This window comes from Phaethon aethereus (assembly GCF_964289735.1).
Source record: "Phaethon aethereus genome assembly, chromosome: 4".
Taxonomy (NCBI): domain Eukaryota; kingdom Metazoa; phylum Chordata; class Aves; order Phaethontiformes; family Phaethontidae; genus Phaethon; species Phaethon aethereus.
Window position 1 is genome coordinate 77967926 of NC_138578.1, and position 72089 is coordinate 78040014.

General features: G+C 37.6%; 3 protein-coding genes across 3 annotated transcripts; all 3 read left to right on the top strand.

The window, feature by feature from the left end:
* Positions 1 to 1556: 1556 nt before the first annotated feature.
* SPON2 (spondin 2) lies at positions 1557 to 7678 on the top strand (the record flags this gene model as incomplete). The annotated part of the gene is made up of 6 exons (XM_081999303.1): positions 1557 to 1975; positions 2775 to 3000; positions 3362 to 3585; positions 3854 to 4045; positions 5132 to 5306; positions 7500 to 7678. The coding sequence occupies exons 1-6, from the start codon at positions 1808 to 1810 to the stop codon at positions 7676 to 7678; spliced, it is 1164 nt and encodes a 387-aa protein (XP_081855429.1). The 5' UTR covers positions 1557 to 1807.
* Positions 7679 to 15297: 7619 nt separating this feature from the next.
* Positions 15298 to 19591, top strand: LOC309404881 (transmembrane emp24 domain-containing protein 11-like; the record flags this gene model as incomplete). Its single annotated transcript, XM_081999508.1, has 5 exons — positions 15298 to 15427; positions 16311 to 16411; positions 17076 to 17201; positions 18428 to 18574; positions 19442 to 19591. The coding sequence occupies 5 exons, from the start codon at positions 15298 to 15300 to the stop codon at positions 19589 to 19591; spliced, it is 654 nt and encodes a 217-aa protein (XP_081855634.1).
* A 2637-nt stretch (positions 19592 to 22228) lies between these two features.
* Positions 22229 to 45403, top strand: RNF212 (ring finger protein 212; the record flags this gene model as incomplete). The annotated part of the gene is made up of 12 exons (XM_081999799.1): positions 22229 to 22340; positions 23942 to 24003; positions 28071 to 28145; positions 30984 to 31040; positions 34158 to 34216; positions 36389 to 36453; positions 36546 to 36615; positions 37518 to 37563; positions 38909 to 38976; positions 42098 to 42166; positions 42960 to 43156; positions 45366 to 45403. The coding sequence occupies 12 exons, from the start codon at positions 22229 to 22231 to the stop codon at positions 45401 to 45403; spliced, it is 918 nt and encodes a 305-aa protein (XP_081855925.1).
* Positions 45404 to 72089: the final 26686 nt, after the last annotated feature.

Genomic DNA, 72089 nt, shown 5'->3' on the forward strand with positions numbered 1-72089 from the left:
GCTAATTGCTTTGTTCCCATTTTAAGTGTTGTCCTGGAAGTGTCACAGTATGTTTCAATATGTGAAGTTAACTGGTTCAGTAATTGTGATGATAAGCAACAAAACCTACTGAAGTTTAAAGCTACTTAGTAATAAACAAGTAAACCTTAAGTAATTTTAACAGTGCTCTGAGCAATATACTTTAAAACTTGTGGGACTTTTGTATAGTTCTTCTCGAGGGATGCGTGGGCTGGAAAGATCACCCACTTCTCATGCAAATAGACTCTATTCTCTAAGGAACCTGTGGATCTGGAATTCTGTGCATAGGAGTGAGTGAGCTGGGTGTAATTCAAATATCATCCTTCAACAAGCACTCAAAGAACTGGTATAAAAGTACCCATGAAGTCTCTCTGCTCTTTTTCTTAGTGGAGTCTGGCTCCTGGAACAGAAATGAATTATGGAAAACATTGCCTTAACATAGGATGGAGGAAGTGGCCTTGGAAATAAAGGCGCACGTCCATGTCTAGATGGCTTAACCTGCTACAGAATTCCCATAATCTATTCAGATATACAGGAATTGTGTTATGGGTGCTGAATCCATCTGTGTTGAAACTTGCAATAGAATCCATTTTTCCAGGGGAATCATCAATGGAAATTCCATTCAGACAGCCCTGTTAATTCACCCTTGGCTTTTCTTTTGATTTACCATGGGGTAAGGGGCAGAAGGGAAGTTTCCAGCTGAAGTACCACAAAGCTCAAACTGGTTGTTTGGTAACCCCCTCCGGGTGGACAATAGTGTGTCACTTAAGTTATATACCTATGATGGCCTGGGAGTTTCATCTGGAAAATAACTGGGTTTTTTTTCCATATGCTGTACCATCATATTAGAGTTCTGTGGAAATACTTAAGTGAAATTCCTCACAATTTCAAAAGAAGGCTCTATGAAAGACTTTCTTCATGGTTCGCTGTAAACTTTTGAACTTAACTTCCGTTGCTGATCAACCACAATAACATTTGTTAACCTTATAAGCATGGCACAAAGCCCTTTTTTTATCTTATATGAAAGGTGGAGGGGAAAATAATTTAAAATAAACATTAAACATTATTTCTTAATTGGGTTACCGTATTATACATAATTTTTCATAGACAAATTAAATAATTTTAGCAATGTAAATATATGTACTGTGCTACAAAGGATGTATGATTTAAGTGTAATGATAAGATTTTTATTTGGGGTTTTTACTCTGAAGACAGCTAAGAAAAATCTCAGAGCTTCCCAAAACCACTCGTTCCAAAGAAACCACAATGTTACAGAGCCCTTTCATCATCCAGCATACGGTACTGTAGAACACAAAAATATACACTGTACTGCTTTAAATTAATTCATATTTGCAGGAGACACAGTCTGTGTGAGTATGTGCAATTATGAAATGTAACTTTTTTTTTCCTCTTGACTTTTTAGCTGCCTCACCCTTTTTATTTGAACACATACATATGGTGTGTGAGAGTGAGCAAGCTCTCTGTAAATGTTTGGAAGGAGCATCTGTCAGACAATAAAACTTACAAGAAAACATGCTTCTCATTTAAAGTGTATTCACGAGAACTATCTCAGTGTTGGACTGAGTTCATTTGTATAGCTTGGAGGCATTAATAAGAGCAGAGAACTGTAAAGGCACCAGAAAAGGCGAACTGTTACTAAGAATCCAAGGTATTTTTTTAAAGCATTTCGTCTATTCGGCATCACAATCTTCTGATAGGAACCTGAACCAGTTGACAGAGAGGAAACCTCTGATAGTCCATCAAAAAAGATTGCAGACAAGAAGATGGCATGCTTTTTGCAAACCTGGAAAGTCTAAAGATTACAATAATTGTTGGACCAAAGGGACCCTCTTCAGGCATAAATAGCAAGACTCCTACTGTCTTCTCTTGCAGACCAACTCAGCTGCCAGCAAAAGCAGGTGCTCTCCCCCTACCAGTGCTCCAGAGGAAATATTTAGTGAGTATACACAGCTCTTTTTACAAATTAATATATTATTAGCATTTTAGTTATATTTGTATAGTTTTCTCAAAGGACAAAAGCATTTAAAAATATATTTTTAAGGCTGTTATTTTGAACAATTGCTGGAGTTCAATAGTCTGATGCAGTTACCATGTTAATTTAAAAATAAAATTTGCACAATCTATGACAGCAACTTGTTAAAAATATTGGTTTTTAACAACTGTGTAGCTTAACCAATCTGAAGCAATTACAAAGTATTTTTTAATGCACAAGTTATAACAGCAAAGTAAATTATGTAAATATGAAATGTATTTGACTTGAAATGTTATGCCATAAAAAAGCCTTTGTAGAACACAAATTTAAAATAAATCATTTCTTTTGGCAAAGTAACCTGCAATTTGATCTTTAGAAGAATAAATACACCACTAATGTTTTCCACAGAAACAGTTGCTACTCTAATTAATTCAAGATGTGACTCTAATAAGATTTCAAAAGAAAATCAGAAACAGATTTTTCTCAGAGGTAGTACTATGGACAAGGTTAAGATATTTTTATTTTCATTAGAAACACTTGTCCCAGGTAGAGTTACAGATTTGTAGTATATAGCGTGGAAATATTGAATCTGAAAGCATTATAATAATGTTTTTAGAAGCAAAACAATTTTTAGTGTTTCAGATACATTCTTTCTTTTTGGTTATAACTTATCATATGTTACATTTTATTAGGTAACTGTTATTCAATTTTGAATTTAGAGTGACTAATATGGCTAACATATTTTTTTCTTTTTGTGTGGAAGGGAATGGAAAACTTGATGTTTGTCTACTGCTCCTGTAAAGTTATCTGGACATTGCTTTTAACAGTACTCGGTTATGCCAGCGGTTTGCCTGTGGGTGATGATTCTATTTGCACAGCAGAGGAACTTGCTAAGTACAGCATAATCTTCACAGGGAAATGGAGTCAGACTGCTTTTCCTAAGCAGTATCCACTTTACAGGCCCCCAGCACAGTGGTCATCAATGCTAGGTAAGTAAAGTATATACAGTTTTAAGAACAGACAAATCTCTTGACCACTGTGATCTTTTTTCTTTTTAGTAGTCAATTTTAAGATAACTAATGAAAAAGGGAAAAAGTAGCTTATTAAGTTATTAAGAATGGAATGCAAAAATTGAAGTATCCACAATGCTTTCAAAAATCCACAACTGTTTTCAATTGACTTCTGTTTTCAACTGGCTGCAGCTGCAATAAACAGTGATAAGCCAAATGTTTTAGTGTTCATTCATTTTATACACTTTTTTTTTAACCTCAGAAATAAAAAAGAGAAATTAAAGAAATAGGGACAATTGAAACCAGATTTTTATGTCATGCTATGTATTCACTCAAATAGGTGTTACTCATAGTTCTGACTACAACATGTGGAAAAAAAATGAATATGCCAGCAATGGTGTACGTGATTTTGCTGAAAAGGGTGAAGCATGGGTATTAATGAAAGAAATAGAAGAAGCTGGAGAGAAAATTCAGAGTGTACATGGAATCTTCTCTGCTCCTGCCATTTCCACTGGTACAGGACAAACCTCCACTGAATTAGAAGTGCATTCAAGACATCCCTTAGTAAGTAAATGTACATATTAATTTTAAAAGTTTGGTTTATGTCACTAGCACCCATAATTAAATATTTGAGTTCTCACTTGTAGGAACAATATAATGCAAAGAGTTACTAAAAAGCATGCCACATTGCAGGGAGCACTGTACAGGTTCCATAAAGCAGAAGAGTATAATGACATTTCTTTCAAAAATTTTAAGTTAAAATTACTATAAGCAGGACTGGAGCATTTCAAAATAAGTGACACAATCCTGATGGATCATTTTGTTTCATTAGGTTTCATTTGTTGTACGAATTGTTCCAAGCCCTGACTGGTTTGTGGGTATTGACAGCCTAAATCTCTGTGAAGGAGACCACTGGATGGAAGAAGTATCAGTAGATCTATTTCCATATGACGCTGGAACGGATAGTGGTTTCACATTTTCCTCCCCAAACTTTGCCACTATTCCACAGGACACAGTTACAGAGGTAGGTGTAGGTACATAATATAGCACTTCATACCTATGTGTTTTGAGTCCTCCCTTTAAAAGACAACTATCCTGTGACTACAGGATAGACTGTTGTGAAACTGCTTTCAGTATTTGAGAGTGCTAATGCTCTCTATGTATGGATTCATTACATAGCTGATAAACCTACTGCTTTTGTTTATTTTCTGTATCTTTCAAATTTATTAGGTAATTGCAGATGAATTTGGCTCTAAATTTAAAGTATTTTCTGTAAAAGCTGACTATTTTTAGATAATTTTTAACAATTCTTAAAACACCAGGAAAAATAAAAATATTCACAAAAGTTCTGGCTTTACTAAATATGTATTTAAACAGGAAAATTCTTAGTAGTGAATACTGATATGGGGAAGTGTTTTCAGTCAAAAACATTGCTGGAACCTGAAACTGTTACATTTGAGGGAAAGGAGCTGAGGGAAAGGAGTTAAAGGAAAGGAGCGGAGAACTTCATCGCTACTGTGGTGACACCACTTTCAATCTATTTTGCTTGATCGATATTCTATATGCCTCATACTTTGCTTTTGTCATTTAAGGGTGGTGGGGAACACAGGATTTTGATTCAAATGTTTTGAATACTATAAACATTGAGTTAATCTTTTCTTTAAAGTCAGCTTTTCTAGAGCAAAATGCTGTGCTAATGAATAATGAGAAAAGGAACAGAGAAGCTGGAAAACAATACATTTGGTCTCTTATGTCCATACGACAGTTGCTATAGCATACCTAATACTGTTATTTAATACCCTTGTGTTCTTCCTTATAATAACACCTACTTCCTTCCATCAAACCGTTCCCTACATTACTCTGTTTTCAGTACCTCCCACCGCAGTCCTCTATCCAAAGGTTGGCACAATTCATTGTGCCCCGTCTCAAATCATTATGCATAAAAATTCTGGGATTACCAGCAGTAGTTTTGTGAACTGAGGTTCATAGAAACTGGTTATATGCATTTTACTTGCCAAAGAGTATTAATGTGTTGTCTAAACATGATTTTACAATTATCTTCTTACTAATATGATATAGTTTCTTTAAGGTTCCCCTTTTTATTTCACAGATCACTTGTTCCTCTCCAAGTCACCCAGCAAACTCGTTTTACTATCCCAAACTCAAAACTTTGCCACCTATTGCTCAAGTAACAATGGTGAAATTAAAGAAAAACCAGCTGGGTCTTCCTGCACCTTATCTTAATGTTCCAGCTAAAAGCAACGAAATAATAGACTCTGTCTCAGGTAAGTGAGTAGTTTGATATGCTCAATTCCATTATTTCCATTCACTCAGAAAATATGTGGAAATCTGGCAGGTGATGTGGATGAAATAGGTGATTAGGCAAAATATTCTCCTGTCTGCATAGGAATAGTTTCCAGACTCACACATGGGAAATAAAACAAGCCAGTTGGCATAAAAAAAGAATCCCTGGAAGAATAAGGAAGGAATTGCATATTTGAGCTATAGTTCAAAGGTTTGGGTTATACCCACAGTAAGGGTTACTCAAGCCTTAGTATCAGCATAGATCAGCATAGTGAATTTTATGAGAAATAAACAACACTTGATCTGAATCAGAGTTTCCAAATTCTTTGCAACTTTGAAGTAAATACTCATCCTTAAGTTTTTACATGATGATGAAGCAAAAGAACTATTATTGTCTGAGGATCAGAGGGCTGGATAGGTATGTGCAATAAGAATGGATATAATTCAATTGATTTGGACATATTTGTGATAGAAACATACATCCTGACAACAAAAATAATGCTCTCTTTCATTGTTCTTTTCTTAAAAATATTAGCTAATAACCTTGTTCAAGTAGGAAGACATGCAAACTACTGACTCAAGTCAGTCTTAAGGGTAATTTTCAAATCTCAAAACTAACAAATACATAATTAACATAATATTTGCTCTAAAGGAAAAATAGCAGATAGACAGTGTCCATTGAGATTTTCTCTTTACGCTTTTTCTAGTGGATTTTTACAAAGTGTAAGAGGAAGGATTAAGAATAAGAATACCAACATCCTAAATACTATTTGAGAGACAGCAACAGGCTAAATCCCCAATGTATTCCTAGCAGAGTCTCTCCAGTATGTCTGAAGATTCATACCTCTAGCTCTGTGTTCAAGTCACCTCACAATTGCTAAAATAAATCTCATTCCCTACATATCTGATAATGCATGATTTGCACTTTAATAAATGTATTTCTCTATCAATTTATAGTGTTTTAATGTATTTCTATTAGTAAACAAGGCATATTCTGAGTACTACGTATCTCATTTTCAGTCACATGCCTTTCCCACCACATTTGAAAGGAAAATTTGGCCCTCTTTAGGACATAAATTTAAAACAATGCATTTGAAGTATGGTATTTAAAAAGTACTGTTTAAACATATATCCCCAACTTATTGTATATTAGCCAGTAAATCAGTCTATTTATAAACATATTCCAGAATCAAAAGGACAGATTGAATTACCAGAGATTAAACTGTGTCCATTCCCTCTAGAAACACGGGAATGAGCGATCACAACAGAAGTGACAAGTTCCACCGTAATAGCAGAAATTTATACCAGAAGTCACACAGTTCAGCATTTAAAGCTGGTTTTGTGCACAAGTGTTTTACCCAGTGCTGTAATACACAGTTTTGATGCAATTTCCTGTGACAAGCAATATTTTTATTTAACCTGTTAAGGAATAGTCACCTTATAGTGACTATAGACTATTATAGTCACCTAATAGTCTCTTTTTATGAGAGGTATTTTCAGTGGAAGTACACATTATGAAGAATACTTTAGAGTTTCTGACTTCTTTTCTTGCAGTAATTTAAAACTATATTGAAAACCCTTTTAGTATTGAAAAGCTTCTCTAGTGACAGTGGCAAAGGGAACTATAGCAAGATGATTTAATGATAAAAAAATGGGACTTTATTTCTGAAGCAAATTGGAACAAAAGTTAGATGGAATTCAATATGAACAATTATAGGAACAATATCTATCTGCAAACAAATATAAATATACCTAAATAAACCAGAGAAAATCTTTAATCCTGGTGGTTTTAGTAAGACATGCAAAGGCAAATAGGTTATAAAATTGACAGTAAATGTTTTTTAATGCAATCATTTGAATGCAATTATTCTAAGCATAGTTTTCTTTGATACTAATTCTATGTTTTCAATTCAATAGATAATATGCTGCACTACTGATATAATACCTCAGACAGTCTCTAGGCTGCAATAATAATAATACCAGTGTCAATGAGCTTAGGAGCTGAAAACAGACACTTTTATTTATGAGACAACATATGGGTTTCATGAAAATCACATGTATTTTTGTATAAGAAAGGACACTATTTGATCATCATTCCTCAGTGCTTTGCTAACTGTGTATTTACCTTAAGCATGAATTTATGTAAAGTTACCTTCTTATTGTGTATATTGCAGAAACACCACTGGACTGTGAGGTTTCACAATGGTCTTCCTGGGGTCTCTGTAGGGGTCTTTGCAGAAAAACAGGGACCAAGATCAGAACTCGTTTTGTACTTCTTCAACCTGCCAACAATGGAATGCCCTGTCCAAATCTGGATGAAGAAACAGGATGTGAACCAGAGAATTGTGTCTGAAATAAAAAAAGATAATAATTTAGATAATTTAAAAGTAGGATAAGTTTATCTGAATCTAAACTACATGTCAGTCAATGTTCCTTATGATTTGGGTATGCTGCAATATTTTGCTGAAAAGGTATATTAGACTGGTTTTGAAAGCTTTTGTTTAATATGAAGATTTTGAGGGGTTAAATTCTTAAGATTTAGTATGACAAAAGTACTTGATCATTTACAGACCAAAAAAACCCAAATAAATCCTTGCTATAAATATACTGTAAGTTCTTGGAGTACCCTCTAGTGGCAGAAAAGAAGACATTTGAAAAGGCTGTACTTCACACATAAAAATCTTTCAATCACAAAATCTAAACTACTAACATTCTTAGATACTGTAATTTGCCAGTCTACAGCTGTTTATACCTAGAAATTAATTTTCTCTCTAAATTATGTTTTGTAAGTTATTGGCAGTTTTGTTGTCTTTCTAAACATGCTTAACATGCATTTATTCAGAAACTACTTACATAATTCAGAGTGACCAGATGTCTGCAGTATGGTTAAGACAATAGTATAACTGAGTAAACTTGTCTTGAGACTTATGAATACATGAAAATGCCTTTTTGTTTTTTTTTTATCAAAATTGAGAAGAATATCTGTCATGAGGTCACTCAGCCAAAAAAAATTACTAGAAAAAATTAGAAGTGTGGATTCTAATATATTGTACATTCTAAATATCTATTTTTCAGATAGAAAACCTCTGAACTTAACTAAAAGTGTTAGCTGAGATTTAAAAACTGGCTGACTGTTGGTGTGTGTCCCTCATGAGATGACTATCTCAAAGTTAACACTGTTGACCATAACATAAATTATATAATTGTCTTTATATATATCATAAATGTGTTCATGTTTCTTTAAATGTGTTTGCTGCTATTTGTGTCATCCTAACCTTTTTACAGATAAAATTTACTGATGTTTTAATATGAGCTAAAACCGAGTTCTATAACAAAACACCATATGTCAGAAACTGTTCCTGACTGCAAGTTTTAATGCTTAAATAACTGTTATAAAATGAACGTAACATATGGCTTATAAAGAGTTGTGGCTACCAACTAGGAAAAGAATTTTGGAATAACACTGTTCAGTAGGAGATGTTTAGAGTCAGCCCACAAAACTTTTACAGCACACTGCAATTTTACCAATATACAGCACAGATATTGAAAAGGAGAGCTGATTTGAGTAGGTTCTTTTTGAAATATGTCAAATATCAGAAAATCTACTATGTACTTAAAGGACCACAGGGTATTCTCTGTAGGGCTGAAACATTTAAAAGGTTCTCTATATTTTTTTTCCTAGAAGACAAATCTTGCAAAGACCCAAAGAAATTTGAAACTTTATCAGAGTAGACTAAGTTGGTCCTGTAAGTGCTGATAAATGCACAGTTGTTAGAGCTACGTATAGGAATTTCTACATTTTACATTCTTCAGATTCTCACTGTTGCCTGTTTTTCAAAATTGTTTCTCTTACTCTTTTTATTATACCTATTTTTTTCAGGTTCCTCTTTTTCCATTCTGTAATGGAAATAGTATTATTAAACTATAATTTTCTTTTTTTTTTCGTTAATTTCTCTGTCTTTTCAACTATTTTCTTTCTTATGTTTATATTAATTTTTTCTCATTCTATGTTTTCTTTTCTGTTAAGCTTATTTACTATATAGTTACATAGTTATCAGCATCTCAGAAAACAAAAGCATATGTTATAGTATATATTTAAATACTCTCTGAGGACAGGAACTCATTTCAAATATATTGATCAACAAGTGATACACTAAACTCAATAAAGGTCATGGGCAGAAATCAAATGCAAGTCTAACCTATGACTCAGGGAAAACAAACCCACAAACCACAAGGTATCCTTGGAGGAACGTTCGTGGAAGCCCTCTAAACACTAAAGTTTGCTTCCTTAACAGAAGCATGTCCAGAACAACTAAATGGCTAGGTCCAGTAGAAGAATATCTGTAATTGTATACATAACTCGCATCTAGGATTTCAGTCCTACAAGACGTGATTTGGTAGTGGGGCAGTCCCAGTGTTTACTCAAACTCCTGAAGCCAAAAGTTTCCCAAAGAAGACTGAAGGAGAAGAGATGAGAGTGGGAGGTGGAGTAGAAAGGGAAGCCAACACACTTTAGGAAACTCAAGTTAGTAATAAATAATGTTTCTATTTAGACTGTTTACATAAATTAATATTTATTGCAGATACCTTCAAACAGAAGTTTCCTATCCAGTCAGTTACCTGGGTATGGGATTTTTTATAAGCAGTGACTTCAGGAGACCTTGGTAAATATGGCATTCTTTAAGGATGTCTTTGTGGTTGTATAATGTTTGGCCATGAATATAATTCCAGGTATTCCCTTTGCAAGCATTAGGGCTGGACGTATTTCTTGGCAAGAATGTGGATACAATGAAGCACATTCTAATGATTAAGCATATTTTTCATAACGTATCTTTATTAAACTGATTAGTGATGTATGAGATCCCTGTGTGGATATGGCTAGGCCCTTGTGGCTTTTACTTTCGGCACAGTCATGGATTTTTTCTTAAAAATTTTGGGACAGCAAAGAAACACAGAGAAGTTCTTCCTTCCTTTTCCCTTACATCCAGTGTCACAGATGGCTGGCAGCCAAGATGTTGTGGTCCTAAATACATGAGATTTAGGGAAGAAAATAGGCAAATTAATTTCTGGGTTAAACTAATCACAGAAAACACTTTATGAGTAAACTTGAAATGGATTTGTAAAAACTTTTTTTTTAACAAGACTGTTTTGTAGGAAGAATCAGCTTTGATGCCTTGGCAGATATTCTTGCAGAATGGAAAACATGGTTAAAGGTAAGTGTAGCAGCAAAAAATTCACCACAGACTTGAACTGTGCTCCTACAAAAACCGTGAACACCACATTCAATTCCTATAGTGGAATAGGGTACGTCATTACTGACAACAACTTGTCCAGTACCTTAAGACATTTAAGGACAGTTATATGTGAACACATGAAGGCTCTTCCGATTGTATCCTGGTAGGTAGGGATGCCATCTGAAGCTATATATATATATCTTTATACTTTCCTATGGGCTGTGACTTCTCTGCAGACATTCAATTCAGCACCTTGGTGGTTAGTGACTTGGAAAAAAACAGGGTACTTCTGTAGATGTCAGGATACAGGAGGGACTGATGTGATCTTTGAACTGAACTGAACTGAAAACTGGAAAGCTCTCCCTGGTACCATCGCATAAATGTTGGCTGCGTGAGCCTTACGTGGACTAGAGGAGGGGGCAGAAATACTGGTCTACAAAATACTCAAAAATGACCGGGATGGATGTCCAGGGTGTGTGTGTGAAACAAACTTACTAACTGCTGTTTGAGGTGCTGTTCCATTATGTTAAGTAAATAATGCCTTTCCACAACTGAGGAGAAGCTGTATCAGAGGGCCAACTCTATACTATATAAGTGTATTGTATAAGTAGGCCAAGTCTAACTGACCAAATCTTGTCCACAAAGCCTCCTATGAAATGTTGCAGGCAATTGTCGAAAAGGCACAGTCTTGGATTCATTGAAAAATAGTTCTAATACCCTAGCCACAACTGACAAAGTTAAGCATGGTCACAGAAATCAATGTGTGCCTAACTTCTAGAAGGGGAGGGGAAGCATCTGCCAGCCTTTCTAACCACTGAATAAGCACTGTCCCCAGCAGGACGTAACTAGAGTGCAAACAAAAGATCAGTGAGTACCTGATGGCATTGAAGGCAAAAAGTCCATTTAATGATATTCCCAGTCCCAGGTAATTGAAGTACATTGGGAATATCTGATCTATCATGAATGATCCAATATAATAAAGTAACTCAGACTATTCCATGACAAAATTTGATATGTTCAGAAAATAAATCTAACACCTGATACAGTGATTCTGAAGTCAGCTGAATCCTGTTTAATCCTGGCGTTAGTATGCAAGAGTTGTATCCGTGATACAGGTACTGTGAGTGCGTGAGACAAAAAAGCTCTCAATATGCTGCATGACAACCTGATCACCTGGAGGCTAACTTATTTTTATTTGTTTGAAGTCCAGCAGACCTACTATGTTAGCATTTGTTAACAAGAAGCACAGAACTAATGTGTCTGTCCCAACTGGTCTGGGCAGAGTGAAGGATAAAGTGATGTCCCCTTATACTTCTTGTGTTCTACCATTGAAACACAGAATTTTAGAAACCTTAAGTAGTCAATGAAAAGCTAAAAGGATTATTGCTTAAGTAGCTCACAATCTGCAGACAAACTTATACTTCTTGCAGGTATAGTATGGCATGAGAATTTATGCAGGAGCATGTCAGTCAAGATTTCCCTGTGGTGGAGGGGTAAGAGTACAATTTTAAGATGAGATTCTTACAATTTTAAGATGAGAGTCTGTATAATCTAAAATTATTTCTGATGGATAAATGCTAAAGTAGTAACGGAGTCCTAATATCACTCTTGTGAATCCTAAGAATTCAATGGCCATAAGATGCAACTTGCATCCCTCTATCCTTAACCATATGGAGACAAAGAATAAGACAGAATACTTAAGGAATCAAGTCTCCTTGTCTGACAATATTTTTCTCAGTATAGGGATGTTGCATTTTGCTGGAGGTGAACTAATACTTGTGCTAGAAGTTCTGTGAAGATACTTCATGCTGTGAAATGGATTGAACCGATGATTATTTTAAGCCTGTGCCAGTGTTAAACAAAGACACTTTTTTAATTGAAACAACTTCTTAGATGACAGGTGCAGTGAAGGGCAATAAACATGAATCAGTCCTTCTTTTGCAGATGTGAAATAATCCAGTAAGAGTGACCAAGCTGAAATCTTAGGTATTTAGGTTACAGATATTGAAGATGAGTTGTTGTCGACCCTTCTTCCTTGACAGTAGGAAAATACATGTTCTTGTGCTATGTTGGAGCCAATTCTAGAGCTAGCAGAATGCATCTCCTACCAAAGCAGATCCTTGGAAATGGTGCTGAGAAATGGATGGGAACAGTAACATAATAGGTGCAACCAAATAACAGTAAATGCAAATGGGACATTTTATAAGGTAATTATAAGAATAATTCAGAGGAGGTGTTGGACAATTTTGTCTGCCTGGACTTTAGTAAAGCCTTTGACACCATCTCCCACAGCATTCTCCTGGAGAAACTGGGGGCTCATGGCTTAGACAGGTGTACTCTTTGCTGGGTAAAAAACTGGCTGGACAGCTGAGCCCAGAGAGTCGTGGTGAACGGAGTTAAATCCAGTTGGCAGCCGGTCACAAGCAGTGTTGCCCATGGCTCAGTTTTGGGGCCGGTCTTGTTCAATATCTTTATTGATGACCTGGATGAGGGGATCAAGCGCTCCCTCAGTAAGTTTGCAGATGACACCAAGTTGGGTGGGAGTGTTGATCTGCTGGAGGGTAGGAGGGCTCTGCAGAGGGATCTGGACAGGCTGGGTCGATGGACAGAGGTCAACTGTATGAGGTTTAATAAGGCCAAGTGCAGGGTCCTGCACTTCAGCCACAACAACCCCATGCAACGCTATAGGCTTGTGGAGGAGTGGCTGGAGAGCTGCCTGTTGGAAAAGGACCTGGGTGTGCTGGTTGACAGCCGGCTGAACATGAGCCGGCAGTGTGCCCATGTGGCCAAGAAGGCCAACCTGGCCTGTATCAGAAATTGTGTGGCCAGCAGGAGCAGGGACGTGATTGTGCCCCTGTACTCGGCACTGGTGAGGCTGCATCTTGAATCCTGTGTTCAGTTTTGGGCCTCTCGCTACAAGAAGGACATTGACTTGCTGGAGCATGTCCAGAAAAGGGCAACAAAGCTGGTGAAGGGTCTAGAGCACAAGTCGTATGAGGAGCAGCTGAGGGAACTGGGGTTGTTCAGTCTGGAGAAGAGGAGGCTGAGGGGAGACCTCATCGCCCTCGACAGCTATCTGAAAGGGGGTTGTGGGGAGGTGGGTGTTGGTCTCTTCCCCCAAGTAACTAACGATAGGATGAGGAAATGGCCTCAAGTTCCACCAAGGGAGGTTTAGATTGGATATTAGGAAAAAATTCTTCACTGAGAGGGTGGTCAAACATTGGAACAGGCTGCCCAGGGAGGTGGTGAAGTCACCATCTCTGGAAGTATTCAAAAAACGTGTGGATGTGGCACTTCGGGACATGGTTTAGTGGGCTTGGTGGTGTTGGGTTGATGGTTGGACTTTATGATCTTAAAGGTCTTTTCCAACCTTAATGATTCTGTGACAATACGAGAAATGGGCCAGTCATGATCCTCTGGTATGTGCGTATTGTTGAGGATGTAACTTACGCAGCTGAGCATTTGACAGGTATAAGAAAACAAAACATAAAGTAAAATCCAACTTCCACCTTTTCAAGCAAAATAAAGGCTTGTAAAATTCCAGCAAGGCAATGGTGTTTTCCCTGTCTACGGCACTGCATACCACGTATATCGCGTGTGTGTGTGCAGCAGAGGTAGCTTATATCCCATACCCTGAAGTCAAGATGACAGAATTCTGAAGTGAACTGAGAGGTTCATTAAAGACACATTCAAGGACATCACTGAAGAATTTCACCTGCAAATGCAAGGTGCTGATGAGGAACATGGCAGGGCTGGAGAGAGTCAGTGATCAAACGTCAACAGGAGTGTCACAAGCTTCTGAAGGGGAAGAGACCAAAGATGGGTCCTCCCTACTGGAAATGATCCCATAGGTGGATCCTCCCTGATAGAAAATGACCACGTATCCTCTCACATTGAGGCCAACTTTTCAGACACAGTGATCTCAGTTTATAAGACAAGGAACACTTGAGTGGTAAATGAGTTCATCATCAGACATATAGATTGGTCTATATTAGTACAAAGGGTAAAAATAAAAACCTAAATCATTGTTTGATTTACTCTATAACTTTCCTTAGAGAACTTATCAGGCAGTATCTAAGAAAAAGACATCCTTAGCTAAAGAATTCTTATTCAGAAAGTGATAACTTTGTTATTTTTTTCCTGTGGTATCATATTCATCAGTTTCAGATTCTTTTATTGTTCAAGTTTTTTTTACTTTCTTCATCATATTTTTTTCAGCCCTTATATGTAGTCCCTGTGGCTTTTGTACAGGTGTATACAAATGTCCAATGATTTAGGTTGGAAATTACAAGGTTTCTTAATAAAAGACGAGTGAATCTCTGGAATGATCACCCAGAATAAAAGGGAAATATAAATTAACAAGTTAATTTAAGTTGAAATTCAAGCAGTTTATGGAAAGAGATAGCCAATGTGGTTTCTTACAGCAATCTAGGGCGCTGATCTCAAGCACCAGAGAGGTCCTTTGCAGTTTCATGTTCTTCTATGTGTATAAAATAAAACTTTAATCTAGATGCTGGGAAAGAAGAAAGATTTTACAAGTTATCTTTTTCATGTTATCTCATTCTGCAGAACATACTGTAATTATTTATAAATGTGTAACCACCAGCTGCCTTTTCTCACAGTTTTTTTTCTCTCTCAAAAATACACTGATAAGCAGCAAACAAGGAAGGACCACAGGACTACATACATTTGTAAATAGTTACCTTCAAAAGCAGTACAACTGGGATACATAAAAACAATGAAAAGACAATTAATAGGATTTCTTATGAACATTTGGATTTCTTTTTCACTTGCTTTATATTTTCACAGTGGAGAAAGAGAAGAGAAATGTATAATTGAAGATGTTCCCAGCGACACGTTGGTAATTGGTAGGTACCAGTCAATGCTATATGATGATCTAACCTATGCAATAATGTAATGTAACAGGTAAATCTGTGATTGATGAATATGATAAAACCATGGTGATAAAAAAGAGGACTGAACACTGAACATAACTCCCCACAGCAGTGGTTAGTCATAATGTCCTCACACATTGTGTGTATCCATTACACAAAGAACTGCAGTTTTCCAGAGTGCTTAACTGACAAGACACAAAAAAGAATGTCTTCTAAATCTACAGCAGTGGAATTGCTGCTTCAAAATGTGCTTCTATATATTCTGACTGATTTACTCATTCATACCAGAATTTCTGTAACATGATTTTCCCCATATGAATGGGAGAGTTACTTTTTTAATTAATGCTAGTCTTGAAAGAAGCAATTCAAGATGTACTAAAGTTCTATTTCAGCTGGGATATCACAAGGACATTAAATTCATCTACAAGACTGTAACTGTAAGATTGAAAGGGGATAGTAAAAAATAATATATAATCATCTTTTTTATAAATAATGTCATAAATATGAAAGACAATCCTAAAAATGTAATTTGAATACAGAACACTTATGCTTTTGGAGGTCTCAGCATGCTTTCTGTATGTTAATCTTGCCAGAGCATTAGGAGTAATCAGAAAGTATTACTTGTTGATGAACAATTTTTGTAGCATTCTAGAACATTTTCTAGTGTAGGAAAAATTTATTGCATTTCACACTGTTATAAAGTGTCCCCTGAGCAATTTTAATCATAAGCACATGAAATGCATATATTGTTTTATTGTTAATAATTTATATTTATATTTTTGCTGAAAAAGCAAAAAAGAGGTTTAATATTAAACTATGTTTTATTTACCAGATTTTTATCTATGTTTTTATTCAGGGAATTATAAAGTGCAACGCTGGGATATACATAAACAAGACTTTCTTGAATCTGCTCCTGGTTTAGGAATGTTTGTGACTGTCACAACTCCTTCTGCTGAGGTAAATAAGCTTTATGAATGTTTCTGTAGGATTTATGAGTTGACTTTTGGCACTGTCAGACATGCCAGCACTATCTAAAAATAATGGACACTTTTGGGGAAAAAATAAATCTACAGGCTACCAGCTAGTTCAGTATTTTGATGATGAAAGGTATAAGCACCTTATGATAGCTATCAAAGTAAATAGAAATGACAGTGTTTGATAATGATGTGTTTGCACAATTTTTGCATTACTACTAGATTTAGGAAACTGTATTAAGAATAGTAAGTGACAACTGAGAAGACAGGATAGATTTTTAAAAAAATGAAAATTCACTTATGAAGCAAAATGGTACAAAATGTACTTGAGCAGCAGAAAGGAAGGCTTATGATAAACTGCAAAAGTCAAGATTACCATGAGGCTGCATATGGCCATCATGCATAGCAATTGCCTGCGTTGCCATGAGGTCCTGAGCTTTTGGATGGATGATTTATTTCTGTGCCTAGACAAGGTCTTTGTTTTCAAACTTTAAATGCTTTATAAAGACAAATTTAATGATGTCAGGAGTTTATACAGATGTATAAAGTTTATTTACTTTATACATCCAATTCACAGTAATGTTTTCTGATTCTTTTGTTGATATTTATAATGTACATACCCAACATGTATAATATCTAAATTGCAGATACTAATGTCAAAACTGTATGGGCCACAAGGAACATTTTCTTTTACGTCCTATCTATCTGGGGAGCATGTTATCTGTTTGCAGTCTAACTCGACAAGGTTTGTGGCATTTGCAGGAAGTAAACTGGTAGGTGTATTTCTTAAATATTCTTTGTTGTGATAGTAGAAATTGTTTGCAAACTGCAGAGATTACAAACTAGATTAGAAGCTGGTCTAGCTTGTAGCAGATAATGCCACATTTCCTAGTGATTAAAGAAGACAAACTTAGAATTATGAAGATAAAAAGACTCTGTTCTGATATATAAGAAGTCAAGATTAAAAAGGTAAGACTAATAACCACAGACTGATTTAAAGTTTGTACAGTGTTTTGAATGTGAAAGATTCTGATCAGTAAGACAATTATTTGGTTCAAAAAGATAGGTATGTAAGATTGACTAACACAAACAGTTGTCATAAAGATATTCCATGTCTTCACTAAGATTTAATTCCTAAAGAAAGTATTTTAATTTTTTAATTAGCTTTTTAATATTTGAAGGATAGTGAAATAAAGAATATATTAGCATATTTGATATTGTCTGCTAACAAAGTTGGTCTTAATGCAGATCTTGAAAAAAAAGAAGCCATCAGATGTGATATCATGGCTTTCATCTATTTCAGCAAACAATTTCATAAATGTTATTTTGAAATTTTTATCTACATGCCCCTTCTCAAAAGATAGTTGAACAGGTGAGAGTTACTCTCTAGAGGTGCTTTTTTCTTTCCCATATCGTACATATAGCTTGTAGGATATTGGGATGTATTTCATACCAGATAAACCATGTGTGGAAAAAGAAACAAGATACTTTATGGACGGTTCTGCTTTAATATCTATGATAAACTGCAAATAATGATTCAGCTGGTCTCCTTCCACTCTTACATTCCTGACTGTTAGTGGAGGAAACCTAGAAGTGCATCTGTGGAACATTTCCTGCAGTACTACTGAAGAATGTAATTTCTGCAATATTAGGACAGAATGTGAAATACAGTGAGCAGTCCTAATGGTGCTCATTTTTGGACATTTTGCTCATTAGTTTGGACAAAGAACATAAAACATTTGGCTGGTGGTTGAATCAATACTAGGATGAAACAATGCCCTAACGTTAGTGAAGATTGTAAATTTGTACAATTAATTTAAATATAAAATTAAGAAACACTTTAAATATCCCACCTAATTCTAATTTTAGGAAAAAAAATTTTAGTGAAAACTATTATCCTTTAATGACCTTAAAGGGAAATTATCCATTGCTTCTTATCTCCTAAGGAATTTTTATAACACAGAAGAAACAGTAATGAGAATATTTTTTCTGTTTGCAGCGTATCCATTTGGACATTAGAGTTGGAGAACATTTTTTGGATGAATCTGTTGTTCAAGCCAAAGACAAAGTGAATCAAGTTAACTTTAGACTAGAACATCTAATTGAGGAAATTCATCATATATCCAAAGAACAAAACTATGAAAGAGTATGTATGTTCCTTAACAGAAATGTTAAAAATATTGCACATAAGCTTATTGATTTATAAAGTATTATGAGGTTTATTATTTAATTGCAGTGCAATTTTTAACTAACTCGTAAAAATCTATTGGTATTTAACCAAAATAGCTTACATTACTTTGCAAAATGTTTTAAACTGTAACATTAAAACTAATTAATCACTGTGAACTCATGCTTACAGGAACAGGTGTTATTTTAAAGCAAGTATTTCCAAATATAGTTTTCTTGGTCAGAGTCAATAACAGCAGCTGAGCAGGTGACAGGGGGTACCATTGCTGGTGATGTTGCCAGCTCTTGTTTCTGTGATGGTTCGTATGCATAACCTTTATTGGAGTGGTAAGAAAATGACTGAGTATGTATTTATAAATCTCCATGCAGTTAGAAATAAAGTCCTCCTTCAAAAAAGTGTACACCCATTGTCTCCACTTTTGTATATATATACAGGCAGTCAGACTGTGTTTGAAATATATCAACTAGTTACCTAAAAAAAGAAATTTGGCTGCAAAAAGGTTCTTGACTGCAATATGGAAGTGACTGTAAACCTAAAAAGGCTTGAGCCTGTACTAATGGAACATATTTAGAACAATATAACTTTTGTGAACAAGGGAAAGCTCTGTTTTCCTTTCTGCTTCAGGATACGGTATGTCTGCTTCTCAGTTTTGATTTGTAAAGATACCCATCATATGGATAAGAACAAACCTTCATTTTTATCAACATGAAAAAAGCGTTTGTTCACTAGTATGTAGAAGAGCAATGCCTTTCTCGTTACCTGGATAACAGCATGAAACATACAGATGGCAAAAGGTAATAATTATGCTTTTCCTTTTTTATTTAGGAGCGTGAAGAAAAATTTCGGAAGAGAAGTGAAGAAACCAACGGCAATATTTTGTGGTGGGCTATTGTACAAACACTAATCCTCATCTCCATTGGAATCTGGCAAATCAAATCTCTCAGAGATTTCTTTATATCTAAGAAGCTTGTTTAAGACTTATAAAGTAAATGCACAGATTCAAAAATTGCACACCATATAACACCTAACATCCAAAGAAACCCTGCATCTGTGAGAAAATTGGTTGTATATAACTCTCAAGCTTCTCTCTAACTCTGGTTTCTCCGTCTATATCACAACCTCTGGCATCCCCTTACATTTTACTCCTTGAATCCCATCTTTTATCAGGTTTTTTGTCTCTACAGATATAAAGCTAAATCTAGAAGAAGGACTCCGTGACTAAGGCAGCAACTAAGTTCAACTCAGGATTGTTAAATTTAAAATAGAAATCTAAAAAAAGTTTCCTAATATTTTATATTTCTCCACTTGCTTAGTAATCTGATTTGGTACTACCATGAACAGTTCATCATTCTAGACTGACTAGGATTTAGATAGTAGGCAGAGACACAACTATATCCCCTGTGGTGTTTAATTTGGTGTCTTGAACTCAACCTGTGTGTAACACCTAGCTTTTCTTCAAATATGATTGTGACTGTCTTCTTTTAAAATACGCAAAGTTTTAAATGACAGTGGAGCCCACTCTCAAGATTATCATCAGTGGTTGCAGCAATTACCATGGAAGAGGGAGACTCAGACAAAAAATTAGGAATTGTGCTTACTTTTTACTTCCAGATAAGCTCTAAATATTAGACTATAGAGTTGAGATCAGACCTTTCCCACAGTTCTTTATGCAAATTATACCCTTTATAAAGTGTGCCAAAGTAAATCAAATCACAGGTTTCTTGGTAAACACTGAATTTGTGCCTACATATTTTATTTTAAGTTATTCCTACACTAAATTCTTCAGTCTGTTTCTGTGTTGGAGAATTATTTTTATTTTAATTATTCAGCAACTGTAACATGACTGTCTGAAGAACTCACCAGTTTTTGACTAAATCATGTGTTTCCATTTCACTTACTGCAGCTTGGTTGAATATACATTTATGCCTTAATTTAGCTAGTTTACATACAACTAGCAGAATAGCTACAGTATCATGCAATTACAAGTCAAAAGCTTGAAAATCCAGATAATTAGCTTTACAAAGCAGTACTAGTGTAAGAAGGAGTTGAATGTGGTTATAACATGACCCATCTCAGCACATGATTAACATGTAAAAACATGAAAATGAAAAAGTTTCTGGAGAGCACTGTGATAGCAGAATATTGGGCTTTGGCTTCCTGTTTGTCTTTCTAGACCCTTCACTAGTCTAAAAGGTAGTGAAATCTGAAATATCTGTAGACCAATTATTGTTTTAAAGGCACTGCTTGCTTTCTTTTTTCTATCTTCTCACCTTTTGATTTCATTAGCAAGGAAATGACACTGCCCTTTAAGTTCAGTAACGTTAACAGTATAGGAATGAAATACAGCTGTATGTGAGAATCCATAAAGTTGATAGAAAGTAGAGACAAAAAGCAATGCTCTACAGACCAAATGAATTAAAATAAAATCTCTTAAAGCTACTCAGTGAGATGCGTCATATATTTAAAAATCCAAAGACTTTAGAGTTTTCACTTGAAATGACCAGTAAATAACTGTTATTAAATTCACTTTTATAGGACTCACAACAAGTCTTGTAATAACATCTTTGGTAGTGGGAAAGAAAGAAAGATATGTTACATACATACGGTATATATGAAGTCCAAGAAGTAAGTTTAAGTAAAGGGTTGTGGTTCAGACTTTAGCTGATATTTAGTGTAAGGCTTCTAGCTACATCCCAATGACAAACTTAACTTATCTCATTTACAATAAACTTAAGCTTTTAAACTTAAAGGACAGGCACCACCATATCAGAATTTATAAAGGAGCTGATTATGTTCCTCTGTATTAATTAGGTCTATAATATCTATAATAATAATAATAATTAAATATCTTTGATTAAATGTTTTCTGTCTTCTTTAAGAATTTTAGTTAACTCCATAAAGCAGAAGCTGAATCACAGCTTATTTGGGAAGCACTTTGGGGGAATTAGTCTTTATGAAGTTAAAAGCCAGAGGTTCCTTCTATGCAGTCAGTGACTCTGTCGTACTCAGAGCTACAGCCTGCAGTGCAAATAGGTCTATAAGGGACTTTTCCCCTAAAATTTTCATTAAGGGAAATTAGCAAGCCCTGGGTTTTTTGCAATGTAAAAAATGAAAATCAAATCAAAACTCCTTGGTTTACACTTTTTTTCCCCAACAAAAGAAGCAAAAACAAACCTGTGACAGTAAATTAATAACCTTCTCAGATGCCCACGTTTAGATGAGTGAAAAGCCACTACCGTTTTCCACACACCTGCTGTCCCAATGGCAGCCCCTGCTGCGTGGCCGCCTCTGTGAGGAGGACAGGGCTTGTGGCGAAGAACCTAACTGGGGGAAATGTCTCAGAGAGGATCCTCTGTGTGGGCACCCTCTCCAGTTTGGTAGTGAGAGGCCAGAAAAACCCCATTTTTGGGGGGTGAGGGTCAAACTCTGCTGCACTCAGGCCCCCCAGGTGCGGGAGGGGTGCTGGCAGCCTCACCTCAGGGCCCGGCGCTGCCTCAGGCTGGAGGAACATGGTGGACGGAGGCCTGTAGGCCTCACCCCGGGCGCAGCAAGGAGGGTCGGCATCTGCCTCAGCCGCCTGCTTCCTGCTGGGCCCTCCTGCCCCTCCACCCCATGGCCACCCCAGTCTTTTGCAACGTCTGCTTCTGTGAGCCTCGCAAGCCCAGCCCACGGTTCAGCCTCACCAGCTGTGGCCATGTTATCTGTGAGATCTGCCTCCAGAAAGGTAATGGGTGCTGCAGGCATGGGTGGCTCAGCCCTCTGCTTCAGCGGGTCAGGCAGTGCCAGCGTGCACACATTTACGTTAACTGTCAGCATTTCTGACTCACTGTGGAAAAAAGAAAGGCTTTAACATTTCTTTTAGTCAGCTTAATGTTATTGATAAACCTCTTCAATTCTTGCTATTGATTTTCTTTAAATAGTAAAAAACAACCTATGTCTGCTGCCAGATGAATCTGGCTGGAGCAATGTTACTTTGAGAACAAGCATTAGACACCAAAAACTGGAGGCTTTAATAATGAGTCTGGATGCTTATGATCCATGATTGCATTACAAAAAACGTAAGATGGCAGCCTGCTCTTCTAATTTTCATTTTGATCATGCTTGTTCATTAGTGAAAGAGCAATTTGCAAAACATAGGATTTGTTTAGGGCAGATTTTGCTAATAGTCTTAAGACATTTTAAATTTCAGTGTTGTCACTGAAACGCTAGAAAACTTTCAGCAGCATTATTTGAAGCTCTTGTGTGTTGTATGCACTTCCTAAGTCATATTCTGGGACTCCTGTGATATGCTTAGGTGAAGATCTGTGGAAAAGGCAGCAAAATAAGGAAGTTGCTTTTCAAAAGGTAAAAATAGTAGGCAAATGTTTTTCTCTTTGAGGTCACACTAAATGCCCTGTTTTTTGTAAGGACACACAGAATAAATGATTGATTTTAGAATTATTTTAGAATTAAAAACTTTTGACTAAAAGTTTTCACAGGGTTGCTCTTGAGGAGAGAGGATCACAAAATGTAGCCTCTAAATACAACTTGCAGGCTCCTAGAACCTGTACAACAGCTTTCCTTTCTGCTGTTAATACCGTTTGGCAGAAAAAAACCCTGAGTCTTTATATATTTTTTTTCTGTGAATTCAATAATAATGTTATTAATACTAAGTTTAAAATGTATTTACTCTTTGAAGATTTTTATAAATATTGACCCTTAGAATCCTTAAAAAGGAAGCACTTAGTAAAATTATCAGTTATAAATATTGTAGTCATATGCATTTACTAGAAATATTTGCTAATATGATTGCAAATAATCAAAGAGACATTTTAAAACATTATAAAGTTTTAAAAAGTGTCGTGATGAATTTTTTACTGGAAAAATTCACAAGGTAAAATTATTAATTCTTTGAAGTCAAGGTTTCATTTATTTTATTGAGAGAGCCAGACTAGGCCCCAATCTAAAAAGTCATATGTCTGGTTGACTCTAACTCATTAGTGTACTTAAGCATACGTTTAATCAAACCAGGCAAGTAGTCCTATTTAAATCAAAGGAAATAAAAGTCACCTGCATTCAGTGACAGTAATGATATTCATAAAATCATTTACATGAATGTTTATTTACAGGAGTAAGACCTGATGATATTCACACAGGTTTTCCCTGTGCAACTGTGTGTAATGGTTATAGAATCAAATTCTTTATTCGTCTTTATTTGCATTTTTATATAATCTTCAGATTCCTTCCATAAGGTCCAAACAAAGGTTTAGGCATCAATTTCTATTAAAAATGTATTCATTATCTATTGAGTTTGATGTATATTTTAAATATGTCTTTACCTTACAGGCAAAAAAGACGAATGTTTGATCTGTAAAACTCCTTGTCGTACATTATTCCTTTCAAAACAGGTAAATGAAGCTTTAGTATTGTTTTATTACATTGATCTGTAGTTTGCTTAACAGCTAAATTATTTGCATTACAAAATACTTCCCTTTTGTTTGCCAACTGTGACATGAATATTTACTGATGGTAGGTTGGTAAACTTAGATACTTCTGCAACATGCAGCTTTTAGTTTTATGGATTTTTTCAAATAAAAGCCTTTGGAGACTCTCTAAGTTTTCAGATCCTGCTGGACTGTAAATCACTCCAACCTTATCAAGAAATGTGACTGGCTACTGTGTAATATCAGTGACTACTTTCAAAACGTAGAAAAATGTTTATTGACTTTGGCTTTTGTACATCAGAGAAAGTGGACTGTAATGAATTATTTCAGGTAATGGACTGAATCGAAAATCTACATGGCAGAACATCAATGTCTTCAAGTGTATTGGTTTTATTTCCCTGTTTTCTCTTAAGCGTAACTATTTTCCTCATGGCCATGTAATTAAGAGAGAATTTAAAATATTGTTGGGAATTCTTATTCACTAGAGAATGAATAGCTTTTAATTCCCTTTCTTTAGAAATCATTAGAAAGATTTCCATTTCTCCCAGGAACCACCTTCTCCTTAGCTGATTTCATAAATGGGTTGTGAAAACATTTATATTTTCCTAGAGTGATGCCTACCTAAGAGACAAGCCTGCCTTACAATGATAGAAGAAAAATACTAAGAGCATTCAATACAGCTAACACATGAAGTCCTACAAGGGTATAAGGCAATCACACATATGAAACAGAGGACAGTTGGGGACTAATCCTGAAGCAGTGACCTTGAAGAAGGACATGGTTTCTCTACATATGTTTAAAACTGAGCTGATGTATATCTAAATACAGAAATCTCTACCTCTACATACTGTATATAAAAAAGTAAAAAACTATGACACTATATTTCATATTTGTAAACACAGAGTCTTGCAGAACTGAAACAGGGTGAAGAAGACAATGTTACCAAAAATAAAAACTTACGGCAAAACAACAGAAAGCAAACATAATATGAAGGGACAATGCGCACAGTAATCAAATAAAATAAAAAAAAAAAAACAAAACCAAAAAGCCCCTCATAAAACTTCATAAAGGAGGTATTCTAATAAGCTTTCAATATCAGCCTACTGAATTGGCTGCAAGTTTCATTGCTAATTTCAGTCACAGAATAATTTAAGTTGTCAAGGACCTCTGGAGGTTATCTTGTCCAACACCTTGCCCAAAACAAAGGTAATTTTGAAGTTAGATCAGTCTTAAATTGCAGCATTTAAACAGAACTCGATAATTTGCTTAAAAAATACTGAAGGGATTTAAAAATGTGATGACTGGGATACTAACAAAAATATTAGATGTTTCATTAGAACCTGCCACTGCTCTGGAGGACTGGAAGGAAGCAAATTACCATATTCTTTAAAAAAGACATTAATGATGATTGCTTAGCCTTGATTAAGAACAGATAAAATGATTGGAATGATAATTAAAGTTGCATATAAAAAAATCATGGCTCTATAATTCAGGAACTTGAGTGGAAATATACCGGGTAATCTTTAAGAGCTTGATGCTATGGAAGAATTCCCAATGAGTAGGAGGTCCTATAAAAGTGTTAAAACTCCTCATTAAATTTTATATTGGGGCAATCAACATCTACACCTTAAATATTCTCACCTTTAAAGTAATGCATGCTTGTCACCTTTATATCTTCCTTCTATGTCTCACAATCCCCACTTGTTTTTCCCAGAGGATGTTTAAGTGTTATGATAAATCAGAATCTCGCTGTTCATTATTTCAGAATATCATGTTAACATCTGCTACTCCTCCATGCAACAGATAAAATATAAAGTGTTCTCCAAACCTTTATTTTAAAGAGTTTTCAAATCAGCAATGAAGCTGGTTGGTTTTTATTTTTCTCAGATCTGATAGGTTCTTAAAGCAAGGTCATTGCTTTGTTAGGACCCTAAATAGGTTTCTAGAGCTTGCCTCCTATGAATACATTTTAAAGATGTCAAATTTATTTTTATGAATGCATTAATTTTTCCAGATGAAATTTTATTGTCTTGTTTGTATTTTTTTTACTTAAATACCATAGATAGGTTAGACTGTGCTGTCTATCTGCTTTTCTCCTCCTCAGTCTGCTGATTCACCCTGTTGAAATTTTTGAATGCTTTGGTTAATGTCAACCAAATTCAAAAGAGCAGAGGAAGTTTAAAATGCAATTAATTTCCTCCTGTGGGTTCCATAAAAAATGGTAGCTGGGGAAAGCAAGGAAAAGCAGTTTAGTTCCCCTGGTGAGAAAAGTGCAAGTACAGCTCATCAATAACCAAAAGTGTATTTGGCAGCCACATGCACGATTCTACAGTACCCAAACATGCATGCCATCTTTGCTCAGATGAATTGCTATACAGGACATTGAAGTATCTGATGTCAGAACATGGGGAACAAAAGATATAAATCTGTTGCAAATCCAGGTTGTTAATCTAGCTCCTCATGTAATTATTTTTCATACATATGAGACTCAATTCCCTCTTATTATTAAAAATATATAATATAAGCGCACATTGAAAATAGGTTTGGCAAATGCAGCTGTTATATAATCTTGGATATTTGACTTTATACTAATGTTATACTATTTTTGGAGTAGATAAAAATATTATCTCTCTAGATGTTTGTGCATTTCCAAATGGAACAAAGCCTAATTCTTTTTTATTTCAATGTAATATTTTTAATTTAAGTAATAGCATTTATCTTTCTTTTTTCTTAGTAGCCTAGAAAACTGTTGCTTCATTCAGAGATGTCCTATTTCTTCTTTCTTTGACCTTTCTTTAATTTTCCAATTTCTAAAACTTTTTGAGATCCTTTAGTGCTTCTGGTATTAATTTACATTTTGCCTGCAACAGTTTCAGTTCTTATTGATTGGATTTTGAGTGGTGGCTCCATACATGAAGGATGCCTTTTTTCTGGGACAATCTTCTTTTTATAATCTAAATATATTAGGATTGTTTTTGCTTTTTTATTCAACTTTTGGCTAGTCATAAACCTTCCTTCTATTACACAATCAGAATATATAAAAGAGAATTGTACAGTTTACAGGTAGATGAGTGGGGTTTTTTGCTAGATTCCTCAATTTTCAAAGCTGTTTACTATTACAGTAGAAGATGATTGAAATGTGACCACTGTTAGTTCTTACTAATATAACTATCTTAGTACTATAACTAGTGTAGCTATTTTGAGGTTGTATTTTGTTTGTTTTTCTTATGAATAAATTAGGAATACCTGTATGCTGGATTAAAGCAACACTTAACTAAGTTGTCTACATTGCTTTGTATATTTGGATAGATGTCCAAATGTCATTATCATTCTGAAATTCGTTTTATGTTTTGTAGCATTTATTTCTCACTATAAATAATAAATTTATTCATGAATTACAGTGCTAGCTTAGGTACAGGGTAGTTACTCAGCATTTTCTAAAAACACAGATGGCCATTTGTGAAGCCACATCATGATCTCTGATTAAAAGTTTCAGACATAAAATACTTGAAAAATTCATCTATCACTTTAGAGCTTTTTTCTTATGCTAGAATAGCATTCTGCTGCCCAACAGGCAGGAGAGATAAAGAGAACCCAGTCAGGTTTGGAACCAATCTGAAAAAGGACTTTGAAACAAAACTGGTTGTAAGATGCATCCATGTGGCTGGGGATGGTGAGAACCAAAAAGCCCAGGAAGGCTGCCAGAAACCTGGCTGTTGGTCTGAAGGCAATGCCTCTGCCAGGGGACCACAACATCTTCCTTGAATGTCGTCTGGAAATTATCATCTTACTTACAAAAATATATATGTGCGTAATATAGTTAAACAAAAGCACAAAGCCTTCCATGATGGTTAATAAGGACATTAAAGAAAACTAGGCTTTTTTTTCAATTTCTGTATCATCCTACTCTTGATCTGTCCAGTTTTTATTTGTATACATAAATCAATTTAAGGAACACTTCACAAAATGCTTTATTTAATATAGCTTGAAAATAAAAATGCTAACATTGGTATACTTTCTTTTCTTGGTAGACAAATCCTGATATTCAATCACTGTTCATGGGAATAGATACCTTATGCAAGAAATATTCAAAAGAAGTAACACAGGTGAATCTACCTTAGAACTTGTTAACTCTGTAAAATAATCAGCAGCTTCTACTGATTTTTATATAAATGGGAAAGGTATATGAGTGAATGCTTGAAAATGAATGTATGCCCATTACCGTCTTTACTTCCTTAACTTCACAGTTTCAAAGTTCTTAAGAAAGCATAAATTATTCATCAGAGTCTCTGCTTATGTTTTCAAACTCTCTCTGAGGACCTCTAGTCTGGTTATTTTAATGATGTGAAATCACTTTCAATGCCATGCAATGAAAAATTAGATCTGCCAGAACCTTAAACATGCCCAGATAGTGTGGCCTAATTATAGCAATAAAAAGTTACACAGTGAAAACCTGAGCTGGCTAAAGCCCTGAGCTGAATGTGTGTGCGCTCTTTCTTTTTTTTTTTTTAATCAAAGTGAGCAAGTTAACAAAATCCCTCATCTTAAAGACTAGGCTTTATTAAAAATAAGGACAATCTAATTCCTAAAAAGCAAAAAATGCCCAAACAGATCTGTATTTTTCAGACAGATGCAATAAAAGATTTCAAGGTAAATTTCCTCCCTGCCTTCTGTAAACTCGAGGCAGGATGCCTTCCTTCAGGCATAGTTTCCAGGCCAGAACTTTAGTAGCTGTCTGGGTTAAACAAATACATATAAATGCCCGTTGCCTCCTCATTTTCTGCATCTCTTCAGCTTGCCTTTGGGACCTGTCCCTGTCTCTCTTACTGAGCATTTCAGTGGCAGTTTCAACCACTCTAGGTTGAACTATAGCAGTACATCCTCCCTGAGCCCACCTGCAACCTTCATTGTGTATTCTCATCTCCCTTGGGCTGGTACTTGTCTGGGCTTGTGGTGAGCTTGCTGATCCAGCAGAAAAGTAACCCAGGGAAAATCACCTGCTTTCTTTAATGGTGATTATGGATTCACATTTTCTCTACTCTAAGCTTCACAAACTTCTCCAAAGTTGAGCGTGGTCCCTTTCCTCAGCACTCCTCCTCCTAAGATACATAGGTGACACAAGGTAAACAAGAAGCCTTCCTCTGTCCTATACACACTTTTTAACAGCATGTACGATGATCAGCAGTTATTCTGTAACAAATCCAGTAAGCTATACCACCACATTGTATTCACCACAAGTGAATACAAACTTCTGTAATATGTCAAAGAAAGGAAAAAGTGGACACGATCTCAAAAGACTAAGGTGGATTTTCTGTAGCCTGAGATAACCTATGGGAAACACTGAAGTGTAATTAAGTCATTAAGGTATGTTCAGAACTTCTACCAGCATCAAAAGACATAAAAGAAGCTTGTGCTCTATTAGGGCAAATGTTTATCTGATCTGATATCCTGCCACAACAGTAGGTGCTTAGGAAAGCACATGAGAGCATGTAGTGTATGTCCCCAGAAGAGCTTCCTAGCTTTCAACAGTTTGTGGCACAGGAATTTCTCAATGTGGGGTTGGTGCCTTTGCATTCATAATCTTTCAGTCGATATTTTTCCCCATGTAACTGCCAAGTTGTTTTCTGAATATTTAGCATCTATCACATAATATGGAAGGAAGGTCCACAGGTTATACACTGTGTGATGATGATTTCCTTTTTCAGCTTTTAACCTGCTATCTGCTAGTTTCATTTGATACTCTTGAATCTGATTCTAGAGGAAAAAGTAACCATCCCACTCACTCAATCTGTGCTAATCATTAGACTGCTAACGCATCCCTTCTTCAACTGTCTTTTTTTCAGCCATGAAGACTTAATATTCTATGTGGCCATTCTTTTACTGAAACTCTTACATACCTCTGAATAATCTGAACTATTTCCAGACCTGCTATATCCTTTCTGAGATGTTAAGCAACCTCAGGATAGAGTAACATATAGTTTTTAAGGTGGAATAATGATGTTCCATGTTCTATTCCTTTTTTAACCACTTCTAAGATCTGATATGCATTTTTTGACTGGTACTGAGCACTGAATTGACATTTTCACAGATTTCTCCTTCATAGACCCAAGACTTCATTTCTGAGCAGTGGGAGGCAGCTCAGAGCCATTACTTGCTGATCGGCTGTTTCTTCCACCAGTTCTTCTGAAGACATTTCTGATCCTTTGTTGAATATCCAGTGGGAATCTCCCAGGCTCTTCTACAGTGAATAAAAAGTAACCATTTCAATCAGATACTCCTCTATGGGTTTATCTTCTTAGAGTGTTTCTTTTCAGTTGTCTCTATCCTTACACATTTTCTGGCACTTTTCTTACACGTGAGAAGAAAGATTTGTTAGTAACATATTGCTACTGCAATTTATTCCTCAAGCTCTTGTCTTGCCTACCTTGTATGTTTTAACTTTTAACCTGTCATGGTTTATGATCCTCATTTGGACACAAGTAGTGCTTACAAACCACGAGAGAGTATTTCTAACAATTATTTTTTAATTAACAGGGTATTTTTACAAGGCAAGTTATGATTGCCAGTAAGACATATTAATTTTTATGTTGCCATTAATTTTGTGTGTTTGCTTAGCACTAATAAATAAGAAACACCACAACTAAACTTCTTTCCAATGTCTTTACCTTGATATTGAACATAGTGTTAAAATATAAATTCAGTGAAATAAATCTACCAACTCTTGGGTAGGTCATACTAGATCAAATAAACTTTATAAGACTTTCTTTATCAGTGATAATAACTTAGAATATTTTTTTGGAGAGGATTTAAAGAAGATATGTTAAATACTTATTAAAAAATCTAAAAATTTGAACACTGTGAAGTAGTTCTACTCCATCACTTTTTTTGCTGAGGTTATGTAAATATAATTAGGTGAATCTTGATATAACTGTATTTATTTTTAGATTTCAGAATTTCAAGAAAAACATCGTAAACATTTATTAGCATACCACAGACAAAAGGTAACTCTAATTGTGATTTTCTTATTTTTGTTTCTTATGTTTGCCTTGTTATTTTGGTTCATTTTTAGAAAATATATTCACCTTTTATTGGAATACTTAGAATAGTTTATCAGGATTGCCTCACTCTTTCATTATATCTGATATTATGTCAGATATTGCCTCATTTCTGTCATTATAGCAGATATATCTGTTTTTAATTGTTTAAAATCTGTGAGGACTTTATTAGTTGTGGTTACTATTATTTAACAAAACAGATTTCAGTTGTGGGGTGACTGAGATTAAATGGAGAGTCAAAGGACAAGGAGAGAACAAACCAATTCATTTTATGGAGGAGAAAGTGGAAGAGGTGGGGACAGACTCATACTCAGATGGTAAGCCTGGGGGAAAAGACGAGGGCTGACAAACTAAATGAGAAGCTAGAGCAATGGGGAAAAAGACTAAGGGCTAGTACCCTGAATTAGGGATAGCTCAATGGCACAAGAAATAGAGTTCATTATTCTGTGGAGAACAGGTACTGAATTTGGACTATTCTTCTGTAGGTTAGAAAGAAAATTTCTTTTTCATTTCTCAGCCACTTCTAATTATTTGATAAAATATTTGGCTGTTTCATTCATTTCTAAGGACATGGACAGGTATATTACTTAAAGCTACTTGGCAATACTGGTGAATCACTGGTCAGTAGGTGCCCTATGTATGAAATGACAGAGGCAAACTCCTATCAGTGGCCAATTGACTATTTTGTGTGTGAGGAGGGATCTGTTATGGTTCTCATGGATAGAACAGCTTGGAAACATAAGTGCTTTGTGGCCCATTCTCCCGTTTTCCATGACTGCGTTTTGGGATCAGTCCTAGTGTACTGTGGAGTGGGTAGGTCTTTCAAGGTCCTGTCCTTCTGCTTTCAAAGGCAGACCATGGAGGAATCCTGATTTTATGCCCCCTTCTATTGTACTGACTCCAGATGGTAAAACTGAAACCTGTAGGGAAAGTAAAATAAAGCTCTTACTAGAATGTTGCATAAATAGCAATGTTATCTCCAAAGAATCTGTGCAAAGTTTTGATATTTTTTGATGGTAAGTTTCTAAGCTATTTACTGTTGAGATATTAATTTAACAGTGGTTGTAAAGTACTCAGGGACACTCCTTGACCTAAGGAAGGTGTTTAGGTGGCAGTACAGGAAAAGCTGAAAATGTAGTTAGTTGCTATTTCAATGGCATATAGCTTTGGGCCTTTTTGTTGTTGTTTTGTCCATTCTATGTATTTGTAAGTATTTTAAAACTGCTTGCATCTGATCAGGGTCAGAAGAGGCTGGTTGTCTTAAACACCCTATGTGCATCTATGGCTAGCACTAGCAATGCTGTTTCGGTGGAGAAATGGTTTGACAGTGAGGCTGAGGTGACCAGGGAAGAGTTTCCCTGTGCAATGGGACCCAACTCCTTCCTGCAACTTTCAGTTAGCAATGGTCCCTCTTTCAGAGCTACTTGGGAGGGAGTCTGAAGGAGCTGGGGAAGGCTAGATCACAGCTGGCAGAGGCACACAGGATGGGAGAGTCAGTGTAGATGCTCACACTCAGAGTTATAATCTCCATCTGAGTCTTCCTGTCACTGGCTTTGAGATGAAGGTGAGTGGGAAAAGGATGGAGCAAGAATGTTTTACAGTATAAACAGTTTGACAAATGGCAATGACCCCCAGGGAGGTGAGGAAGCACAAATCTACCTTTGACACAGGTGCTTCTTCCTGCCACTCTCCATTCTGCAGGTCTTGGCCTTTAGGAAAGGCAGAATACTGCATAAGAAAATTCAGAACCAGATTCTCATGCTTGGCTATCTTGTTTGTGATCCCCTTCCTTATTTCTAGTCTGTCATCCTTGTCACTGTCAACCAACAACTCTCATGACCTTGATAAAAGCTTCTTTGTTGCTGTTTCTGTAAGTTGTACAGTTACTGGAGTGCAGATGATGGCATGTGGTGTGGGTACTTGTTATCCATATTCCTGGCAAGTCTAGACCCCATGTTGTCCTAGGACCCAAAATATTGAAATCCAAATAGTTACTCATCTTCTTTAAGGCATTTTGACTTTAAAATGATCCAGTTCTACGGAGTGACAGGGTAAAGTGCATTGTTCCTGACATCTCTACTGGTCACTTTCTTAATCAAATCTTGCTCTCATTAGGAAAAAGAAAAAAGAAGAATACAAAAAATCAGATCTTATGTAAATTATATTTCGTCTTTAATCTCTTTTGCAGAGTTTCACATCTGCAAAAAGATCATAATATCTCCCATAAACAATATGACTTTATAAAGGTATATCAGGTAATGTTATTAGAGAATTCAAATACTATTGAAAGGAGAAGCATGAAAAATTAACAAGAAAATTCATAATTTGTCTTAATATCACAGTATGAATAATGTGAAGTAATGAAGGACTAAGGTCAGACAATGGAAATTAAGGATAAAAAGAAGATGCAGTATTGAGGCTATTGAGTAAATTTTTACATCCTCCATAAAATATAATGTATGATCATGTAATGAAAGACTGTAAAAAATACACATACTACGGAGCTGACCTGATGTTCTTCAATTTTGCAAGCTCATAACCTTCTTTAATGGAGATATTTTTGGTTCTGTCTATAACATAACAGAAAATATTCTTCACATTAGCTCGTTAAAAATAGACACTGCAAAGAACTGATGAAATAAGAAATATGGTAACATCTTATTTGGTATTTTGTACAGTTATTGATATATTGTCCAGATAATTCCATATTAAATGCAACAGAATTTTTATATCAGATATGGAAATGAGGAAGAAAAATAAAAGTAAACTATTTTCAGCACTTTTCTTAATATTCATTTATCCAGTATTACCAGTACACTTCTTAACACAAGGTAATCGAACTAAGTCTGTAACTGCCAAAAAGAACCGTATGTTTTTCAGACTGACTGTTAAATGGATCTATATAACATCTATAGTGTTGCCCCAATAAATCTGGATAACAATGATATCTAGGATTACAACCACTAGAAAACAGAATTTCAACACTTTATAATACTAATTGTATGAAAATGAAGTTTTATATCACTCAAATAGATTTTGTTTAAATCTATGATTATCTCACAGACAGTAAAGTTGGAAGAATCTCTCAAGCAAGTAACACAACAAATGCATCAGATACAACGGTAAGAGGTTTAATGCAGCAAAAGTAAATGAGAAATAGTCTTTGTAATCAGACAACAGTAAGTTTAAAGTCATGCTTTGTTTGCCTTTCTCATATATTGTGTTGTATGAATAGAAGAAACATATTTTTACAGAAATAAATGAATAGTGATTTCTGTCATCAGGGCCATTTTTTTCACATTAATCAAGTCTTTCAGGAAGGAATGCTTTTATTTTTAAATTCAAGTCAGTAGTTACTCTAAAAATGAATGTTCACCAATGTCTATTTTTTGTGACAAATTAATCATCATACAGATATTAATTTTTAAAATTTTTATTTGCATTTACATGAACAGATTTGTGTTTTTTTCAATGGCCTTTGCAGCATCAGCCTGGAAAGTACTATGGTATCTTTCCTAGTATCTAACCCATTTGCAAAATACAAGAATTTTGTAACATGATTCTCATCTTCTCTGTTTCTAGTAAAATCAACTTCTTGACTCATCTTACGTTATTCTTTTTTCACAAATGCATCAAAGATATAGCCAAGAAGTAGTTCATCATTATGCCCCTGCTCATTGATTGATACCTCAATCTTTTAATCTTATTTATTTCCAACTTAAAGCCAAAGTTCTTTTTCATCCCTAAGTGCATTTTGTGCTACTACTTTTAATTTAATTAAATTTTATTTTATTTTATTTAAAATTATTTTTTTGAAATGATCATATTTTTTAAATCATTGTGTAGTTCTCCTCGATATTAATATATCTTTATATATTCAGAACTTTCTCTCTTCAGATTTCACAACCTGCGGGCTATCCTTGAGTCATTAGGGAATATATTAAACAGGATCAGCTGCAAGACTAAACTGAAGGGGTCATCACTAATAACATTTCTGCACTCTCTTCAGCCTTTTTTGTTGTTGTTTCCCTTTTAACGTTATTTATGTTATACTTACCTGAATTAATTGCCCTTATTTCTGCTTTAAAGTCCGTGTGGTTTGTACAGCACTGCAATGTTTAAATAGAATTAATGCAGAAAACTGTACTAAGTTACTACTGTTTAAAAAATCTGTTTACCAGAACATAAACCAAAACAATAGATATCAGATTGACCTACTGTGATCCACCTATGGTGAAATGGTGAAATTATTACATTTTCCATATAACATTTGTTTCCATGTTCTATTTTACCCTTCTTATTTTCTAAGATTTCAAAAACTACTGTGAAAAAAACCTAACAAGTGTGGTCTGCTTTTCCCTTTTAGTGAATATGGATATTAAAAGTACTTGGTGTACAGTTAGAATGTACTTCTTCCTATAGATCCATCTTCTTGAGAGAAGCCCTTCATGAATGTCACTTTATGAATATCAGTGATCAAGGATGCTGAAATCTCCTTAATATGCCAGCTCATGAAGCCAGCAATTTAATTGCAATACATTGTTGATCTTATCTCCTTTTCTGTGTTTTTTTCAGTATAGACTTTCTTTTGACTCTGACGTACACATAATACTGTATTATGCTCTCTTATGCTGCTTGGTATAATAACTGAAAGAAAAACAGTATAAAGGAAACTAAGTATGTGGTAGATTATCAAAGTTCATATATTTGTATCCACTGCCTACTTTTCCTTGTCTGCATCTCAAATAAATAACATCTTCATTATACCAAATACAGAGTTCTTACTGAATTTCAGATTTTTCAGAGTTCTACTGAGAGAGTGTGACCTAGGGCTTCTCCTTGCATGCCTGGTAGACATATTCCTCCTGTTTATGGTTATTGGCAAAGGTATCACTTTTGCACAGCTGTTGGTGGATAGCATAAATATGACAACGTTTCTTTTGATAACTATAGTTTGGGAAATGTATACATTGAAATGAAGATTTTTGTCTCAGCTGTAGTTAATAGTTGTATTTTAACATCTGTTGTTCCATAAAGTACTTTGCCGTAATGTTATCCTAAATTGATATTGTCAGGCATGTAATGACTGATACAGACATTAAGATATAGAGAAGTAGTGGTTAATAGCTTATCAGATAGGTTGTTATTTTGCTTCATGGCAAAATAATGTCCTGTTAAAACCATGTATTGAGGATAAAATGCTTTGATTTTATGTTTTATTGACCAGCTAGACAAATGAACTAACTAAACCAGCTTTCAATTTATATATGTTGTTTCTTCTTTTTCCCCTTTAGTATGAAACCTCCTGAACAAACTACACAACTACCATTTTCCAGTACAAGTAGAAATCCACTTTCCAGTAAGAAGTGTTGGTTTAATATACTAACTATGGAATACATATCACTGGATGATGTAGCTATGTTCTAATATTAAATTTATTAATGGCTTTAGTTCCTTCAAGAAAACAGAATGGCTATTCTTCATGTTCACTTCATCATAGTCATCCTTCCACTTCTGAAATGTAGGTACAAATCTGTTAATTTTCAATGAAAATCTTAACAATGACAATACTTATATTTTATACACAAAGTCATGTGAGTTTGAGTGAGTTTAAGATAAGTGTATTTTCTGATTTTGTGCTTTGCTTCTGCAAATTGCGTAAGTATGAAAGGAGAGGGTCTTATCTAGCCAAGTGTACATAATAACTACTTGTATAGATTGCCTTTGTATACACTGCAAAAAACTTTAAGGCATGATGCACCTTATACTAAAGACTTTCTGGATGGAAGGATAGATAGATAGATAGACAGATAGATACATACATACATACATACATACATACATACATACATACATACATAGATTGGTGAGGAACTCTTCCCATTGACTGTAGGGAAAATCTAAATGACTTGTATAGACACTTATATGTACGTTGTAATTGGCTAAAGTTAGATGGGATGAACTCCAGGAATTTAAAATAAAATTTAAATTTTAAAATAATTTAAAAATAAATTTTAAATAAATCGAACATACAGCTTGCTCAAGCTAGAAGATTTCTATATCTGTGACTATGACTTCATTTTTTATAAAAAATGAAATTTCAGAATGCTCTTTCTGTGGAAACAAGCAAAAAAAAAATCTCTGCATATTTATTCTAACTTAAATACAAGAATAAGAATGCTAATCATAAAAAAACTTTTTCTGTAAATGTCTAAACCAAAGCTCAGAATCAATTAATAGATTTTTCTTACTTCTAGGGGCTTTTGGAATGAGTCCTAAACACTCATATATGTTATGCATTATGTATTACACATTTTCCATTGTTAGTCAATTTTAACATGAGAATATAATGTAATTTTAGTCATTATAATGAATGTGTTATTATTGTTACAATGTCATACTTATTTTGACCTTTGTTGTAAGAATGGAGTCAATGGAGATTGATCCTGTACCTTCACCAATGAGGAAAGTAAGTGGGTTTTTTTGTATATATGTTTTTATATATATATGTGTATATATACACATATATGCTTTTGATTTCTCCTACTCTGTTAATTCTGCAGAAAATAGGATTCCCTCTGCCATTTAAAACAATTCTTATGTACATGCTGGTTTCAGCTATGCTTGGTGCTTAGTAGAAGTCAGATGCACCCCAAATAGGAACCAAAAGGAAATAAATCACAACATTGATTTCTGGAATTATATTCTCCACATGCCATATACAGGCTTTTAAACTTCTGTTGCTAAATTAAATGGCAAGTTCTTGAAATCTCAGTATGTTTGTATGATAAAAATGTTGTAACTCTTTCCAAAATAAGTGTTGTTAATGCATGAAACTGAGAGTTGCAATTAAATTTAAGTTCTAATATATTAAGGAATGGAAATATATGTAAGATTTCGACCTTCACCAGACCACACGTAGGTGTCTGCAGTGCAGATCTATGCTAACATCTCAGCGTTTCCTTATAACCTATGGATTGTTTATATCCATAGATAGACCTATATCCATAGGTATAAAATATGGATTAGTATGTGTGATTCATCTCATTTTAAAGGACACTTACTGGTTTCATTCCTGTTTCTCTTCCTTGACCATAAGGGGAATTTTGGGGGATCAGACTGGATGTAAATGTTGTCACTGCAGATGTCTGAAGTTACAAGAGGTGAATTGCTTGGCGCTCTTAACTTTGTATCACTGATTTTCAAAGCATTCCTGAAATTTCCTTTATGATGGATAAAAGGTTTTTTTAAGCCACATGATCTTGTTTCTGTCTATGCTCAGGGGCATCAACGTGTCTATAGTATCTTCACATGCTAAGAAAAAGTCAATTGTGTAGAAGTCAATTGTGTAGAAGTGTAGAAGTCAACTGTCTGAAAGCAGCGCTAGAAACTAATATTTGAGTAGTGAATGGCAAGCTTTGAATGACATCTCTTAGATGAGAATGAAAGCAGGAGCTTTTCACTGTATTAGTATTCTGATTAGGAGAGGTAATATCCAGGAACAGATGCCAGGTTAAGAATGGAATCTCACCACAGAAAATGATGTGTCTGATATTTTTCTTATCTGAATGTGACAGAGAGGACTTCTTTGAATAAAACTAAAATACATGTACTTCCACGCCACCCCTTAGATCTCTAAAATTAGTAACTTAATTCTGTGGTTTTGCATTTTAGTGCTATGAACAAAACTGGCAGCAGAGACCATCAGAAATCTGCAGGCTTTATAGACCTCAAAAATGTAACACTGTTGCTTACAATATGATAATAATGAACATACTTATTATATTGTAATTAATACCTTGCCATTCATTTAGCCTGAAACACCAGCTGGTCCAACAAGATTATCATTAATAAATCCACCGCAAGATGGACGTATGGGTGAGTAAAAATAAAAATAAGTACAAATAAAATTTGTAGCTGGATAACATTTGTATTACGTTAAGAGGATTAATACTTTAAAATCCATACATTAGCAATTTACTGAGAAAACTTGAATTGTTTTGAGGTATAAGGAACTTATAACAGAATGATAGAATGATAGAATCATAGAAAGGTTTGGGTTGAAGGGACCTTAGAGATCAGATAGTTCCAACACCCCTGCCATGGGCAAGGACATCTTCCACTAGATCAGGTTGCTCAAAGCCCCATCCAGCCTGACCTTGATCACTTTCCAGGGATGGGGCACCCACAACTTCTTTGAGTAACCTGTTCCACTGTCTGATCACTCTCATAGTGAAGAATTTCTTTCTTATATCTAATATAAATTTACCCTCTTTCAGTTTAAAGCCACTGCCCCTTGTCTTATCACTACATGCCCTTGTAAAAAGTTCCTCTCCAGCTTTTTCTGTAGGTCCCCTTCAGGTACTGGAAGGCTGCAATAAGGTATCCCTGGAGCCTTCTCTTCTCCAGGCTGAATAACCCCAACTCTCTCAGCCTGTCTTCATAACAGATGTGCTCTAGCCCTTTGATCATCTTTGTGGCCTTTCTCTGGACCTGCTCCAACAGGTCCATGTCCTTCTTATGTTGGAGGCCCCAGAGCTGAACACAGTACCCCAGGTGGGGTCTCACCAGACCAGAGCAGAGGGGCAGAATCACCTCCCTCAACCTGCTGGTAATACTTCTTTTGATGTAGCCCTGGATATGGTTGGTTTTCTGGGCTGCAAGCACACATTGCCAGGTCATGTTGAATTTTCATCAATCAACACCCCCAAGTCCTTCTCCTCAGGGCTGCTCTCAATCCATTCTCCGCCCAGACTGTGTTTGTGCTTGGGATTACCCGACCCATGTGCAGGATCTGGTCTTGTTGAACTTTATGAGGTTTGCACAGGCCCACCGCTCAAGCCTGTCAAGGTTCCTCTGGATGGCATCCCTTCCCTCCAGGGTGTCAGCTGCACCACACAGCTTGGTGTTGCTGGCAAACTTGCTGAGGATGCACTCAATCCCACTGTCCATGTCGTAGACAAAGATGTTAAACAACAACTGACCCTTGAGGAACCCCACTTGTCATTGGTCTCCACTTGGACATCAAGTCATTGGCTGCAACTCTTTGAGTGTGACCATCCAGCCAATTCTGAATCCACCAAATGATCCAAGCGTCAAATCCATGTCTCTCCAATTTAGAGATACTTTGCACAAGTACAGATAGATTATGTCAGTCACTCTTCCCTTATTCATCAATGCTGCAACTCTGTCATAGAAGGCCAGTAAATTTGTCGGGAGCAATTTGCCCTTAGTAAAACCATATTGGCTGTCACCAATCACCTCCTTATTTTCCATGTGCCTTAGCATAATTTCCAGGAGGATCTGCTCCATGATCTTGCTGGACATGTCATGTAGACATCAATCCAGCAGATGGGAAATGGTTAAAAATGAAGTATGAAATAAGGGTACTTATTTCTTATCTTCCTAGTACTGACCTACTCTGTTCTGTGAATAATTACTTGTAACCAAAATTATTTTTGCTGCACATAGTCAGCAGTTGCTAAAAAAGTACTGTAATGATGTGTATGGTTGAACAGAACAGGTATACTTGCAATATATGTTGTTGACTCTCTATTAACCTTTGTAATTATAATTGTTTATAGTTACCAAAGATTAACATTGTCCATCATGTCATGCTAAAAATCACATGAGGAACAGGGGGGAAACTAAATGGAAATTACAAAAGTATTTCGTAACAAAATCGAGGTAATTAAGTTGACATCAAGAATTTCTTCAGAAAGAAGTACAGTACCTGCCTGCACTTCCTTTCATTCTTGGGCTATTGCAGAGCTTGGGTAACACTCTGATGTAAATAAGACATAAATAACAGCCTACTGAAATTAGCACAGTCTCCTTGAGTACTGTTTCCCAGAGTTTCCCAGAATTCCTAATGCTCTGCAGGTCTACCATCCCCCTGTCCCTCCCATTCTTGGTTTTACATTCAACATGTTTCTGTAACAATCCATTCTAAGGCAGTCATTCACCTGGCTTCAGCAGTTAATAGAATCCAGCTCCAGCTACATAAGGAGCTTTTAGCACTCTTGTGTTTTTACATGGTGTAAACGTCCCAAAACAAAGACAAATGTAATTGCAATTGAATTGTAATGAAGCAGTAAAATTGCTTTTTCTATGTTATGTCTGATTTATATGTTCAAATCCTTCCTAAATGCATACTTGCCTATAAATTTATGGATAACAAGGTAGCGAGAGTTGAGGTTAGCTGGTTTTTTATGTGTCTAAATATAAATAGATATTTAATTAGATAGTAAAATTATATGTAGAGCAGTTATGTGTTTAGCACATTTCAGAATCAACCCATCAAGTATTGCAGTGGACAAAGCTGAATGAATCAAAGCTTACTTGCAGAGGTTGGGGCAAGTAAAAACAATGATTTAATGGTGCGCTAAAGAAAGTTTCCTTCTCAGAGATGGATGGGGAAAAAAAGAATAGCTGAACTGAAGCACCTCAGCAGAGCTATCTTGATAGTCTAATAATAGTCTAATAAAAGAAAAAAGGTGAAAGAACCCAACATATGTGTTTAACTTGAAAAAGATTTGCAGGAATGGTGCAATATTATGTGTTCATGACAGCTAAGCTCTATGTAGGATTAATCGATTGAGACTAAAGAAAATTTTCCACCTTTTCACCTTTACCCTCTATTGCAGTACTGCTGAGGACTTTTGATAGCTTTTATTTTTGCTGGATCTTCTTCCAGCAAGAGGTACTGGAAGACAACTCGTGCCTCAGCAAACGTCTTGTCTGTGCTAAATTGTAAAAACACATTATTAATTTTTAGGGTTATTTTAATCCTTTCTCAAGTGAATGGTGTCTTTATTTTTTCAGCCAATTCCTTATCTTTCATTGTCTATTGTAATTGTGCACCATTTTTATTGTTTGAATAAACCAATCATGAATTTGTCCCAAATAATGCAAGTACTAATCTTTGTTTCCAAAGTTATGTTTTAAGTAAAAAGGGTAATTCATGTTGGTCCTGTTTTCAAAAACTCGGTTCTTACAGGTAGTGTATCCTACAGAAGTTCTCAGTCATCTGGAATAATGTCAAGTCAAAATAGTAGAGCAGGATCTACAAGGTAATTAAATACATTTTCAAGATGTTACCATCTCCTATGAGAGACTGAAATTTTTCTTGCCTGGCCTGTATTAATCTGTATGTTTAAAGGTTATATTCTATATTTGAAGAAATGTTATTGTGCAGGCTAGCTATCACCTATATGAATCTGTTTGTTATTTTTGGGAGGTTTTATTTTGAAATCACTTTCTTCAAAAATACGCAGATTATCTGAGTTCCTGTAGTTGTAGACATGTACAGCCATGGTACTTTTATACAAAGGGTAGTAATCACACAGTAAGAAAGTGCAACAATGTGTCTGCTTTATAATTCTTCTAAAAATTAGAGATGACAACACAATGTCTACACAAAAGCTATGCTCTGAATAACCTGAACATATTCACTCAGCGTGTAGCAGGTTTTTCAGGCTTTTCACCTAAATATTGAAAATGTCTCAAACTGTGAGAATTATTAATATAAAGAAAAAACTTAAAATGCTTCCAGAAGAAGTAAACTCTTGTTCTCTATAATCATTAAGCCAAATACCTCTTCCTAAAACAGATTTAAAATATACATAACAAAATATTTCTTTTTTTCCATCTCTGATTCTCATAGAATTTTTGTCCTTCTGCTTTTAAAAATATGTAAAAATCCTCAAGAAGTAAAAATCCAAATATGTAGAACACAATAATTTATAGTATTTTCTATTAAAATTTTCTATTAAAATATTATTACTATGAATGTAAATGGTTTTGAAATCTCTAGTGCTATGAAAGTAGCCTCAAATCATATCCATTAATTCATTTCATTAACAGATCCACACCTATCATACTACCACATAGTGGATGTTCACTTACCTCATCATCTGGATCACAAAGTAGTAGAAGGGGGTCATGGGCTACTTCTGATTTCAGAATCCCTCAGGTGTATCCATTTACATCACCTTCCCCACAGTCATCTGTAACAAGACACCCAATCACCATCTCTGGACTTCTGCAAAGACAACATTTAGGCAAGTATATTTTATAAAATAACATTTATCACTTCTTGAAAAATTTTCAGCATACCATACGCTTATTTCTTATTTACTGGATAACAGTCAGTAAGAAATAAATTAGGCAACACAAAAATAATATTTCATAATTGGAAATAGATCGTCAACATAATATGAAAAATGTTGATGTTTATGGTCAGTATTTTGCCTTAGTCTTCTGTGCAATAGAATATCAGCTGTGAAAATATGTTCTTGTTTCACCTCAGTATAATATTTTAACAGAGATTTAAATCTGATAACGTCCATAATTGTTTTCTAGAAAAAAATACCAGTTCTAAATAATGCAAAGCATACAATAATTTGGCAAAAACTAATCTTGCAACAAATCTCAATTAAGGAGTAGAGAAAAGAAAAACATGAGTGGAGGAAGTGCAGTGAACTCAGTGGGAGTCATATCAAGACTGAGATAATCAACAGGAGTCCTTTAATAAAGCAGAATAGTTGAGCTGACACATGGGAAAGAAGGGAAAAAATGTCTATAATGAAAAGAATGAACGGGAGACAGTTCCTGTATGACTGAATAGTGTGTTGTAGAAAGTGGGTGACAGTTGACATCTCACTATGTCCGGCAGAGAAAAAATGGACATAAAAGGAAACTGCGGTGTTCTGAGAGTAAGAAGTGAAGTATTAGTCATCTGGTTATTAGGGACCCGGGAATATTAATGGAAATGAACAAATGAATAAACTCATTCTGAAAATGATCAATGGATAGGCAATGAGCAGATGTTGAGACAGAAGAGGAAGGAAGATGTGCTAAGGAACTGAAAAAAAGGTGAGGATGTTAAAAGGGTTGGGAGTACAAAAGGAGCCTAGAATAGTGCATGGGACAGAACAAAGGCTATAGAGGAAGCAGGTTAAAGAATTTATGAAGAATGGAGGTAAGAAACCAGAAATTAGTATAAAAGAGGAAGCAGGATGGACCAAAGGAAAACAATGAGAGGACAATAAATGCTATTTTTCCTGTGAAGCAAGAAAAGTAGACAAGGGAAGGTCTGGATCATTACAATAAACAGACCAAACAAAAAAGTAAAGAATAAGGGAATGATGGAAAGCAAATTTAAGAAAACGAAAACATTTTCTAGTGTTTTATTTTTATGTTTTATAATATCATTATTTATTTAATTGTACTTCTCTGTTATATGCTCTGTATCTTCACAATTTGGGAGGAAAGGCTGAGATGATAATTATGATCATTTGTTGCTGACCTTTTTTCCCATATTCTGTATGATATTAATTTAATTTCTTAATTTCTGCCCCAAGCAGTTTTGAGTTCATGAAACTTCATGAAACCAAAATAAACTTATTTTAAGAAATTCACTTGTACTGTACTCAAGTTATGTATGCTTATAGCTTATGGAAGCTTACATCATAACTGTTCTTTTTGTGGAATTTCTGGACAGTGATATAACATGTGAAATAATCATAGAATTCCAGAAGAAAATTGTTCATATGTGCCCTTGTTCCAGTTCTTTCATAGAATCACAGAATCCTAGAATAGTTTGGGTTGGAAGGGACCTTTAAAGGTCATCTAGACCAATCCCCTGCAGTGGGTAGGGACATCTTCAACTAGATCAGGTTGCTCAGAGGCCCGTCCAGCCTGACCTGGAATGTTTCCAGGGATGGGGCATCTACCACCTCTCCGGGCAACCTGTGCCAGGGAATCACCACCCTCATTGTGAAAAATTTTTTCCTTATGTTTACTTGAAATCTATGCTATCGCAACAGGCCCTGCTAAAAAGTTTGTCCTGAATGCATCAATCTGATAGAATCTCGAAATAATGTCATAAAAATCAAAGTTAAAAAAAGTGCTGCTATACTCAGCTTAAGTATTTGTCATCTTTGTGTTATACATTTACAACTTAATTACAGTTCATGTGCAGAACAATGCTTTGGGCATTCACTTGTGTAGCTGAAATTGGAATATGGCAAAAATGCTTTTACGGAAAGAGAAACCTAATTCTTTTATAGGAATACAAAGGAGCATATTTAGAGTCATAAAAAGAGCTATGCGAAAGTTCTCATAAAAATGTATGGGTTGTATGTTTATTTTTTGATAGTTTTTACTTTCTGTCATCCTTGAATAAGTTCCCAAAATAATTTACATGAATAAAGTTTTCCTTTAGTCTTACTAAATTTTTTTCTGTTTGTACTTGTATTCTTATTCTAGGGTCGACCAATTTTGGAATACATTCAACAGAAAGATAAGCAAACAGCTGTGAATTGTTTTGGTCAATAAGCATCTGGAGAAGCTCTACACTGTCTTTGGATATCAAAGTATTTGTAATTTCTATAAATGTCAAATTGGCATAAAAAAGCTAACTATTCAGCATGAATAATGTATTCAAAACATTGCTGATCTTGCTGATTAACACCTACAGTAGTTTTAAACAGGAGTACAAAACTCTCTTGCTGTTTTTAGAAATTTTGGCTTAAAATATATTGTATAAATAAACAGCCTTTATTAACTAAGTGTTAAGGAAAAACATGACTATATATTCAATGAGCATTTCTTGCTGTGAATGCATTGATCTGCAACAGAACTCTATTTTTAAATGGTTGCACCTGTACAGTATTAGAGATGAGCCCCAGTCCTAAACAAAAAATTAATTTATGGATTGTTAATTCCAGGATTCCAAATTTTGGTTCTTAATCAATAGATCACATTTTGTTTGCACTGTTGAAAGGGGTAAGGTTTGAGAGATATTACATCCTAGCAGGCTCTGCTGAGCTCATAATACAGTATATATTCCACACTCCACGAAGTTTACTGTTTGATTTAGTTAGCAGTGATTTCTTCCGAAAATGAAATGAAAGGGGGGAACTGGGATGAAGAGACAAAACACATTGGAGACTACCTTTACTTTCACACAGGAACAGCAACTGGAGACTCTGAATAAAGGTTGCCAGAATGTAACCTTTTTCTTTTGAGAATAACTCTTAAATTGAAATTCCCATCATTACTATGTGTGTCTGGCAAAATTTTGGTATGACTGAGACATCAAATATGCACCTTTGTTTTGTTTTGGCCGTAACTTTACCTAGACTATTTTAAAACCAATAAAACTAAATGTCATTTTTTTGAGATAAAGTCCCCCGAGTACGTGATAAATTTCTTTTGGGTTGAAATGTTTTGCTTAACCTAAAAGAAAAGTTAGAACAGAAAGGAGAGTATAAAGGAGGTTTTTTGTGATGCTGAGACATAGTGCTAATTCACCCAGAAAACAGAATAGTAAATGATTGTTCTTATCATCTCTGAATTTGATTTCATCATTCTTACATCATCTCCCTAGGTAGCTACTGTGATGCGTTTTAACTGGCAAGTTAAAAGTTGAATGAGAGTAAAATATATGGAGAAACACCTGTTTTGTGAATATCTCTGGAGCAGGGGTTTCCATACAAATTTTAAGCTTCACATTTCGCTTATTTCAATGTAAAAATGCATTCACTTTTTACCATGGGAAAATTTGTGTGTTTTCTTCTCCCCAATATTCTTATAATTCCAATTTTAGATGGGATTTCTAAGTAAATTTCCTTTCAAGCAAACTTCCATTAGAAAGATTTATTTTTACAATACCACAGACATATACAGGTAAAGGAGTAACTTTTAAAAATTCCTACTCTCCTTTATTTTCAGATGACTTAGAATAGCTTGAAAAATAAAGCTAGTAAAATATGATTGCCAGCTTCCACATTAATTGTGCCCCAATGGTTTTCTGTTTGTTTGGCTCACAAGACAGTATTCTTTCTAATTTCTATTTTATGACACTGCAGAGTCATCATCCAAGTCTGCAAAGTCATACTATAGATTGTATAATTGCTGGAAGTTGCATTCTACCACTGGTGAAATATCTGGGTTTTATTAGTTTTGTTTCTCCGTCCCACCCCCTCAATTACACAATTGTATATGAAGACAGAATTTGAGGTTGATAAAGCTGCAAAGTTGTATCTCTAAATAGGACTTGTCTGAAGATTCCCTGGAAGGTATCATATAGGAAGGAGTTATATATGCTGGTTCTACAGAACCAACAATAGTAAAAAATGTACTCTGTTATTCAAAGATAAGTTTTGCCAGAGTGCTGAATGATTTCTGTATTGCTGCTCACCACAGCGTTTCCACACAAGTTCGGTAACGATATTCTTGGCTCCGGTAATCTTCACCAGTTCACCTTTTCACAGAATCACAGAATCACAGAACCATTAAGGTTGGATAAGACCTCTAAGATCATCAAGTCCAACCGTCAACCCCGCACCACCATGCCCTCTAAACCATGTCCCGAAGTGCCATGTCCACATGTTTTTTGAACACTTCCAGAGATGGTGACTCCACCAGCTCCCTGGGCAGCCTGTTCCAATGCCTGACCACTCTGTCCGTAAAGAAAGTTTTCCTAATGTCCAGTCTAAACCTCCCCTGGTGCAATTTGAGGCCATCTCCTCTTGTTCTATAGCTGGTTACTTGGGAGAAGAGACCAACACCCTCGTCGCCACAACCCCCTTTCAGGTAGTTGTAGAGAGCGATAAGGTCTCCCCCCAGCCTCCTCCAGACTGAACAACCCCAGTTCCCTCAGCCGCTCCTCAGAAGACTTGTGTTCCAGACCCCTCACCAGCTTTGTTGCCCTTCTCTGGACACGCTCCAGCAACTCAATGTCCTTCTTGTAGTGAGGGGACCAAAACTGAACACAGGATTTGAGGTGCGGCCTCACCAGTGCTGAGCACAGGGGCACAATCACGTCCCTGCTCCTGCTGGCCACACTCTTTCTGATACAGGCCAGGACGCTGTTGGCCTTCTCGGCCACCTGGGCACACTGCTGTCTCATATTCAGCTGGCTGTCAACCCCAGGTCCCTTTCCGCCGGGCAGCTCTCCAGGCACTCCTCCCCAAGCCTGTAGCGTTGCAGGGGGTTGTTGTGACCCAAGTGCAGGGTCCTGCACTTGGCCTTATTAAACCTCATACAGTTGACCTCTGCCCATCGATGCAGACTGTCAGATCCCTCTGCAGAGCCCTCCTACCCTCCAGCAGATCAACACTCCCACCCAACTTGGTGTCATCTGCAAATGTACTGAGGGAACACTCGATCCCCTCATCCAGATCATCGATAAAGATATTGAATAAGACCGGCCCCAGAACCGGGCCCTGGGGAACACCGCCCTTGTGACTGGCCGCCAGCCAGATTTAACGCCATTCACCACAACTCTCTGGGCTCGGCCATCCAGCCAGTGTTTTACCCAGTGAAGAGTAAACCTGTCTAAGCCATGAGCCACTAGTTTCTCTAGTAGAATGCTGTGGGAGATGCTGTCAAATTCTTTACTAAAGTCCAGGTAGACAACATTCACAGCCTTTCCCTCATCCATTAGGTGGGTCGCCTGGTCATAGAGGGAGATCAGGTTGGTCAATCAGGGCCTGCCTTTCATGAACCCATGCTGGCTGGGCCTGATCCCTTGGTTGTCCTGCACATGCCCTGTGAGCACCCTTAAGATGAACCTCTCCATAATCTTCCCTGGCACGGAGGTCAGAGTGACAGGCCTGTAGTTCCCGGGATCCTCCTTCCGGTCCTTCTTGTAGATGGGCGTCACATTGGCAAGCCTCCAGTCTTCTGGGACCTCCCCTGTTAACCAGGACTGCTGATAAATGATGTCTCCATCATTTGGCTTGGCAAGCTCCTCCACCAGCTCCCTCAGTTTCTGTGGTAAAACTTGACACAGGCAGAGCATGTTTTGTGGCAGTAGGTTAGGAAGAGAACTTGGAACACCACATCAATAAACAAAAGAAGTATAGTATAAAAATGCATATTTATGAAATTTTATTTCTGCTTTGAAGTACTTAGTAGTATCTAGTAGTGTCTTCTACTTAACAGGTACTACCTAATCTATTTGAGCCCACAGTCCAATCTTGAAGGAAAAAAATGCTAATCTTCAGAGACACTACAGCTTTGAAGTGCATTTTGAGGAGAATATGGAATGTAATTTGAGTTAAAAAAAAGGCACAGTAGTTATAAATGCTGAATGAAAAAACTTTGAATGACAGCCTCTTGTGTCCCAGTTCAGACAAAATGAAAATTTTGAAAATGCAACTTAATAAACTGAATATAATATGAATTTTTTCAAAACTTAGATATAAGTGACTTTCACATAATGCAAAATAATTGTGAGAAAAAGTAATTAAAAAGAAAAAAAAGCCATTTGAGAAATGTAATTTGCCAAGTTCATTGCTTTTATTATTTGTCCAAAAACAGTTGAAAATACTTAATTCAGTATTGTCTTCTTTAAGAAGAGGAGAATGAAAAAAATAAAAGTTTCCTCTACCTGCCAATAAGCACAGAAGTTTCTGCATTTATGTCTTAGGCATCTATCTTCGCTGAATTTTTCTTGCTTTCGTGACGAATTAATGTCTTTTAATCTTTAAGAAAATTTGCAGTACACTAATCATACACCAGAGGGTGGTAACTTACCTCAAAACAAATGAATTCAGCCCTACCACTCTTGGGTAAGTGGAGTGAAATCTGTACTATCCTGGCCTTTTCAGTTTGGGATTTATATAGAAAAACTGCAGGTAATAAAAAGAAGGGCAAAAAGTATGCAGAGTCTGAAGACAAAACATCAGAAAAGCACTTGAACAATAAAGGAGAGGGACTGAATGAACTAAACTGGAAGTTAAAAGAGTAATTCAGGTACAGTAGTCCACAAATATGTGAAAAGTAAAAAATAATGGAAGCGGAGATTATTAGTCATGCTGGTGGGGTAAGCAGTAGTGGTCTGAAGGAAGAAATTATTTAGGCTTGATACTGGGAAGATTTCCTAACAGTACTTTGGCAACGCGCTAGTCTCCCGGGATAGGGTCAATGCACCATCACAGTGTGTATCCAAAACTTCAGAGATAAGATGTCAGCGGTAAAGCCGTGGTGTATAGATTTGAGAAACAGAGACTGAACGGGCCTCAAGTTCTTGTCAGTGTTTCTGTGTGCAGCTTTCTGGCTTTAAGTCATAAAAGGGCACTAATTTATCTTTTGTAGCTTTCTGGGAGAGAACACAAGAGTATATATTTCACTACAAGGGCGTTTTATGCACATACAAACAATAGCATAAGATTTTATTACAAGTCAGAATCATGCTATTCATGCAATGGGGTCACCACTAATGCTTAAGGTATCCTCTTGTTTGCATTATCTTTGCCAACTTCAGCTTCATTTCACAGTTATCACTTATCTTTTTCACAAGGTGAGGCTTGCACCACATCAGGTAGCATCACATCTATTTATTGCTTTGTAATACAAAGGAAGTCTGTTGCCAACAAATGCTTAGTCTGTTAGAAATAATACCTGATACTTGCCAAGAAGCATTTTCTACAATTGTGCCAATTAAAATGCAAAATTGCTACCACTTATTTTTGAAGTCTCATGTTCTGGCAGTTAGGAAAGAATGCCATAACTCATCAAGATGCAGCACTGTCAGCTTATCTACGATAGTCCTATTTTTTCCTCTAGAATTTAACCTGCTCATGACCTGAGGAAATGCAATTTGATAATTCTCTCCTTCTGTGGTCTCTGTGTCAAAAGTGACAACATACTTCACTCTGTAGGTCAGCTCTGTGGGCCCCTCGAGCACGTGCTGTTTCTGATGGTCAGACGTGCTGTTGTGCCAGACTCTTCCTACAAATCTCTACTGGGCAGATAGAGACATCCGTGTGGATAGGAGGACACTGCCCATGTCCATGCTGTGAACGTTTCCATATTGCACCTTCAGGATTGCTATATATCCCATTAGCTCCCGCAAGCTTTAGCACTATCCAGTCACTAAATTGCCTGCATCACTAGAACCCCTGAGTGCTACAACAGTTTGCAGGGAACAGCGTCTGATTTGCACCAATGCGCACCAGTGCCCTGGATCGGCTTGCTGAATGTCTTCACGGAGAAGGTTAGTGATGTCCTGCCCCAAGGATCCTTTGGCTGGTGTGCCCCATGAGCTCTGGTCAGCTTTTCCCTAGGTTTTGTCTGAAGCCTTGACACTTTGTCTCTTGGAAAGATATTAAATATTTGTTCTGGACTCATGAGAGTACAGTGGTATGAAGGACTAGGGTGTCAGCTGTCTGGAGGGAATGGGGAAAGAACTTTTGTGGGACAAGGTGATATTCGTGTGGCAATGAGGTGAGGAGGGACATGATTGTAAACGTTAAAGGCCTTTCAGTGTTAGGAGTCGGTGAACAAGCGGTGTTATCAAGTTACTCACACTTTACCACCAGCAAAAGAGGAAAACTCTTTCTATTCTACAAGTGAAAACAGGGTTGCTTTCCTTTCCTGAGCAGGACATGGGAAAGGTCCCTCAGAGCCCTGCCCATAGCAAACAGCAGACCCCGACCTTGCTGCTGTAGAACTATTCAGAAGTCACCAAAGCCTGGAAAGAGGCTGTTCTACATCCTGGTTCACCTTGTAATACTCTGAGATCAGGCACTTACCCCAGCTGCACTGCCAAGGCCCACCTGCACAAAAAACCCTCTGCAGAAGATCAACAATGCTGAGGGAACCCACTGGAATTCTGGCACTCTAGGGAATCGCTCCATGCAGGTGGTATTTTGTCCTAATCAACGCAGGCCCTCTCACAGAAAGGCATACACACATTTCCTATCAGGGCAGCCTCCATAACAAGATCAAGGTCCGTCTATCCCTGTGTTAAGGCATCTGAAGGAAACCACACAAAAGAGAAGAGGAAAATCAGTCCCACTAGACATTGCTAAAGGCTTTTTCTGGCCCCTGCCTTAACCGAGCACACATTTTAGCCATGTTTGACATCCCTGCCCAGCTCAGTGCTGAGCCAAACAGAAGCTGGCTTTGGAGATTGTCTAAGCACATCTGCATCTTTATGCATTTGGCTGTGCAGAATACAGTGAAAAAACATTTCAGCCATTTCTAGCTCCTGCGAACTCAACTGATTCCAAACAGGCAAGACAGAGCTCCAAGAGTCACAGTGTGTGACGACAGGCAAAGCTTCGTGCGATGGGAGTGAGGAACAGATGAGCCATTTGGGCTTACCCAGTCCAGTCCCAACTATGTTTTTGACCTATATTTGCAAACAGGACCCAGCCCAGGAGGGGGACAGCTCGGTGTGGGTTAGCTTGTAATGTTATCAGTTGTCTTGTAACACGGCAGCATTATAAATCGGGGTTGGTGAAAGGGAGGGGCAGGAAAGCCTAGCTGGAGATGGAGGGAGGGCTGAGGGGAAGAAGAGGAAAATCAGCCTGGAGTGTTGAGGAATATTTTCAACACAAACAACCTCGCTCCAGTCTTGCTCACTTTTCTCCTTGTGCCTACTCAGATGCTCGTGAATGTTCTTTCTGCTGTTGCCCATGCAGCATTAGCATTGATTGAACCTCGGAGGCATTTAAAGCAAGGAGGGACTCTGGAAGACCTAAAGGAGAGCTGGTTGAATGCCCCTGGTCAAGACTGCTGCTGTTTTCTGCTTTGGCATCATTCCTCTGTGAATAGATACACAGACCTGGATTGCTTTGTTTCTTTCATTGTGAGCTCTGAAATTAGCATTTCCAGCTTTCTATGTATTTATTTCCACTTCTATTAACATCTCTGCAGTTCCTAGTAATGGCTAGCAGGTCTTTTACAAAGTATGCAGCTTTTCTAACTAAGGAATAAATACAGTAAGGTATAAGAAGCAAAGGCAAAAACCCTCATAATGTGGGGGATTTGTACATTTTCACAAGCATAGTGCAATTACTGTTACTTCTGACAGTATTTCACAGCTTACCATTAGACTCTACAGAGTGTGTGGGTAAAAGTAACATAGCCTAGTAATGTTACAGCACTGTACATTAAACCTTTGCTTAAACATAAAAAGAGAGCTCTAGTCTCTGTGTGTGAAAGTACCAAGTTTGCAGATTATTAGCATGAATGTAAAAAGCTTCTAGCACAGCATACGGTAAATACATTAGTGCTGTATTCCAGAAAGCATCATTTTCCCAAGCTATAGGTCTTACTGACATATGTGGTGGAAAGGCTAGTTCTGCCAGTTGTCTGCTTCCCTCATATCCTCTGATTTTGGTGCAAGTTTAAAGCAATATGCTTAATAGCCTTAGTCTAGTGTTTTGAAAAATGGTAATACTATCTATCTGTGTGGAAAGCCACATATAACGACATTTGGTTGGCACAGTGGGTTTTGAGAAAAATGGCACAGGAGACAGTTGGCACTGAAGTTTGAGAAAAAATGTATCAGAAAGTGTGAGTCTGTATGCAGTAAACTCACATTTTATTTGCTCATATATCACTTTGTCAGGGTTTTCAATAGTTCCTGTGGAAAATGTGTGAATGAAATGTAAAGCAGCTTTTACATATAATAAGGATTTTTCTTTTAACCCAACAGGTGTTCTCACAACCTATGCCATGTACAACATATATGCTGGGTAGTACAATATTGTCCTCCTAAAAGAATTACCTGAGCCCCCAAAGTAATTTCTTTGTTAAAGAGTCCATCCATTCGCATTTTGCAGGATGTGTATGAAGCATGTGTATGATGTGTATGTATGCATGGGTTGAACAACTGGTACTCTGCCATGGATGCACACGGACATGGTGGATCTGTATTTTCACTTGCTCATGTAAATATTGATGCCGTAGGCGCAGATTTAGGGGAAAGGTGCTGTGCATTTCCAGTTCAGTTCCAAGTGGAAACTAGCCAGCCACACCCCAGCCGCAGCCCCTCTCCTTCACACCACAAATCACAGCCAGCTAATAATAATGCTAAGGCGTCAGACTGCTGAAGCCTTTTTTGCACACTGGACGAGACAGCAGCCTTTTGGGGTTCAGGAATAAGGAGTTCAGAGTCTCACTGGTGGGCTGAGTTTGGCAGCGTTTGGCAGTCTTTGTAGGAATGTGTGGATGGGGCAGAAAGCCATCTTTGTGCCGGCATGTGGAAACCTCTTTGGAGTCCTTGCATGGCGATGCCCCTGCGCTTCTCCTCCAGTAGCACTCGGAGCGCCTTTCCTATGGCCTGTGATTAATGGTTGTAACACTTTGGCAGTGAAATCTGCTTCACGCACCCTGGCTCTGTAACTCAGACCAAGGGGTGACTTCATAAGCATTTTTCATATGCGCAAACATTTCAGTGCATCGCAACTCCAGCCTTCTTTCTTTGGGGCAATCCTTGTCTCAGACTACTATTTCCTTAAAACTCTTACCTTGGTTGTTGATGATGGAGCCACAAATATTACTACTAAAGATACAAGCTATAAAATAAATACCATATATATTTACACTGTATATAAAGTACATGCGCATTGAAAGCCTTCCTGTTGTTTGCAGTGGTTAATTCATACACTCTTCCTTGAGAATCAGTTGAGAAAGATATAAATCAGAAAATCAGTTCCCTACAATTGCTGTTGAGGTAATTGCAAATTTTCTACATTGATTGTTAATATGGCAACAGAGTGCTCGAGGGGACAAAAAAGGGTTGGAGAGAAGGGAATAGCTCTTGTAAGACTCAGCTGTGCCTGTCAGAACTGTTAAAAGAGTAATAGTTTTTGTTAGGCAATAAACTGGAATCCCTGCCGTGCTTCATTTAGTTTCCAAAATTCATAAATGCAGCCCGTTTCCAAAAAAATTAATTAGCTCATGAGTAAAAAAAAAAGCATGGAAGTTTATGCAGAACACTATAGAGCTTTCTCATGATATGCTAATCGATGTTTTACGTTATCTGAATTACTATTCAACAGTATTGAACTGTTCGAATACACCATATGTAATGTCATATTACTGCATAGATCACGTTTAATGAGATACTGCTGTACTAGCTATATATTTTCCCCAACTTTACGCAGTGTTTAGTCCACAGTCTTTATGCCCCAAGACAGGGAAAATTCTGACTATTCAGGGAATACAACCTTTTCCTTTTAAGGAGATCCTGAAAGAGTATATTAACACAGCACAGTTAAGCCAAGCCTTTGCCATCGAAGAGCCCGGCATCCAGCGGTGAATTTACTCCAGCAAAGACTGTCAGCAAACAGCCCATGAGCCAGTGGTCGCCCACTCATGCGCCAAAAATACAACCAAGCAGGGCAGAAGCGATAAGTGAGCCCGACCATCTGAGCCAGAGGGAATTTTATTCTTTGTGAAGATTTTTGGACAGAGGTGCCTGGAATATAACTGTTTGTTGCCAACAATTACTTTTAAAATAGAGCAGCAAGTCTATTTTATACTGAAGGGAGAGAAGAAATTTCTGTGAAAGTCAAGCAGGGGTGAAACACCTCTGGCCACGCTCACAGTTCCTACTCACATTCCCAGTTTTGGTGGTTTAAAAAGACATATATGCATGTGTTTTCCCACATAATTTCATAAATAACCAAACTTACTGCAATCAGATTGTTATAACTGGAAGGTGGCAAATAAAAATGTTTGCTTGACAATTACTAGGGTTTATGTTTGAATTTTTTTCCATAAACCTGATATTATTGTTCTGTCAATACAATATTTATCTTTAACATCTGATTATTTAGCCTAAAATATTTAAAAAAAGAACAAAAAAATGCAGCTTGCTTTAACTTTACAATTTATTTAGAAAAGTCAGACAACTGGATGGTAGTGGCTACATGTATTCCCTGGGGTCCCAGTTATGCCTCTTTATGTTGTTCTGTCATAAATATTTGTGTGACATATAACTCTGATATTTTTAAAAGAGTTCTCAGTGATTTTCCAGTAAACATTTTGTGCAAACTGGGAGGGGAGAGACAGCACTTACTAGTTCACCACTGGGGGAAAGCAACCCTCCAAGCTGCTTTCCTCAAAGGAAAGCCAGATGCAGTAGTGTTCAGGCACCGGGGAAGACCCGTGGGCTGGTGACCATAAAGATCCACTCCTGTGCAGCTCAGTCATACCAGACACTCAAGAATCCACTCCACCATCAAGGTTGCTTTGCCATGAGGAGCCTGGGACGCCTAATTATCTCTGAACTCCGTCTGAACTTTTTCTTGAGCTTAGTGCGACATTGTGTAGCCTTCCTAGTGTCTAACGAGGGTGAAATCGCACTGCAGAACTAATCTAATTCAGGTAAAAACAAACAAAGCATGAGACAGCCGTCTGCGGGAGGCCAGCCTTTTATTAGTTCCTGTACTCAAAAAGGTGTTTGTTCATTTAACCCAAAATAGCCCTTTTTGTCTAGTACTTAGTGTAAAAACAAGCAGCAAATCATTTGCTGTACTGATCTGCAGAACAGCCGAGGGAAGTTAGGTGTGCAGGTCCCGTGCCAGTAGCTAGCACTGGTCCTTATGTGGTTTTCAGCAGCAGAACTGGTTTTCAGTGGAAAGAAGTGTTTTCCAAGACAACCGATTTTTTAAAAATTCATGCTCATGGGAAAATACGTGGGCTTCTCATATTTTTTGCACTTATCAATCAAAAAAGAAGGATCATAAACACAAAATGTTTTACCTGAAATAGTATATTCTTATGCAGAGGGTAGTAAAACAGGTATTTGGCTGCCTCCTCTCCCTTATATTTCTTCCTGGGAGAGCAAGTGGAGCTAAGAAAGCCAGGATGTCACACAGCAAAGCTTGGCCAAAGATCTACTCATCCAGCCTGCTGCACCTGAGCAGGATCAATGTAAGAACAGTTTCCAGGGAGCTGAGGTGGGATCTTTTCATTCGGTAGCACTGGATTTTCCATCCAAGGGTGTCCATATAACATAAATAGGGACCTGAATTCAGCCATTTGTTTTCAGAAGCAAAGAAAAACTTTCTCTTGTTGCTTCTACATCTATGAAAGCATGGTGGGATCATATAACAACAAAAATTAAAGCAACATATGTGAAGAATAAAAAGATTTTTTTTTACTAACATGAATAGCATTTCTGGGCTAATTTTCATATCTAATCAGATGTTAAAATGATCGACTCCATGGGCCTGTTCTATGCACCACAAAGTCAAATCTGAAGTGGAATAACCAAGGAATTCACCTCATTTTCAGTGCTGTTAATTTAATCCCACGAAATTTCCGATATTCAGTACAGCGGAGCGGATCTAGTGTGAAACCAGCTGGAACCTCCCCAAAACCCTTTACACGACACAAAATACAAATCTGCAGCCTGGTGCAAATCCGAATACCGCTTGCAAAGCCTGCAGTAAAGGGGAAGGGCATTGCCTTGTGGCCGCGCTGGAGACAACAGGGTTGAGTGGATGGGAAGGCAGAAGGCACTCTAATTAACGAACTGCTGAGTAAGGGTGAAGCCCGGATTACAGTCCATACCTCATGGCTATCAGCCAGCCACGCAGTGAATGGAAACGGTCTCTGAAAAATGCATTTAATCAGGGAAATGGCCCCACCTGTGGCTCATTAACGGGATTAGGTCCTGATACAAAGTGACAGTCAGTATTATTTGTTTAGGCAAAAAGCTCGCTCTCTTTGTAGATTTTGGCATATCCAGCTGGCTTTAACAATATGGATCCGAGACAGCTAGTGTAACTTTAATGTTAAATTAGCCGGGGTTAAAAGCTTGCCAAGGCCAGGCAGACACAAAGTGCTCTTTTTTGCAAAGTTGGCACACGGGGCCAGCTGCATTTCGGTAGCACCCATGTGGTAGGTACTCCGTTTCCCGCCCCCACGGCAGCGTTTTTCCAGGTATTAAATGTCGTTTTGTCACCAGGGCAAGGGAGATCGCGCTCTCGGGGACCGAGCAAGCCGCGTCGGCACCCCATCGCTTGCTGGGAAACGGTCCTGGGCGCCCGCCGGCGCTCGGGGCAGCTGAGCAAAAGGGGACACCCACAGATCGGCCCTTTGTTTAGAAGAGACTCGCGCTGCAGAAATCTGAGGTCTGTTCTGAAGCCTAAACAAAAGATAAAGGCTCGAGCCCTCAGCTGGTAAAAATTAGTGCCGCTACTGTGAACTTCGGGAGCCGCCGCTGCAGTTTGGTTGTTGTGAGACAGCTGGAGCGCGGTCTGCAGCGCGTAACTGATTCATTGCCGCGTCGTTCCAGCCCCGCGAGGGGGAACCGGCGCTGGAGAGGCGGCTCCTGCTCCAGTGCTTGCTAAATATGGCTGATGGTCTGGATTTAGCGTCGGAAAATGAGTATCAGAGGCTGTTGTAACCGCTGTTACGTTGGTATTTTAAAATGAGGCGGATCGTAGTTTTTGTCCCTTTTTGTATTTGGAGGCTAAGGTCTGTACGTAGGGACGTTACGCGGCAGAATCTGGGTCAGTGTGGAAGTATTTGTGTATCCCTGTACAACAGCACCGCATCCAAAGTGCAGAAAGACGTTTGTTATTAGTAATGAGAACTTTCCTTTCTAAATGCAGCTACTGCAGGGTGTTCCCTTGCCTCTGCTGCCGCCACTCCACTACCACGCTGCCCACGGCCAGCATAAACCTCTTCTTGCACCGGCAAAATAATATGGAACTAAAACAGTAGCAAAATACAATTCTCATTCTCCATAATTATTTGCTGTGCGTCTTTTTCAGAGCTTAATCTAACGCCTCGGCCTGGTGAGAAATTTTCTTTGGAGGTTACCCTCGACCTGCTCATTCGCACCTTTTTTTCTGCAGCGGCTGCGCTAAGAGCTGTGAGTCGGAGCCGGAGCGGACAGAGTGGCCACCGTGCGTCTCTCCAGGAGTGCCTTTGGGGTCACCCAGCCCGGTGATGCTTAAGGTAATCTGGGTTGGGGAACTGTTATTTACTGTGTTTAAGAGAAATCATCGTTAAACCCTACAACATTCTGCAAAGTCGGAACATGATATACTAATACACCTACACCGATAAAATGTGAAGTAAACGTGGTAATGTAAAATCTATAAACTGCTGTGACCTTTGGCATTAAAGGAGCAGAACGTTCTGGAGAAGTTTGCTCATGTCACAGCTCAGTTAAATCCTGATGATTAAGAACCAGGCACGCAAGATAAAAGGAGCACTGTTGAACGAAGCGAAGACTGATACGTTCAAAAAGTTTGATCCAAAAGCAGAATATAGTACTTGCTGGAGGGGAGACTGAGGTGAATCAAGCCATACCAAAGCTTTACAAAACAGAATTGTTTATGCCTATTGTTCTAGCGCTGAAAGTAAATGGGCAATATAGCTATATAAGGCACCAGAGTCTGTCATCACTTACAGCCAGAACAAGGCTGTGGGTAACGGACTATAACGCGATCTAAGTAGCACTGCTATGAAACCAGAGTAATTTAATTTAGATCAGAGGATTCAGTTTGTGTGGTATAGACTTATGAATATAATAATTCTTAGTCATGACAGATTAGCCTGTCAACGTACTACGGCACTCTGGGCTTTTACAGAAATGCCATCCTCAGTTAGACGTTTTGTTTTAGTCTGTGCCCTGTGATGATACGTATTAGATTTGTGATATATATGAGCCACTAAAGACCAAACTGAAATCCCTAAATCCAGCATAGTCTCAGAGATCATAACATAAGCTGCCCAAAACAACAGAAATAATTGTGCCATTAACTCAGAGGATGTAGGTGATCATAAGTAGTTTTTTGAACAAGTAAGAAATAAAGTCATGAAAGGCCCAAGGAACTGGGAAGAATTATCCCTATTGCAGGAGAATGTCTATAGTCAGCCAATGAAACTGGTGTTTTTCTTGTAGTAAACTATGTTTAAGAGTGCTGGAGAATAGTGATTCCACACACATTCATCCTTACATGTGAGAAACAAGTAGGAAACCCAGAATTTTCCTTCTCCACCCACTAGAAATGTCCCATTCCAGTTCCTACAGGAGTTAAAAAGATTACAGTTTCTCTTCCTTTGCTTTGATTATCTCTGTTTTGTGTTAGCACTTGTTAAACAACATGCAGACATTGCTCATCTCCTTTTGCGTGTGTGCAGTCTCCTACTGTCAAAAATGAAATAAATAAGTTCCTCCTTCTAGGCTTAAATATTCCAGCAGGAAAGATGGCTCTTGCCAGCCAAGGACGATAGTGCTCCCTGTTCCTCACAAGCTTACATCATCCCTATCTGAAAACCTTCACAGGTTTTTCAGACAGACCATCACTTTTAAACGAACGTTCCTCTTTCAGTCATCTCCTCATTTGGAAGGTGGTGCTCAGAAATAGTGTTGCGAACGGGACCACATGGATGCTTAAAATGTCTAGACTAATCTTCACAAGCGTGACATAGGCTGGCACAGACGTTTGCCTTGCGTGTTCTTCAGGCATGTTTTGAAGCATTTTAAACCACCTTAGACTGCAGGACAAGCGTGCTTTAAGGTAACTGCACAATCCTGGTGCTGACCAGAGCACGGATCTTTGTGGATCATGCTTTGGCTTCCGTTCAACCTGTGTGCCAGATCTTCCTCCCAGAGGCTAGAAAATGAGGGCAAACTGGGGGAGAGTGGCATAAGGAGGGAGGGGAGTGGCGATTTATACCTACGGTATTCCCCATATGGGAGCTGAGACGTAACCAGAGCTCCTACTCAGAATTATCTGAGCCCAAGAATCGCTCCAGGTTCCTGCAGTTCAAGCTCAACTCTGGTTACTCCATTCTTAACGTGTAGACAGAGACATCATGAAATGTAAGCTGACATTTCTCAGCAGTGTTTTTCTTTGGAGTGTCAAATCAGTTCACGGTTTTAAGTTTTGCACTGATGTGTAGGGAAGCCACTAATGCCCGTATTCATGTTTTATCACTGCAATTGTCCAAAGGTTTTATAACTGTGGAAGATATATGGAAAAAAAAATCTTGAGGGACCTAGAGCTTCCACAGAAAAGAAGCCAGTTGGATTTATTTAGCTACTGCATGTTGGATCATCGAATAGAAACTTGATAGTAGTGCAGGAACATAATAATGTCTTTTTAACTTGTTTTTATTCCATGTATTTTAACTCCACAGGGATTCAGGATACAATCACTGCGACCCACAAGTGTAGTTAGTTCTCAGCTTGTAATGCATATGTGAAAAAAAGCGTTTGTCTCCTTAGCCAAGGTTCACTTTCATTCATGGCATATGGAGATGAAGTTTTCCTGTTTTCTTTTCTGGCCAAAAAAGCATTGGGTCAAACTTGTATCTGGTGTAATGTGCTGATTTCAGTTACTTCAGCAATGAATAAGACCCATAGCTTATTTTTAGGCCATATAATGATACCAGTAAAACAATACTGATGACTGTAAGTTTGGCTCACATTAATAGATTAAATGTGGGTAGATGCAAACAGATGGCATTGGTTGCTTTGTCGCTTCCTGGCAGAGCCGGCCTCATTAAAATAGCAATTTTGCTGAAGCTTTTGTGCCTGTGATTAAAGTTGCCAAAACTTTTAAATAGGCAGAGTTTCAAAGTGATAGTTGGGACGGTTTCCAAATGTATCTGGCATCGTACAGCACTCCACATTAGACTTGTAAAGCTGGATGTTTTTGAGAATAAAGGAGATCTTTCATTTACCCAGTGGCCACTTTTCTCATTTCATGTGTCATCTGCTGTATTTGTAAGAATGTTTATTTCCTTCCAAAGAAAACAGTCGGTGGCACGTAAGGAAGAATTATTTAGTAAATAGCATGCTAGAAGGCTGTAACATCACTGACGCTTCTTTTCTGAGCTTTGTCAGAAACAGAACGGGGTAAAAATGTTCTCACAGATGAAAATTCACAAACGGATGTGGGAGAGAGGGAGAGATGAATATTTGGAAGACCGAGTGCAACCTTTGCTGCGGCGCAATAACGCGGAGCGATGGCAATTACCAGCTTTTATTCAAACTGCGGTTTGCTGCGTTCGCAGCGAGAGGCGGGGGAAGAGCAGCACTCTTCTCTCGTTGAATTCCTGGGTATTTCCAAACGCGTTAGTATTTTTTGCCCAAAGGAAGGGCTGCTTTCAGTACTGCATTGGCACTCCTGCAAGATGCCTTAACCACAGAGCTCCAGTGCAACCATGGGCAAATCATTTAACCTCTTGTTCTCTATCAAGTTGATTTTACTTTTTTTGGGGGGGAGGAAGGGGTATTCTGGAGCTAAAGGATATAAAGTTGTCTGGAGATCAATTGCTGCGGGATGCTAAGAAAATAAAACTACCTGCTAGTGGCTGGGTAGTTGTAAGGGCAGAGGCTGAAGCTGGAAGCTGCTGTTATAACAGCAGAAAATATTTGTCTACATGTAATTTTGAGCAAGTTAAAAATGGAGGGGTTGCTTTTTGCTGGCAATTAGCAGGTTAAGGCTTGCATCTGATGGTGGTACGTACTGAATGAAAACTCAAATGAATCTGTTGAGTGGAAAACTTATTTGAAATTTGGAGAAACGAACCCAATCTTTTATAGGTCTCAAATACACAGCAAACATTTTAATTCCCTCGTTTCCAAGAATATTACAAACAGGCCACAAAGAAAACCCTGAAGTTCGATATAGAGTATCTGGCTTTAGGAAGGAGATTATGCTTGCACATGTGCTGGGTCTGTCGTAGCTAATGACATATGAGAAACACAGTTTTAATGGGTTCACAGGTTATTTATTATGGGAGCAGAACATCATAAATTTGATAACCAGATCCTACTAATTTGCCAAAATATGTAAGAAACACATTGATGTAATTGTGTTTGTACTGTATTCGCTTGTGGGGAATAATTTAATTTATATTTATGGGAAATTTCCATTCAAAGGCAAATCATGCAATAGTATATGCTTCTGTGCATATATGTACAAACTCTTACACAGACGTGCAAATTTCTACTGCAAAATGCCAGTATCTCCAGGGGAAAAAAAAGGACTATTTTACAATTACAGATCACAAACTACTTACAAACTGGCAAATCTCTGAAAGAAGAGTTTTGAACACAGCTGTGTTTCTGCAAATTTAGAGAAAAATATTGCGCCAGAAATAAAAGTAGAAACTAACAAAACATCTAATGAGAATCTGTTCAAACGATTTATTAACACTGGTCCTGGAGACAAGAAGATCAGTCTGTCAGATGTAATTCTGTCCCATCGTACTCTTTGACCCATCTTCTAAGCAAGAAGTCGAGAGCAACTTAGCATGAGGGCGCTTCTAAGTACTCTGTAAAAGTTTTCTATACTTTTGAAATAAAATCAGAGAGTAATTCTAACTAAAATATGAAAGGGGCCAATAACATCGGTGAAAGGTAGTTTGTTACTGAAATGACACATTCCCACAGCGCTGTGTTTTTATAACAAATATGAAATCATCCATGAATGGCAAAACCATCTCCAGTTTTAAACTAAAAGCAAGAATCTCATTCAGATTAGTGTAATGGACAGTCAGTAATAGTTTAATGAGATTATTATTTTAGCTCTTTTCAGGAGGATCTGGCAGAAGAAAGAGGTGGAGGAAGAAACTCAACCAAGCTGTGTAAAACCTCTTATTTCCATGCAGTGAGTGATTCTTACACCTGGTTCCTTCCTGCTTTTGCAACGGAAGTTGCAAGTTATTTGATTTGGACACGCAGTCTAAGGAGTAACTAGTCTTCAGTAAAGACCTCATGCTTTCCTCAGGAGGGATATTATTTCCTTTGACTCCCTCAAAGCAGTTTAACTGGCTTAGTGGATGTGTGTCGCACAAAACGATGGCATGCAGGGTGTTTTCCCCAAGACAGGAACACGTTTTAATGTGGCAATATATAATCATTCTTGTTAATCATGAATTCCCAGCTCGTGTTCCATGACCTATTTTCACAAGCAGCCATGATGGTTTCCCATTTTCATCACATGAGGAATCTGCAGTATTTTCTCTCTGATGAGAAAAAGGTGGGAAATCAACCAGATTCAGATGGTTCAGCGATCTCAGGTCCAGATGTGATCAACCGGGTCTTGGGCCTACATTTCAAAGCTGTTTGGCAGCTGATGCTGCCACGGCGTCCAATGGCCCACTAAATGCCCGTGGCAAGAATTATAGCAGGGTTGTCACCAGTGCAGGCTGCTTCCAGGTTTCAAGAAGGAGATGGAAGCGTTTGTTTTGTTCATCAAAAGCCAAAAACCTGACTCTAGCAGAGATACAGTTCTGTATGATGTGACTCCAACTAACTGTCACTGCATGGGGCTGTGCATAGTCCCGATCTTGGATCCCAGGCTTGGTTTTGTGTTGAGAAGGTGACAGATTACAAGGTGCAGATGATCTGCTCATCTTTTCATTGAATTCTCTTGAAAGTTATGCATTGGATAAAAACCACAAAGAACTGTCTGAAGGGTTATAAGAGGTCGTAGATGAGGTATGATTCCCTTACTATTTGGCTCCAAAAAATATGAAAGTACTAGCAATTAGGCACCTGACCTGTCATCTCTGAGGGCTGCAGGGAAAAAAGGACAAGGAACATGGTAGCATTTCTCAAAGGTCACTGGAAACAGTAAGCCCTGTCACAAAATTTGAAGACCTGAAGAACTGGAATATTGAGGCTGAAATCCTTAGCCTGAAACCGCTAGCAGAATAGCTGGCGACCCTCCATGTGCTTAAGTATATGCACAAAGAGATGGATATATATTTTCACGTTTCTGAATGCCAGTTTATGTCATGGATCTTGAACAAATGTTGAGCTTATTCCATGTGAAAAAATGAACTGAGAATTAGAAGAAAGAAGGATTTAGTTCTGCAAATAACTACAAATAACTGGAAATTAGAAAATAGATGAGAAAGGAGAGAAAGAGAAGCTGAAAGACCATTTTCAGTGCTCCTTCAGGCCTTGAGGGCCCCTCAGTTTAGGAACCCTGTGCTTCCTTTGCTCTTTGATAGCAAATGTCCCTTGATCTTTGTGGTGTTTTGTTAAGCTGCTATTTTAGACGTGTAGTATTCCAGGAAAAAGAATGGTCCAATAACCAGATGTTCTTACATCCTCTTTCCTAGAAAATACGATGGTTCATTTGAAACATGGTTGTGGTTACCAGCAGCTATTATACACTGGTTTTATTGACTGCATTTTGAAATGATTGACTGAGTTCAGAGTAAGCCTCCGTGTTGTTCCTCCTTACAAAGAAAGAAATTATGTCTGCGCAAGTATATTCAATATTTAAACTCTTTCCTATCGGATTTTGTCCCTCAAAAGCCATATGTCAGCTTATGTTTAATAAGTCATATTGGTTTATCTCGGTAATGGTCTGCTTGAAGCACAGCATGGGAGCAGAAGGGAGAGCTGCCCATCAGAAGCATCTCTGAGCTATTAAAAGATGGTCACATAAGGGATGGGCTGTGCCTCCACCTTCCTTTGACCAGGCGTAAGCAGGGCTTGCCAAACAAACACAAACAAAGCATTGTAGTCTTCCTGATATAAAAACATTTGCTAGTGGGGAAATAGAGCCCTTGATGGAAAAATGAGACTCAGAAACAGCAGTCAACTGTATAAAAGCTTTAATCCATCCCTCTTGTGGCGTGTCAGGGTGCCAGGTCAAAGAGACAGGTGGGATATTTGTCATTTGGAAATGCCATCCCCCTAGTGAATTGCTGTGTTCTGCTAAACAAGAAACAACCTCCCTCCACCCAGCTCCCTCCCTGTTTTGTAATCGTATCCGTCAGAGACCCGCAGAATTTTTTTTTACACTGCTGGGCCTTTGAAGAAAAATGGCATTAAACAAAGTCCTGATCTTGAAGAAGCATAGTGGTGCAACTTCTGCTCTCCCCAGCTTAAAAAGACGCCAGAAGTGAGCAGTGACCAATGTAATGAAGTCTGGTCTAAATTAGCTTCCACAACCAATATAGCACGTGTCAGATAGGCTGGTCTAGCCCAGCTGCTTTACACTGCTGATCCAGTGATCCTAAACCTTGTATGCTTAAGCTAGCGTAGGTGTTTTTGTCACCATAGCATTATAAAGCCACTAGTGTACACCAACCTCCTGAGCACCTAGACACCTACTTTATTCAGAGAAATCCCTGCCCCGAGCAGTATTCCTCTTTATGAGGATTCCTTTCTAGGTGGATTGACTTTCATAGGAAGTGAAACATTTTTTCCACATTCACTTCCATTTATTTCTATTCAGGGGAGAGGGCATCCAAAGCAACTTTGCAGCAACAGGCATAGTAAGTCCTTCTTCATACAAAGGTCCTTATACACGCTGGGGGAGTCTAAAGAGCTAAAAATGGATGTAATCCCTCTCTAAATTGCCAGAACAGTGCAAAGGACCTCCGTAAAATAAACTTCAGGGGATAGCTAGCAAAGTTGTGTTTCAAGATGTTCCTTCCCATAAGAAGCCCTTGCTCTGTTGAAACCACCAGAATAGGGGAGCTTGGAAGAAAATCAAGAGGGCAAAGAAGGGAGAAGAAAAGAAACATTTTATAGATCAATATCCCTGTCAAAGGCAAATATTTTCTCCTGTTTTGTCTGGCACAGACAGTTTTGGAGAGGATATTTTTAGAATATGTTACACGAATTTTTGATTACCTTAAGAGATTTATTTTCTGCCAAAACAAAGGCATCATATTTCTCTAACCAGAATGTGGCATTTATTGTGAGGAGGGCCAAATCTTGCACATAATCATTGAGGTCATATGCAAATAAAAGGCACCATACTTTGTGTAAATTCCCATTTTAGCTATTCTTACAACATTTCTCGTTTATAATATTGTAACTATTTTCTGAAAGGCTCTCTGGGACTAGTCCATTAAAACTACAACCAGCCTATTTTTCTTTAGCTCCTGCTGAGGAATTGCCTTCAAGGAATATTCTGAGATTTAAAAATAATAAAAAAAAATTAAAATGCTTTTTAGCAGTTTAGTTTGAACCCATCCTTTCAATTCAGTAATATAAGTAATATCTTGTTCAACTTCCACTGTCATGGTTCAACTAAGCAGTGATGGTGTCTGCAGGGTGGGAGACGCAGGAGGAGGTCCATGTGCTGGTGTTTCTCATCCCTCAAATGACCAAATGCTACTGTGTTCTGCAAAAAAGGGGGTGCCACAGCCCTGCTAATCCCTCTGTACAGCCAGTGTTTTTCTGTACTCACCATTTTATCACTCCCCTTTCCTTCCTCTTGTCTCCCCTGTCCCAGTCTTCATCAAATTACCTTTTTTGTCTTTTCTCTGGAAAAAACATTTGTCTGGCATGTTGAAAGACTCGTGGGAAGTGTATGGTCTCATGTATTCGTGCATGAGGAGGCCAAGGAAGGGGCTGCTGCAATATAACAATATTTCTTGTATGTAAGAACGATATACTGTAATTATGGTATGGCACGTAACACTTACTAACAGTATATTTTGATTTCACTGCTAGGCTAAAAGGCATTAATATTGGCTCTGTCACTAAAGACATTCCCTGCTAACTCCTTTCTGCAGTCATACATTACAAAGCTTCCTACTGTTCTGCTGAGCAGTCTTGTTCTGGCCACTTACTGACATCAAGCAAAAGAAAGTACTTCAGCAGGGAAATTAAAACCAGCTTTTTTGTGTATTTTCAAGAAAACGATTGCCTTTTTTAAAGCTGTACCCCAAATATATCCCTTTTTTTTCTGTGTAATAGTAGGGCTAGATGACAACGGTGGGAAGATTCTGTACACTTGATCTTGTAGTGTGGGTTTTCTTTCTCTTCCTTCCTTTCAGCACAAAGTCTTGTAAACATGTTTTTAGCTACCTCAGAACCCAGAAAGCACTGTCACTCACATTCACTGCCATCTCTGCTTTGTCTTTTGGATGCTATTTTCACAAGCCCCACTTCAGAACTATCTCCCCACCTGCCCCCCTCTGCTGCCTTGGCTCTTGTAAAATTGCAGATCCTTGTTTAAGCTACACTCTTCCTCCAGAGCTGGACCTGGTCCTTTGTCACTATCTGAATAACAGGGCTTAGCAAATTATTTTTCATGTCAGCCTGCACAGGCTGCCAGCTCTTCCACTCATCACTGGCCTCCTGTTTCAACAGAACCGACAATAAAGAAGTTCTGGCTATTCCACTGCAACTGATAAAAATCTTTATTTCATGGGTAACCGTAAGAAAACTGCCAGGTAAAGACAAACACTTCCAAGAGAGTGAAAAGAAACCCTGTCTGAATGACTTGAATGAAAGATCCACTTTCCGTGTGAAACAGATAAAACATACTGTGCCAGTGCCATCTGGAAGCTGCTGAAAAGCACCTGCCCTGGTGCAAGACCATCCACTGCCTTCCTTCCTTCCTCCTGCCCCTTCTCACACACACAGTGGTCACGGAGCATGCCAGAAGTGATTTTATATAGGTAATTGCTACTGTTGTGCTCTGTGAGCATGTTATGTGTTGTTTTCCTGACATCATCTGAAGGCAAAGACAACTGACTCCTCTTCTTGGAACACTCCCTCTACCCCTTATCATAGAACAGAACAGAACAGGACAGAATATTTAAGTTGGAAGGGACGTACATCATCTAGTCCAACTGCCTGACCACTTCAGGGCCGACCAAAAGTTAAAGCATGTTTTTAAGGGCATTGTCCAAATGCCTCTTAAACAGTGACAAGCTTGAGGCATGCACTGCCATCCTCTGAGTCACACCCTCTTTCTATTTTCCTTGCTTTCCAGACATAGACAATGTGGCAAAGAGTTTAGGGCCTCTGAGAATACCCTTATTACCTTCCCCTAAGTGCAGATGTTCTACTCGAGGGACAAGGAATTAAAGGACAAAGATTGTCCTTGTGTGCAGCAGCAGACAACCATCTCCTACCGATGTGAGATTACAGACCTTTTCCACAACAGTAACAAATCCTCAAAGTCAACTGGATGAAGAGAGCACCTGAGCATGACAGTAGCACACGGTGCTAGCACAAAGGCCTGAGAGCCTTGTAACGTGCAGGCATGTCCAGTGTGTTTCCAGTCATCAGGTGCCCAATTTATGTTGCTTGCTTTGTAAATGCTAATGAAGAAAAAGGACCCTCTCACTGTGTGAGGATCCCTTTTGCTGCCTCCCTACATTTGCATGCAGACATTGTCGGACTTCAGCTTGTAATAGGTACCAAATTGCCTAAATGAATCTTCACTACAAAGCCACCCTCTTACTTCTGTCTCTCAAGCAACCTTTTCCTTTACTGACCACCATCAGAAATGCTCTTTGACCAAAAGGAAAGAAATGAGCAGTATTTTTACAGAAGTCAGACAAAAGCACTGGTGTTGCAGCAGAACATTACTTACTAAACCCATGCAGTGCAAACTGGTTACATTTGAACCAGCAATTAAATCCTTCTAGGGAGTTTAGTACAGAATTACATCCTCAACGCAGAATTTTTAGGTTTCCTGTAGAAAGGCTTTCACCCCCTATGACACTGTGTTGTTTTGCAGGCTAATTTCTATGGAATATTATCTTTTTAGCCCTATTCAGTTCTAAAAAGCTTTGCCATAAATATTAGGACTCCTAAGTAATTCCAGGATTGCTGCTGATCCTCTTTGAGGACGTGTCAATGGGAGTCTCTGAAGATGCAGGTTATCGCTGCTCTACCTCAAAGACGACTGGAGAACTGTAGCTTGGATTCATCTGTGGCTGCTCCTGGGGTGTTTCTGAGCACGATGGACACACCTGCACGTACCTTTTGTTTTACATGGGCCCACACGATGTTCCCTTCAAAGAAAGATAGATCTAAACATTAAACATGTACTTCAAGAAAGAAGAGTCTACATTTTCCATTACCTTACCGTGATGTCTCAATGCTGTTTCTTCCTTGAGCAGGACGGCTCAAGGGGCTTGTTGAAAGATACAATTTTCTTTTTCAAGCCCAGCTAATGTCCAGCCCAGCCTGATAATAAATGCAAATGGTATTTGGGCTGGTGGCCCATTCAAAATGAGTTGATCAGCCTTCATTCTGCCCTCAGTTACCAGGTGTTCACATTACATAGTTCTACTGCCGTGGTCTCCGCAGAGTTATTAAAAACAGACAATCCACTTTTTCCTTAGCAATGATCTACAGGTCAATGCAGTGGCAGGGGATTGGAGGGATGTGGGGACCGATGAAGCTTTCCATCCAGTTGATTAGTTATATCTCCTCTTCTTTATATTTCCAGCTGCTGTATAGAGAGGTGGATTCCTTGGCTTCAAACTAAGGTTTTGTCTGAGCAAGTTCCAGTTTTCAGAATTACAAGCCACTCCAATATTTCTCTTGAGTTTCAAACTCACTATGAGGTGAAATAATTAAGCCTTCACATTTTACCAGCCCTTCCTGAGGAGCACTGGGAGGAAGAGACTCACAGGAAGGTACTAACTCCTCTGTCTGCTTCACAGGATCTGCATCCATCTCCGTTTTCCATTGTCCACAATGATTTCTCCAGCCTCAAACAGCTGGCACAAGCATTTTCAGAATGTGACTAATAACTGAATGTATTCCCTGAATTTTCTTCCTTGTAGAAGGTTTTCTTCTAGGGTTAGACCCATTCTCCTTGTGCCTAATCCGGTTTCAGGTGGGCTTTAAAAGGTCTCTTTGACTGGGCATTGCAGGCTCCATACTCTGTGTAGGAATGTCTCTAGATGCTTGGGATTTTGGTGTGGTTGAATGTGTGTACATATTTATTTTTTTTACTGTGGCACATAAAATGGCACCTGCACTCCAATGATTTCTTTTTTTTTAATAAATTAATCCTTTATTCAGGAAAGTGTCTCTCCTTTTCTAAGGATGAGGAGCCTATTTGTCCCAGTCACAATCTCATTTTATTTCTGTTTTGGAACAGTTTTCTGGTTTAAAATTAGTGTGCCTGACGTGTGCTATTTGCAATTCATTTATTATCCTATGAAAGCTATTACTCTAGTTTATTATTATTGCTTCCCTCCCAGTTGCTCACAGAGACCCCTTTGTAGAGTGCATGTAATAGGTTTTGGCAAAACTTAGACTTTTTTTCAAAAGTTCATTCTGTTACTTAGTCTTTTTCCAAGACACTCCAATATTCTACTGCCACTTCAGCTGTATGAGGTGATGCTGATTAGCAGTGATAGGTGTAATTTCATGCTAGTCAATTATTCAGCTCTTCCATTTCTGCATATTTGGTGAGTGACATGACCTTTCCATCTAGTAGCCTTGCAAAAGGTCTGTTCTCCTCAAAACTTTTTCCTTTGGGTAAGAAAACAGAATATTCCTTCCCGTGAACTTGTCAGCAGATGCCGTTTTATGGAAGTTCTCATCTAAGGCAGGAAATATGTCTTTGTCACATCTTATTTTCATGGTATTACATCCATGTTTAGGTACTGGTCTTCTTGAGATGTTAAGGAGCTCATGCTTTCTGCTTACCTAAAACCATGGGATCTCTGAGGTGGGTCCGGCATGCTGACTTTCAGCTATCTGCATGTCCACATGCATCGTATGCAGTTATAGCTCTTCAGGAGCATGAAATGTGATAAAATTTCCCCCTGAAACAGAAGTTCAAGAATCCATTTACAAAAAAACTTCTAAAAAGACTTAGGAAAATTATCTTTCAAATATTTAGTATTTCCCAAAAGAGATGGGTGATTTTTTTTAATCGAATAGTTTATTTACAAAAAAATGCAATCTAGTTGGCACAAAATAATTTAGATATTTCAGTTAAATTGACCAATGAATTGCAATTGGTTAATATTTGAGGGACTATTTTCAACACGCAAGCATTGCTCTGATGGAGTAACTCATTTCATCCCAAAGGTGAAGCCTGCATTTGCTGAGGCAAATCTCAGCCTAAAATTGTTCCTCCTATTGTTCCCCTCTGACTGCCTAGGAAACCTAAGTGAATACTTCAGATGTAGAATTTCACAGTGTAGATGTCTGTGGTTACAGGGAATGAGTCCCCACTGGGCCAGCCAATGGGAAAATAGGGCCCTTTTGTTCAAGAGGCTTTAACAGCACATAAAAAAATCCCAGGAGCCTACACATTTTGTTGAAAAAAGTCACAGGATGAGACAGATTGGGACAGATGAGGTTAAAAAGGTTATTCAAGGTCATTTAGCAGCTTAATGGCAGGGCCGAAAGCAGTGCAAGGTCAGTGCCTCATTCTCCAAACCAAATTGCATCCCCTAATTACTGATGAAGTTTCTTGGCATTGGGCAGGACTGACAGAGGGGAAAGGCAGCCCACACTGCGAA